Source organism: Gossypium hirsutum, chromosome A05 (assembly GCF_007990345.1).
Source record: "Gossypium hirsutum isolate 1008001.06 chromosome A05, Gossypium_hirsutum_v2.1, whole genome shotgun sequence".
Lineage (NCBI taxonomy): Eukaryota > Viridiplantae > Streptophyta > Magnoliopsida > Malvales > Malvaceae > Gossypium > Gossypium hirsutum.
Window position 1 is genome coordinate 27,902,765 of NC_053428.1, and position 71,383 is coordinate 27,974,147.

At 33.0% G+C, this 71,383-nt stretch overlaps 6 protein-coding genes across 9 annotated transcripts; 2 read left to right on the forward strand and 4 right to left on the reverse strand.

Moving 5' to 3' along the window:
- The first annotated feature begins 1,258 nt into the window (after positions 1–1,258).
- On the forward strand, positions 1,259–2,844 carry LOC107957634 (cytochrome c). The gene is made up of 3 exons (XM_016893183.2): positions 1,259–1,559; positions 1,727–1,860; positions 2,452–2,844. The coding sequence occupies exons 1-3, from the start codon at positions 1,448–1,450 to the stop codon at positions 2,545–2,547; spliced, it is 342 nt and encodes a 113-aa protein (XP_016748672.1). The 5' UTR covers positions 1,259–1,447; the 3' UTR covers positions 2,548–2,844.
- Positions 2,845–3,429: 585 nt separating this feature from the next.
- Positions 3,430–16,921, reverse strand: LOC107957633 (protein phosphatase methylesterase 1). The gene is made up of 13 exons (XM_016893182.2): positions 16,618–16,921; positions 14,587–14,668; positions 14,431–14,501; positions 12,812–12,926; positions 12,601–12,680; positions 11,833–11,917; positions 11,662–11,742; positions 7,290–7,384; positions 7,143–7,193; positions 4,971–5,051; positions 4,453–4,525; positions 4,290–4,367; positions 3,430–3,876 (listed from the first exon to the last, which is right to left on the reverse strand). The coding sequence occupies exons 1-13, from the start codon at positions 16,725–16,727 to the stop codon at positions 3,808–3,810; spliced, it is 1,071 nt and encodes a 356-aa protein (XP_016748671.1). The 5' UTR covers positions 16,728–16,921; the 3' UTR covers positions 3,430–3,807.
- A 716-nt stretch (positions 16,922–17,637) lies between these two features.
- On the reverse strand, positions 17,638–24,229 carry LOC107957632 (far upstream element-binding protein 2). Of its 3 annotated transcripts, XM_041112110.1 has the most exons (8): positions 23,884–24,229; positions 22,747–23,147; positions 21,849–22,034; positions 21,607–21,708; positions 21,413–21,484; positions 21,212–21,328; positions 18,041–19,124; positions 17,638–18,003 (listed from the first exon to the last, which is right to left on the reverse strand). In XM_041112110.1, the coding sequence occupies exons 1-8, from the start codon at positions 24,089–24,091 to the stop codon at positions 17,969–17,971; spliced, it is 2,205 nt and encodes a 734-aa protein (XP_040968044.1). In that variant the 5' UTR covers positions 24,092–24,229; the 3' UTR covers positions 17,638–17,968. The 3 variants fall into 3 exon arrangements, with proteins under 3 accessions (XP_040968044.1, XP_016748670.1, XP_016748669.1); XM_016893181.2 differs by having other exon boundaries at positions 17,638–19,082; positions 23,884–24,228; XM_016893180.2 differs by having other exon boundaries at positions 17,638–19,124; positions 23,884–24,228.
- Positions 24,230–29,009: 4,780 nt separating this feature from the next.
- LOC107960647 (phospholipase SGR2) lies at positions 29,010–44,150 on the forward strand. 2 transcript variants are annotated; one of them, XM_041112111.1, is made up of 22 exons: positions 29,010–29,380; positions 29,718–29,960; positions 31,269–31,369; positions 32,080–32,274; positions 32,845–33,000; positions 33,322–33,393; positions 33,483–33,635; positions 33,803–33,853; positions 35,413–35,583; positions 36,984–37,133; positions 38,478–38,543; positions 38,634–39,146; positions 39,232–39,292; positions 39,422–39,549; positions 39,775–39,847; positions 40,425–40,527; positions 40,950–41,043; positions 41,159–41,221; positions 41,547–41,595; positions 41,790–41,890; positions 42,500–42,546; positions 43,447–44,150. In XM_041112111.1, exons 2-22 carry the CDS (start codon positions 29,744–29,746, stop codon positions 43,685–43,687), a joined length of 2,805 nt encoding a protein of 934 aa, XP_040968045.1. In that variant the 5' UTR covers positions 29,010–29,380; positions 29,718–29,743; the 3' UTR covers positions 43,688–44,150. The 2 variants fall into 2 exon arrangements, with proteins under 2 accessions (XP_040968045.1, XP_040968046.1); XM_041112112.1 differs by having other exon boundaries at positions 29,013–29,380; positions 29,713–29,960.
- A 1,775-nt stretch (positions 44,151–45,925) lies between these two features.
- Positions 45,926–47,766, reverse strand: LOC107957631 (protein MOS2). The gene has a single exon (XM_016893178.2). The coding sequence runs from the start codon at positions 47,550–47,552 to the stop codon at positions 46,164–46,166; it is 1,389 nt and encodes a 462-aa protein (XP_016748667.2). The 5' UTR covers positions 47,553–47,766; the 3' UTR covers positions 45,926–46,163.
- Positions 47,767–62,844: 15,078 nt separating this feature from the next.
- Positions 62,845–66,727, reverse strand: LOC107960646 (SNF2 domain-containing protein CLASSY 3). Its single transcript, XM_041112113.1, has 4 exons — positions 65,702–66,727; positions 65,413–65,577; positions 64,539–65,028; positions 62,845–64,500 (listed from the first exon to the last, which is right to left on the reverse strand). The coding sequence occupies exons 1-4, from the start codon at positions 66,605–66,607 to the stop codon at positions 63,095–63,097; spliced, it is 2,967 nt and encodes a 988-aa protein (XP_040968047.1). The 5' UTR covers positions 66,608–66,727; the 3' UTR covers positions 62,845–63,094.
- Positions 66,728–71,383: the final 4,656 nt, after the last annotated feature.

Sequence of the window (71,383 nt, forward strand, 5' to 3'; positions counted from 1 at the left end):
AATACTACAAATATTAAAATTCATATATTTCTAAAATTATTTTTTACAAATTATAATTATATTAATTTTTTAAAAAATTATAAAATTCTAAAAAGAAAAATTGACGGTATTACGCTCTATAACAAGCCAAAGCTTTCTCCCAACACTAGCTATTGACCCTCTTTAAATGATCTTGATTTCATTTAAGACATCAAGGTGAGATCTTGTCTGAGACAACGAACTTGTTGTCATCAATTTATCTATTATCTTAACAGTAAATTTATCTCAGAGGTTAAAGCAAGAAATTTTAAAAATTTTCAAAAGTATGTAAATTTTTTTTCCTAAAAATATAATGTATTTTATAGTATTATTTTAAAAATTATAAAAATATTAAAATAAAAACAAATCTTCATAAATCTTCATAATGAAACTTAGATAAATGGACATTTAAAATTATATCAATTTAGACATCTATTTGTCTAAGGTTTTTTATGCACATGAAATAAAAATATATCATATTTTTATATAATTTCAAAAAAAAAACTTTTTATTTTATTTTATTCAGTATTTATTATGGACATAAAAAGAAGAAGAAGTTTTTTAATATTATTTTTAGAAATTCTAAAAGTTAATATAAAATCTTTTGTACTTTTAAAAACACATGGGGCCATTTTATTGGTTGTTAATACAAAATTTTAACATTATAACTTGGTTAATTGTTACTAACTTTTAATTACCAATTAAATCCAAAAAAGATTTTATGTATTAATTAAATACAATTTACCAAGTTGAAGGGTTTAAATATAAGTTAACCCTATAGTAAACCTCTTTGAGAAAAAAATGAAAAAAATACTAACAATAATTCCTCTTCAGAATTTTACGATTTTTTTTTAAAGTTATTCGCATAATTATAATTTCAAATTTTATTTTTATAATTTTAAAAATAAATTAGGAAATTTTTTAAAAATTTTAGATTTTTTATAGAATTATTGTTAAAAAAATTATAAGTATTAAAATAATATTTTAATTATAGTTAATGAGGTAATCAATTATTAATCATTTAAGTTAACCACCATTTTATTAAGGGGTAGCAAAAGTTGATGGAAGAATGATTATAACATTAGTAACTGTTACTTAACTTTTAGAAGTTAAGTGACAAAAATATAATTTTAATCAAAATTTAGTGACTGATTATGCAGTTTTACCCAAAAATATTATATAGAATATTAAAATTTGTACCAAAGAATATAAAATATTTAAAAAAATTGAGAGAAATGGGCGTAATAGCAAATCTAATACGTGAGGCATAAGCAAGCCACGCTTCTCGATTCCCTCAATCTCTGGAATATTCACTGAAACCTCTCAAAAGTTCTCGTCTGCTTCTTATTCTCTTTTGTCTTCTCTCTCATATCTTCTTTCGTTCAAATAAAAAGAAAAACACAAGTTGAACAACCCTAAGCTAGCAAACATGGCGTCGTTCGAGCAAGCCCCGCCTGGTAATGCAAAAGCCGGGGAGAAGATTTTCAAGACCAAGTGTGCCCAGTGCCACACCGTTGACAAAGGTGCCGGTCATAAGCAAGGTACCCCTCTTTTCTTTCACAATTCTCATACATTTAAATACCTTTTGCTTGACTTGAAGCATTTCAATTGTTTTTGAAATCCTAAGTATCGAGCTTTTGAGTTGATTCAACATCATATTATAATTAATGGGTGCCATTGCTATCAATATTGGGATTTGGTTTGTCAGGACCCAACCTTAATGGTCTGTTTGGGAGGCAGTCGGGTACAACTCCAGGGTACTCATATTCCGCTGCTAACAAGAACATGGCTGTGATTTGGGAGGAAAAAACTTTGTATGATTATCTGCTCAACCCTAAGAAGGTACTTTCTTTACTCATTCTTTAAAGCCCCTTTTTTTTCCTTTGTTTCTTTCCATAATTATATATCTCAATTTCCTCAAGAATAGATGCGTGCTGCCCACTTTTGTATATAGGTAAATAAATATGCATGCATTGCTGATATTCTTTGCTTATCAAGTATGTGCTTGTCACTCTTTGCTCTTTGATCTTTGTGGCGTGTAAATGCCAATTCCATTTTTTGGCTATACCTGTCTATCATCTGGGATTTGATTTTGGTTCGTATGAGCCTTGTGCTTTCCTGGTATGGAATATAGAATCTCTGGGAAAACTGGACTTCTCCCATTATTTGTGGGTGGATGGGGGATTTGAGTGAAATATTTGCATAGTTTGAATTGATTGTGTTGTTGCTGAGGACGTGTGCTGTTGTGGACTGTCTTTCATTGTCATTGATGGTGTTACTTATCAACAAGTCCATCGTTTCCTTTATGAATTGATATAGAAGTTTATTCAAAGCTATTCTGTTTGTTTAGTGATTTCAGGTTTGGGTGCTGTGTTGTTGAATTACTTCTTCATTTTTACTGGAATTGAAAATATTTGGTTGATTTATGTGCAGTACATTCCTGGAACGAAAATGGTATTCCCCGGATTGAAGAAACCACAAGATCGAGCTGACCTCATTGCATATTTGAAGGAGTCTACGGCATCCTAATTGGGCTGGAAACAGTAATAATTTCAGTTTTACGTATTCCATTCCATTTTGCAGTCATTGGAGATTGTTTCTCTGTTTCAAAGCAACAGGATATAATAAAAGAATAAAATTAGACCTTGTTGGTGTAGGTCAGCCATGCTTGTTAATTTGCACAATGAGCATTCATATCCGTAACTATTCTTTCTTTGACTAGAGGTTGCCATTGCTGGCTATTGTAAGGCTTATTCAATTAGATAGTCGCTGTATTTGATGAATTTCTGGTATATTACAAGCATGAGAAGGATAATTGTTTGTTCAGGCTGTTATTGCAGGCTTTTAATTTTGTGTTTGGTTGGCTGGAATGTTGGAATAAAAACAGGGATATGGGGGGCTGGTACGTGTTGTATGTATGGGTTATCCTGCCTGATTTAAGGAGTTCGTTGCCTTTTGAATTGCTTTTCAAGTAAGACTTACAAAATAATATAATTAGAGAAATAAGTGTTTGGGGAGTGTTCTTTTCTTTTGGGGTTTGATCTAATTTCACTTTCGCATCTGGTTAAATTACCACATTTCTTATATGTCCCAAATATTTGAGAAAAAAATGAGGGGAACGGCACTTTTTGGGGGTGAGAGGAGTGTGGAAGCGATGGTTTTGGATTTTTCATTTGGTATATTTATGAATAAATTCATATTTATAGTATAACTCTCTCAATGGTGTCAGGCAATTACCAACAGCGTAGGATTGCATTTTGGACCATTCGTTTCAAAACCATATCCAAAACATGGAATAGAATAGTTGGGATATTCGGAATCCAAATCTCTGTTGTGCTTCTTTAGCTGAATTCCCTCTTGGGATGATGTTAATACTAGAAGAAATTTGTAAAAACATGATAAGAATATAGGTAGAAAAGCTGAAGTTACTGAATAAATAACTCATTTTGCCCAATGTGTCACTGAGAATCCCCAACCGAACATCGTGAGTCATTTATACCACATAAAATAAGGGGAAGGAAATGGAATACTCAATTCTCCGCAACAAGATAACATATACATAGAATATTTTATATATAGCAGAAATCTCACTTGATTAGGTGTTTTTGGTTATCACATAATATTAATACCCATTATTATCAAAACATGATAAACTCCACTTTTTCCTTTTCCGCTACTCTAGCTTTAAAATAGGCCCATGCAATGCAAGTAAATGCACGAGTTTAAAGCTAGCCAAGACCATAGAACGAAGTTTTTCAGCAGCTAATAATGTTCATCATTGCGACTGTTTCATGATTTTGTTTGTGCGGGTGATTGGCCTTGGGCTTGTGCTGGCTTCGGCCGAGCAAGTCCTGGGATCTGCGGAACAACATATACACATAACTGAGCTATAAGTAACGATAATCAAAATCAACTACAGTATTATTAGAGAAATAAAAAGAACAAAACTGTCAATCTTGAATACAGCCCCAAAGATATGTCATCAGTATTTGACAGCTGAACGTATCAAACAACAAATAACAATGTATAGGTTGTCAGTATTCAATTTTATATTAGGAGAGACTGAAATATATGGAAGTCATCTTCATAGAAAAACAAAGAATCTGAAATTCCACGTTACTTTTTCTTTTTGAACTAATCAAAGAATTTGTGAATCATGATGTTAATACTTTGCTGTCCAAATCAATTAATAACTTTAAATAATTAAACGACAGTGGAGTACAATTAGGGAACCTTCTCCCAAACAATTTATTCGGAAACAAGATACAAACCTCAACTCCATGAGGCCCAATGCGGTTACGAGATATAAAATTGATTATCAAGATAGCAAATTCATCGGGTACATCCTCCTACAAATTTAACATTTAGAAGTTTCAATTAAAGATAAATAAATATGCCAAAAAGAACATCCGAGGAAATATAATTGATGTGAACCTGTATAGCATGCCCTGTATGTCTAACAACCACCATTTGAAACTTGCCTTGCATTTGACCTATTGTGAGCGCTCTGTTACCCAAAAATAATGCAAAAAAGTTAACAAATTATTAACCAAGAGTAAAGAATATGCTATATCCTTAAGAATCTATCATTTGTTACGTTTGCACCACATGCCAAAGAATTAGAAAAACTTCTATTGAACATCTTTCAAGAATAATATCAGACAACTATGAGTCAAGGGTAAGTAATGTTCAACTTATTTTTTAACTTATAGTATATTTGGAGGACCAAACCTTGAAATCCATGTCCATTGATGTGACTTGGACATAAATGTATCATGAAAAATGAAGAATTGGACCAACATAAACTATTGTACCTCAAATATCGAAAATGATATAATAGTAAAAATCACTAAAGGTACTTGTCTATCTATGGTGACAAAAACCCTGAAGCAGAAAAAACGAAAGGTATCTAAAATTAAATAGACGGAGTAATAAAAATCCAATGAGGCTACCTGTCCAGTCTATCAGTGCCAGCTAAAAGTAAGAGCTTTGGAACAGGAGAAGATAGAAATTTTTCTGAAAGGCCTTCATACCTGCAAGACAGCTGGAGAAGTTAAAAATGAAAACTAGAAACAGCATGAGCTCTCTGTCTTCAGATGAAAGAATTTAGCATCCTTTCACTATTCTGTAATAATCCTGATGAACCTTGAGAAGCTTTCAGTTTCATACAACTGATCCAGCCAACTTAACATTACAAGTACAATAAGATCACTGTACATTGCAGTCAGGATTTTCTCTCCCTTTCCTTTCCCTCTTTTTTCCCTTTCCTCACCTTTTAGAAAGATGGAACACTACTACACATTGGAACTTTCTAGACATGATACTAATAATTAATATATATGCTCTACTTTAATATGCTGCTACGTTAGTTATACGTGTATAAATATATTTATAAACACGTACACTCCCGCACACTCCCACCTATTTTGAGAGCACAATGTTGCCCCTAAATATTTTTTTTTTAAAAAAAAATTGAAAGGAGCTTTATAGTAAAGTTCAGACATTACCAGAGCAAAAACCAGAAAAACAAAATGCACAGAAAAAATTACCAAGGACCTCTTAACTTGCATTGACATAGTTATCCAACACACCTTAACGAAGATTCATCTGTGCAGTTGGTAGCGTATGATGTTAACTTTCTTTACGCGACAAATTCAAAAAGGGTGTCCTTACGTAAGTGATTAAGGGAGGCTTTTTCACATTAATGTCCAGGCAGGGAGCCAATTATATTACTATCCATGGTTTTTTTTTCTATATTCTTATGAGTTCATATTCTTGTAACATTGAAGCACAACAGAAAAACCTGTAAAAACCCTATTTACAAGTTACAAGAAGTCTTTGGCCTTCAATTTCAACAGCAGGAATTCCCAAACCACAATTCACTATATTGGTCTTTGGAGCCACTGCCAACGTATTTACACTCCATCATTAAAGTGGAAAAAGATCTCAACTAAATCAACTCCAACCTACCCAGTACCCTAATTAGCAGAAAAAGCTGGGATCTGAGTTTATATGAATCCAAGCCTAGACAGTACTATCTCACTGCAGAATAAAAATGGCAAATTTTGATTCAAATCCCATATGCCCAGCTTACCCATCAGACCTTTGACAAAAGAAATTACTGAGGCATAACACAAAAGATGAAAACAAATATAAAACCTCAAATGATCAAAAAAGTACAAAACATGAAATGAACCACACAAGAAGAACCTAGACACAACCCACCCAACCGTGAACTGTTTTCTTGACAAGCAAAAGTATTACCAATGGTAGTCAGCCAAATTTAAAATTAGTCTCATTATAGAACAGAACAAGAAATGGTCCAGAACTAAGTTGTTGTGAGCAAGTTATCATGGGAAAAGGTTTAGATTTTGACAGATCAAGGTTAGAATTAAGTAAAATAATAGGATAGAGACTTTTTAACTGACATTCCCATTGTGTAAGCTTCCAAAATGTCCTCAGACTAAGCCATATTAGAAAAAGAATAAAGAAAAAAAAGACCAAACTTCAACTCTTCACCACTGGAAAACAAACAGGACATTAATTACATGAACATGAAAAGAATCGGTTTTCAGGCACACAATATGTGGTGGCAACCCATAAGAAGTCCAGAATATTTGTATGATAAACAAGACAGTTTATGCTCTACGACAACCCCAGAGCAAAAGAAAGGAAAAATCTACAAGCTATTTGCATGCTTTAACCACAAGCATGATTTTGACTCACCTGAAGCAGCTTCAACAAAATATATACATACGTAATCTGAAAACTCCTAAAATCATGGGTTAATATAAATATCGAACAAAAAACCTGGCAAAATCGCATTCTTGGATGCAGTATTCAGACTCATCAACCACAAAAGTTGTACCCAAGCAGGCACATGAAGCACCAATTTGTAGCTATGGCATTTAGTTTGCTTTGTAAAAATGATGGAATGTTTGTTAATCTAGTGTTAGGCATTTTAACCATCAGATTAACGAGTTCTGTATCCTCACCCCTTCCCATCCTTCCGACCTAGGAAAGCCTTAATGAGAACTGATGTTTCAGTTCAAATATCCACAATAAGGATTAGACCTCATCAGTATTACACAACCTAAATAAATGAACAACAAAACTTTACTCACCAGCCTCTCCAGTATTGTTCAGTTTCTTCCAACCGTGCTCTGTAGACATAACTGCGGGAAAAGGATAAAATTATTTCTGTTGGACTTGGAAACGTACACAATAACAGTATATGGTTAGTAGTAATTTAATATGATAGAAATGCTTACCAATTCTTTGAATCATCGTACTTTAAAGTGGTAGGAATGGATACGCGAGCAGAGTCAATATTTCTTAAAGAACCTCCTCTAACACTCCATTCAATCTGCACATGTTAATTTGCTGTTACAACAATAATCTCACCAAGCTTGCTCAATGAAAATACAACTCAACTAAGTTTATGCTCAATTAACAAGTAGGGCATTTTCTATGTATCCTCAATACCAGGCTTCTGAAGTAAAAAATAGTTTGGTCTAAAGGGTTTCCCTTTTTCTGGTAAAGTTAAGTAACTTCACTCCTTTATTTGTGCCCAGTGTCCCAGTCTACTATAAGAATCAGAAATTTCTCCTGTGGCAGATCCAGATATACGACTTGCTGGGCTGTTTCTCCTAGCACTCAAAACTAACAGTGGTTAAAACTTAAACCTTTTTGAGAGCTTAAGCCTATATTTCTCGTTGCTTAATTCTATTCATTTTCATATTTTCTTCTCATATAATTGTGCAGTAGTTCAGCAAGCTAGCAGTTGTTATCTGCTGAGTCACCTTTATAAGCACAAGCAGACCATTACTCAAGTCAGCCCCTTGAGACATGATTCCAATAATTTCTCAAACACTGTTCACTAATTGCTCGACTTTCTTGTACAGTTATATTATATCCAAAGCATACTATTGGAGTTGAGAAGTTTTGGAGCAGTCTAGTGCAACAACATTATTGTAAATCACTCAAGTGGACAGTCTCCAAAGTGATATTGCATTTGTAATAAATAAATAGGTCAAATTCTACTACTAGTACTCGTACTATGTGTAAGTTGTGGATTTAGTCCCTGTACTTCAATTTGGTCATTTTTAATCCCTGTATTTAATGAACTTTGAAACTTCAGTCCTAACTCTTGCCTCCAATGGCAGCTGATTAAGTTAAATTCTGTCATTTCCAAAATCTTATACAGCAAACATTAGTGCACGCGTAATGTCATGCAAACTTGCTATTTTCACATAACACTCACAAAAGGGCATGTTATTTTAGTTAATGGATTTTAATTAATGGATTTAATGGCTACCAGTTGAGTCAAGACAACTTTTAAAAATAAAAAAGTATAGAGACTAAAATAATCAAATTGGAAAACAAAGATTAAATTAAAGTACAGGACTAATAGTTTGACTCAGAACTGAATTTTCAAAATTCAAAAAGTATAGGGACTAAAATGACCAAATTAAAGTATAAGGACTAAGTACGCAACTTACACATAAAACAAGGACTAATAGTAGAATTTGACGTTAATAAATACAGATAAATATTCCTAATCAAAGTCCTTTAATCTTTTATGAGTCAATATATAGCTTGTAGATTCCCAAAAAAATCTTAATACGGTATGTGATTGGAGATGGTGGAACCATTCTAGGACCCTTACAGTAGTCCACATTCATGATTTTATGCAAGAATTGTATTAAGAAGTTCTAAATGTGTAATTAAAGAATCACTTTTAATTAGTCAATTATGAACTTCAACACTGTTATTTCAAGTAAACACAAGAAATACAATCAAATTTCTACAAAAGCAATCAAGAAGCTATGTAACTCTTCCACTAATAATTAATATTTTCATAAAAGCAAGGCTAAAACTTTAAATATGTAAAATTGTTATTCTGATTTGAATTGTCTACAGAGATTGCACATATAAACTGGCTGGAAGTAGCTATTATATCAATTAAAATATTTGGAGTTTTCATTTTCTTATATCCAAAATCAGAATTTTAGATATAAAGAATAAATACCACAAACAGAATTTTAATTAAGACAGCCAAATAGCAACTACCCTTAGATTCGAACCATGTATAGTTTTATCTTAGTTCCAAGTATCAAGAGACTACCTTTGAACCAGATCACATAATAACAGACAGAAGAAAAGGGCACAAGTTTGAAAGGAGGTTCAGTGCAATGTATGATTATGATACAGAAAATATTAAGGGAAAATATCAAGCTTATGAGGCTAAAATTCCTAGATGTTCCTTCTAACAGATGCTAATTAAAGAGAGAATGATAAATTGGTCTGGTACACTTGGCAGGCAGGGTGGGAAAGAGCCGCAAGCCCAGGCAATACTGTTGCAAGCCTTAGATAGGGATCTAGTCAGGGGACTATTTTGCTTGGGTTTTCTATGAGAACCTATGGTGAGAGAATTGTAAAAAGAAAGAGTGGAGCTCTTCAAAGGGAGCTACTAACCTTGGAGCTCAAAGGGAGAAAGAGATGTCTATCTCAAAGTCTGTATAATTTTTTACTTGCTCTTTCATTCCAGGTTGCTGTTTAAATAACACGGCTAGGCTGACTAATTTAGGTAGTACATGATAATAAGGATTCTAATCCCCTTATTATAGGACTTGACTAAAAGACATAAATAAGACTAGAATATTCTATAGAATAATTAACTGATATTATTTTGCCTTAATTTGTGAGATCTTGATTGCATCCTTGAATCTTGCCTAGATTCCATTGATTGTTTCTATCATAAAGCTCGCCCTCAAGCTTGAATTGCATGTAGAGAGACTTAAGGCTCAAGGGCGGTGACAGCACCATTCACATCCTCATTCTACCCCATATCTGCCTTTTCCAACCAAAAGAGGAATTTACATTTGTAGCCACTACTGTATGTCTCATCGCAATTATAGCACAATCCCTCGGCCCTGCTTCCTATCATTTCAGCCCAGTTCAAGCTTTGGTGATGGTTGGTGCTTATGCTTGCTCTCCTACTGCTATTTTGCAGTGTTCCTTTCTGGATTCTTGCAATATTCTGAGTCTATCTTGAAGTTGCCTTGCTGTAAATGTGGAGTGTCCCTTCAATAGACTGAAGCTTTCTTTCAAATGCTCTAGCAAGGCTCTCAGCTACACACCAAATCTATAGGGTGACGAATTCCACATCAAGGTGAATAAATTCAAACAGTTGTGCTATGAAAATATCCATGCGGGCCAGCATGCAGAGTGGTAGTTAGTGCAAGCAAACTCTAAAATCTGCTCATGTATTCTTCTATCATCCCTGTCTGCCAAAGTGTGATGAGTTCTCCAAGGCGATTGTTTCATGTTGGTGGTCTAAAACAAAGATGGCACAATTCCTTGAAATGTTCCCAAGATAAATCTTGGTTTTCCCAGGATAAATTAGAAAAACTGAAGTTAGGCATCTCTAGTCATGCAGAATGAAGCAAGTTCAACCTTATCTTCTGCAGTTGTCCACTAGCTGCAAAAAAACTGATCACATTTGTTTAGCCATCCTAGCAGGTCTTTCTTTCCACTATACGAAGAGAAACCACACTTTGCGTATCAAGGAACAAATTTGTCGTCTGGTCATCCCTCTAATGTAGATACTAGCCATGCAGGTGGTGGCACGTTGCTGTTGTTTTCTGGCTCATGCCTTTGGCCTGTTAGCCTTTCTTGATTTTGGGGCAAAATATCAATTCGAGAGGTCAAGGCAACAAATGATACCTGATGCTTGGCACTAGTTCCTCAAACATGTGCTTCATCATCTCCATTATTTGGTTCATCTTAGTTGCTTGAATCTCCCATGAATCCTAGCTTTGATGCCAAGTTATTGCAAGCCTTAGATAGGAATCTAGTCAAAAGATGATTTTGCTTCGATTTCTATGACAACCTATGGTTAGAGAATTGTTAAAAGAAAGAGGGGAGCTCTTCAAAGGGGGCTACGAACCTTGGAGCTCAAAGAGAGATAGCTGCCTATCTAAAAGTTGAATAACTTTCTGCCTGCTCTTTCATTCCATTTTGTTGTTTAAATAACAAGGCTAGGCTAACTAATTTAGGTAATACATGATCATAATCATAATAATAAGGATGATAGGGATTCTAATCCGTTTATTCTAGGATTTGACTAAAAGACATGAATAACACTAGAATATCTTATAGAATAATTAACTAATATATTTTATATTGCTGCATTAATTTGTGAGATCTTGATTGCACCCTTGATTCTTGCCTTGATTCTTCCCATCTGTAACGGATACTCAACCAGGTCATAGCCTCCCATCATAGTTCCAGCATCGAATTCAGGAATCTAACTGCTCAGTACTTTCAATTGCTTGTCAGACCCTTGTCTGTCTTGATGGATCCTTACTTGGTTCCTTGTTCATTCTTACCAACAAAACTATAACTTCAAGAACTACAATACTTATCATTAAATAGTAGTTTATAGTTAAATTTAATGTGCTCATAGCTACCTTACAAACATATATCCACTTGACTTTAATTATTAAGGTTAATGCCCTAGAAAATACACCAATTAAAATACATAAGCTTGAAAAACAGTGCATTTAATCACATCAAGGAGAAATTATTTACACACAAATTTAAAAAATAGCATTCATAAGATAAGAAAATGCCTTTTACCGCTTTCTCAATACTTGAAAAATGCTGCATCCTGCCAGAGAGGATTTTCTGCATGTGAACTAATGATGCCATCGCTGTTCCCTGAAGTGAATATGATTGGTTTCAATACATAGCTTTGCTAGCAATCAAACAATTAAAAGATAATTTCAAGCAGCTTTTCAAGGGACCAACCTCTACAACATCCACAACCACCAAACCAGCTAAACTACGCAATGTTTTCTTTGCAGCAATGTGTACAGCAACTGAGCCTCCCATGCTGCATAGCAAGGACATAAGGTGACCAATGAGAAATTGAATCACTCAGCATGTCTCTTTTCCATTTCATTCTTTACAAGCAACATATGAAAGTGACACACAGCCCACTTTTCTATTTTGACAATGTGAACAGAATCACCAAAAGACCAATACCATTTTATGGAAATATGCCATTTGAGAAGAGAGTGCATCACCAACATAATTACTCTTTGCTCAAAGTACAAAAGTTATACCAGCAACTTAGATTATTCAGTTTTCCAAATTGATTGACAAAAAGTAATGTTTTCCAAGAAAAAAATCTGAAACTTCTTCATTCTTTGAATCCCATGACTCCAAATTTTAAGGTTGTCAAAAGAGAAAAGAAATTTTTATAAGTGCTAATAATGCATATAATTGCAGAAGGAAAGAAATTGCGTATGCATGTATTACGTTCACATAGAACCACTATTGCAGCCATCATCAGGGTCATAAACATGCACATATGTAGATTGTGCGTGTACAAGCATAAAAGAGAGGGATGAAGAAAAAAAGCCCAGTCAACTTGCACTTTGGCAAGTTTCCTTGACTGGTGCACTTGGTCACTGAGCACTTTTCTTAGTACCTGCTTCTCCTCTAGAAAAAGAATTTCATACAGTTATATACAAAAAGCTTTAGATCAAAACTAAAACAACAGAAGAGCAAAACCTGTGGCCAGCAAGCACAATTGCAGGTGGAGAATCTCCATACAAAGCCTTCAAAACAGCAAAAACATCATTGCACATAGTCTGCATGAATAAGATACCCTTTAGTTCGATTATTGCAACAGTAGAATGTCAAAATTCATGACCAAACCATTAAAACAATAGTCTGCAGGGAAAAAACCATTTATTTCTATTCACCATGCATAATTGTGTACCTCAATAGATAGATCAAGATCATTTTCTGTGGATGACTTTCCATGCCCTCTAAGGTCCATGGCAACCACTCTAGCTTTCTCTTTAATTTTACTAGCTGAGAGAGCAAATGAGAGCCTACCATAGCAAGTTAGACAACTCGCATTTATCAGAAATTCACTCACAGAAAAAGCATAAATCAAATATTGATATCTTAAACCTACATAAATAGAAAGTATTTTTAGATTGAATTTCAAGGGAGAGAACCACTAAAGGAAAAGTATACTCTGGACTAGTTAATGATTTATGATAAGAAGCAGAATTCAATGAAGCATAAAGATAATTCAAACTATCTTCTGTGAAGTTAGTCTCTAACATGAATTAACTATAATATCTGCTAGGGTATTTCCTCAAAGCAGTATTGCATTTATATTTCTTCAGGAAAATGGCAGAAGAGTGTGGTGAAAGTTAAACTAACTTCCACACGAAGACAATGTGAACTAGCATGGAATTGGTGAACTCTTTAACATATTTAAAAGTTAACTAGTTAGAAATGTACCCTAGGAAAAATAAAAGGATCTTTAATAGTAAAAATGAAAACCAATATGGAATCTTGACCAAACATCTAAAGAAAGGGGGGAGGGCTGCTATTCTATGTAATTTCCAGGCCAAAATAACATTATGACTGAGATTTCATATAATCTATGCAGTTTATTTATCATTTATTCCTCAATTTCCCAATGGAAAACAAATAGCAGTAGCTACACAAACTGAAAGAACGAAGAGGGTTGCTTAGGAATCTGATTCATTGAGACAAATTTGTTGTCCTTTCAACACAAGGAAATGGAATGCCAAAAATGAAATTAGAAACCAAATTTATCATTCAAAGTAATAGTTTGATGATATTATAGCACAAAACATAATACAGAATATTCATCTTATTTACAAGATTTAGGGTTTATTTTGTGAATTCAAATGTAAGTATTTGAGTTCATGAACAAGATTTAGAGTTTTATTAGTTCTCTTATTCTTCTTTAGTAAAGTTTGGTCACTTGACATTAGGAATTCTTGAAAAGGATCTTTTTTTTTTTTTTGGGGGGGGGGGTTACAAGTGCGAGTACTAAGATTCTGACGGAAGATCTCTACAAAAAACCAGTGTTCATTGTGTCCAATTTGATTTATATTTTTTTTGGGCATGTCCTGTACATATCCCAACTCGCCAACAGCCAGTCCATGTCGAACACTGGTGCAACACTAGAATGAGGGGGTTTCCAGTGTCAGTGCTTCATAGATAATGATTTTCTTTTCCAACACTTGATTTCAACTTTTTTCGAAGTAAGAAGCATATAGCAAAAGCAACAATACTGGCCAAAGTACATAACAAAGGAAAATTCATTTTTATATTGAAAGAAATCAAAAACCATTTATACTTTAACTAAGAGAAATGTAATATGGTACCTCTACTTTAATTTCATATGTTAATCACTCTAGTTGTTAACTCTTTAGAAAAATGTCTAATATGGTACCTCTACTTTAATTTCATATGTCTAATCCAAACACATCTTTCTACAACTTTCAAGATCAAACTTCATGAATTGGAAACAAGTAACAAATGAAAATATATCATCAAGATCAAACATACCCAGAGTAGCCACCTCCATGTAGACAAAAAACAACTGGTCCTTCTGTTCCTGCCATATATAAATGAAAGACCTAAAATGATAAAGCATATTAGAAGTAAATAGGTATTGAAAATGGAAAATTTTTCCATGGAACTGCCAAAACAAATAACACTAACATCATTTGAGTCTGGTATGCAGACATCTTCCTCTCGATCAAAAAAGCCGGACCAATCTAAAGGTGAGTATTTCTCAGAACTCCTACAAAAATGATTATTAAAAAAATATAAAGCATAAAAATAACATAGAAAACATAAATTCAAACAAAAAGTTCAGAACAAAATCTAGCAAAAATAGTTCGTCTCTCCCAACTCAAATTAAGAAGAGAATATGAGTGCCATCTAGAAGACCACAGAGAAAGGATAATGATTAAGGGAATATTGAATGTCAATGTTCTGGTTCTTACTTATATAAATGTGTTATCTATTTTGTTCAGGACAGTCTCACATATAAAATTCAGATGAGAAGCATTCGGAAGAGGAATCGGAGGGTAGGGGAACACATAGAAGGGAAGATCTCTTGCTTTGAATCTGCTTTTTCTAGAACTTGACACACCCAATTGGAGAAGCACTCCTCGTTCCATCCAAAATTTCAATAAAATGAGAAAGTATTGCATTCAGTAAGATTTCCGACTAAAGAAACCGAACTCATTAGCAATAAATACCATGTAGCAGTAATCAAAAGCACAACTAGATGTTGGAGAAAGGTAGATGCAAAGTAAATCCATCAATATATAACTTAACCCCAAACATGTCTATCATGAATAAATGAATGAAAATGTTTTTTTCTTCACCTAAGAAAAAACAGGTAGGAAAAAGTTAACAAAGACATAACCGAATAAGAAATGGCATGCATCAAAAATGAGCGCATCCATTACGTTGTTGAACAAAGAGATCATCAACAATGTCTCCCCCCTCCTCTCATTCTTGGCCTTTCAAAGGCAATTATGTGCTTTTTTTATATCACAATATAATTAACGATTTGGAAACATGATGACAAATAGCACAACATTGCATGAAAAAAAAAGATTTTATAGTATGTTAACGCAAAGTTATTACACCTATGTTGCTCAGAGTCGATGTAAGTGTCGCATACAAATACATGTGTGTGCTCAGCTTTCAAAGTTTTCTAAGTGCTTGGAGGGTCATAACCCCATATGCATTTATGGATATGCATCAGATGCGAGTGTCAAACATGGGTACTTCAAGAGAAATGCAAAGTTAATATGGACTTGCATGCAAATAATTCACTAATGTGATTTGTAAATTGCGCTTAGGACTACATTTTAAAAGTGAAGTTTGGGTATGACTACCTATTAAGTGTAGGGCTTCAAAATAAAGTGCTTACCTAGTTTTGGACAAATATTTGTAAATACTAACTCCTTATAATTTTGTTCAAGTAAATGAAAAATAATCACTTGATTTCCTACTTTTCATAATTTATCATAACTATCTCATTAACGTTTTTAAAATGCCATAACTTTCCATTTGATAGAATTTTACACTATGTTTGGTAACAAGAAACTTTTTTTTTTATACAATAGTAACGAGAAACTGAAAGTTCTAATTTAGGCTACATTTGAAATATAAATGCAAAAGTGAGATGCATATATTATGTTCAATTTAGTTGAGATTCAATATAAATATATAATTGTAAGGTATGAAGACATGAATTTTTCAAATTCAAAAAAATATCTATAGTATTCCAAATTCACCGATAAATAGATATAGATATAGATATAGATATAGATATGGATATAAATCCATGAATTTAAAAAATAATCATGACTGTTATTACATGTACATGCGTTCTATTACATAATTTAGACCTTTTCTAAAAACAAAGTAAGATCCAAAGTTTAAAATCTAAATTCTCAAACCATCCTTAAAAAGTAACAGAAAGATCCGTGCTTTTCTTTATTATTATCATTATTATATTTTCCTGTACATATTCAGGTTTCCTTCAAAAATTAGAACCTAAAAAAAATTATGAAATAATAGATAAACATAAAGTAAAATTAAGCAAGAAAATGATCGGGAGAAAAAGATGAAAAACAAGGTTTCTCAAAACGAATGAAATGCGGAAGCAAGAGAGAGTAAAAAGAACCAACATAAGAAAGAAATCCGAAAGGAGGGAAATCGAAAACTCACTTAGTTGGACGGCGATCGGGAAGCGAGGCAAAGGCAGAAACAACCGGCTTGTTACTCTCTTTACGATGCTGCTCTTCTTCAGGGACTGAACCCAATTTCGATGAATCCATTTTTGGTTATGATTTCTCTCACCAAATTTCAAACTTCTTTTTAAATTTTATAGGTAAGTAACAATTTCCGATTGCAATATGGCGATGAACTGTCCAGAGCTCGTTAAAAGTAGAAAGAAGAAAAACTACGCAAAGCCCAAACAAAAGTTCGAAAACAACCGTCAGGCATTCGGTCCAGCTTTCCAAGTGTTATATTTCCTGTTATACTTCTATTTAAGGGATAAATAATCAATCCGTCTACGTATTTATGGTTGATTTTTAATTTGGTACAATAACTATTATCTTGTCCATTTCTTAAACTAGCCATAATTGAATCACTAAATTAAAGGATTTTAGGCGCTTAAGTATGTTTGAACCTCTTCCCCTAGCTTATTGTAATAATAACGATAACTAATATAGAACTCATTACTATTAATTTACAAATTCTGATTTATTTTCTTTTGAAATAATTCATAAATTCATTCATAAATTTTAATTTAATGATATTTAAACTTTATGATTTGATGCAATTACGAACATTAACATTACTTGTGGTTCAATTATATATATTAAAATTTTATTTTGATTCAATTATGTATTTTTTTGTAATAAATAAATACATCCATTTGTTTTCAAGAATTATACACATAAAACTTAAATTTTAATTCAATTATATATAAAATTTTAAAATACCAAGTTGTAACTTATTGATAGGATGTTCATTCTCACCAGAAAAGCTATGATTTGTTGGTTGAGTGTTTACCTTCTCTAGAAATAGTGGATGTTTGAATCACTATTGTACCAAATATATACAATCGAAATTTTAAGTTTGATTCAATTATTTGTATTTTAAAAAATAAATATATCCTTTTATTATCAAGTTAGATGAATATAATTGCTGATATATACAATATCTAAATGTAAAATGATGTCACACCAATAATGATTTTAATGGTATTATTTGTAAAAGTTACTTTAAAATTAAAATTTAATACATATAATTACACAATCAAAATTCATTTAGCCCTAGCAATATTATTGGAAGGAATGATATGGCAACTAAAAAGAGGCTAGTACTACCAACAGTAGGAAACTGACAAGTAAAAGACCCAAAAAACAATAAGGATCACTAGATGGATTAATTAGGCTACACTCTCACTGGCACAACTAGAGCGAGGAAGAACTTCACTGTGGTGCGGCATACATCTGGGTTGAATCATACTGAGGGTATCCAAGCTGCGGGGATACTGTTTTTCCATATGCTACAGGTGCAGTACCTGGTGCTGCTGCATATCCACCAGACTGATCATAGGTTGCCTGAGTTGCTGTCGGTTGAGCATAAGTAACTTGCCCATTAGGTGGTGCTGCACCGTATGTTGTCACAGGGCCACTGCCATAGCCAGAATCTTGTGTCCCTTGATAACCATAAGCCGCATTATTTGGAGCTGCCTGATCGGAATAACCCTGCTGTGAGGGTGGATATTGACCATACCCAGCAGCAGTATTCGCTTGTGCATAAGGAGTAGCTTGCTGAGCAGAAGGTTGACTGTAACCAGGAACAGACTGTCCACCTTGTTGGGAATACGCCTGGCCAGTCACTGGTGGAGGCTGATTATACCCATCACCGGGTGGTGCAGAGCCATATGGAGGATAGCTTTGTTGCAAGGGGCCACTTGCATATGCGTATTGCTGCTGAGGAGGCACATTTGGACTGTAAGATTGGCCAGTTGGACCTTGATATGGAACTTCTCCAGGTTGATTGGCTGGAGGACCATATGTTTGGGGTCCTTGTGACTGCACATATGAATATGGCTTGCCATACTGCTGCTGAGGGGCATACGCAGATTGAGGACCTGGTGGTGCATATCCTGACTGAGAAGATCCATGCCCTCCGTAAGGGTGCTGAACCGGGGTATGATTTTCATACTTCTCTCCATATCCATTTCTATAGCTATGCTGGGGAAAAGCATGGGAATAGGGTGGTGGATGTGCATAAGCTGCTGGACCATGAGGCTGTCCATAATTATAACTTGACTGAGATGACACTGGCCCCATAGCTGGAGCAGGTGTTGGCCTAGGTCCATGCCCACGAATTGAAGTCAAATGCAGGGCAGAGACACTTCCATGCCTGCTGTAGTAATTATAACCTCCACTATGTGGAGGTCCCTGAAAGTTATGAGGCCTCTGCTCCCAGCTAGAACCAAAATTGCTTCTTGGAGCCATTTGATGAGAAGGGTAGCCACCATAAGGAGATTGATAATGTGAGTTTTGAGATGGATATGGTCCCCTTCTATGAAAATCATATGATGCTGTAGGGACAGTATGGCCACAGGAACCCCATTGAGGTGGTCCAGTGGTTCCCCGAGGTCGATTGCCCTGCAGATTGAAACCACCAGAAAGAGGTGATAGCCTGGCATTCTATTCAATTAACAAAACAGTTAGATAAAAGGAATTAGATTGCTGATTAAAAAAGCCAAAAAAACAGAGTGAGTAGGAAGAATGCCTCAAACATCATGCTTAACCATGTTACCAAACAAAACAAACGGACTAGGTCACATCTTGGTTCAAAAAGAAACCAAATACAACAGCAACAATGACAGAACTAATAATAATTTAAACATAGATGAGAAAAGCAAACTGAGATGAACAAATCTGTTGAAATGCGTCTTCATTTAAACTGTTATGGAGGGGATAAATTAATGCAATGAATATCATCACCTATTTCCTACTGAAATTCTATCCAAAGCAGACTAATGTCACCATTGTAGATATTTCCCTCAAAAACAGAGGATTGAAAAAACATTGGCACTACCAATAATCAAATACCAAACGAATACCTTAACTATTAACAATTAAAGGCAAAAGAATAAGCAGATTCGAGTGTTAAACAAGATTGAAAAGGAGGAACTTCTAATGTTCAGGCATCCTAAACTACAAAAAATGTGTTACATCTTTCACATAGGATCTTGTCATCCAGTGAGCTAGGATGATATAAATGTCAATTCTTTCTCTGACCTTATAGCAATATGCTTCTGACAGTCGTGCATCATCTCTATACATATCAAAGGACAAGTTCCATGTTCTTCAGAAGTTTCAGCATAGCATCAAACAAAATTCTAGAAGGTACTGATCCAATACACATTTCAGACAGGATAACTTCACCAGGAGTACTTCTTCCAACACGTTTCATGCATATATCAAGGAAGCCGCTTACATGCAGGCTCACTACATTATCATTTTCAATTTTTAAGTCTCAAAGCAATCTTACCAACTATTAACATCTTGGGATGCGAGTTTAATGCCAGATACCTTTCTTCATTGCATGAAGGGGAATAGTGGTTGTCTATTGCTACACCAAAAGAGCAACGCTGACCCCATGGAAAAGGCTATCCAAATCTGCAGATTTTAAAGCCAACGAATTCGAAATTGGCACCTTCAACAGTAAATAAAGCATGGCAACCGGCATATTGGATTGAATATATTATTGTCCTAATAGCATTCAAGTGATGTTAGCATGATAATTAACACTCAAGTTAAGGAAATAAAACTCTTAGTCTGAGGAGAATTATGAAATAGATCTTTACCCACATTGGAAGACAAGGAGTCATAGAAGAAAATGCAGTAAACTACACTGCAGTTAACTACAATAGATTGTTTGCTTGGCAAATCCATTTAGGGAGATAGACGGAAAATTGATACTTCAAGTATTCAGCTAAAGGAAATAATATATACACCAGCGTGGAGATTTTAAGCTCCAGATTCAAAGGCACATGTCCTATTAAGATATATTTAAGAAAAATTATAATCCTTACAATAGTTAGATAGATACATGATAACATTCAAGCCCTGCTTCTAGAGTTTAGAATTATTATTTCTGGTGTATAGATTGCTAAAACCCAATCTCATAAAGAGCATGTTTTTGTTTGTGCAGGGAAAGAAAAGACTGGCTTCATTAACATAAAATTCTACATGCATATGTTCTTAAAACAATGACATTTAACAGGAATGTCAGTCATCCTATTAATAGTATCTTGCACATGCCGAGAATAAAAGATTTTAGAAGTTACCAAGACAACTAAAACTCCAGATAAACAACCACAGCTACTCCACTAACTAAAAATCGCCAAACCTACTAGGAAAGCATGCAAGCAAAATCCCCATGTACAAAAGTAATATTCTTTAGCTTGTGACATCCTTTTAACAAGCCTCATTCTTATGTTAGATGTGTTTTAAGTCATCAACACAACAATATACATAAAATTGGATGATGGAAAACAGAATTCAAAAAATGAAAGGATTGAGCAGTCAAAGATCACGTAAATTTATGTCAAACATCCACTGCTGGCAGTTCAATAAAAAACAAAGTAAATTTTTCATCAAAGTAAATATATTAACTATAGTAGTGACATAATCAATAAAGGATAAAGGAACACACACACTGGATACTGTTAAAATACCATTAGAAAATTAATTCTAAAGAAGATGATGTGAGGTCATAAACAAACCTGACTCATGACGTCTTTTATCATTTCTCTGGCAATCTCAATTTGCCTCTTATCACCTGTCACTCTCAGTATCCTTTCTTTTGATTCATCCCCTTCTGGGAGATGTTGAGGTATCAACTAAACATATATTAAACTGTCAGAATCGGAAGGGGTAATTTTGCAAGAACTTCAATCCATACAAGGCAAACAAATATCGCCTACCTGAATGCGAGCCCCTGACCTAGTCTGCACTCCTCTGATAGTCTCCCCACCTCTACCAATGATTAAACCAACCTGAAACAGGAAAGATAAATTACACGCAATCATGAAGACCAAAGCAAGCTTGAACAGACATAAGTACCTCTGTACCTGAACTAGCAGGTACCTATAGGGAAAAAGAAAGAAAAGGGAATAACCTTCTCATTTGGAACTTGCATCTCAATATGATCAGCATCCCCAGCAGCCTGTGTGGTAGCAAGGCCCCTAGCTACAAGGGAAGGGGAACCCCCAGCGTCAGCCTGAAACAAACACAAAAGTTAAGCTAATGACAAAGCAATCAAAATAAAGCCAGCAAATAAGCGGGATGTATGAAGAAAAGGGTAAATAATGAGAGCATAGGGGGAGATATGAGGAAGAAGTTCTAGAAACAACATACAACCTCTGCTATGACAGTATTTATAAGCTTCTCAGCCTTGATTATGCTATTCAAAGTCCCTATTATTTCTACAGGCCTTGTTGGGGCATCTCGATCAGCATCCGCATCCCTTGTAATTTGAATTTTTGCCCCCGAGTTGTATTGTAGGTACCTTATAGTATCCCCTGCCTTTCCTATGAGAACACCAACCTACAGAAAGCTTTGCTTGGATGAGAAGACATGATTAGGCAGGTTTGTATGAGGAAAAAGGTGAAGGTCACAAACATTGAACACAAATAATGTAGGAAAAACATTCAAGGTAGTCGCTCATAAAGATGAAATCCTTGTAATTAGAAGACGTGAGTTAATGGAGGACATCCAGGTTAAGAGAGGCAGAGAAGAAAAATAGTACGAGACATTAATGGAAAGAATTTAAAATGGACCCCAGTTTTCTGAGTTAGAATGGGCATGGGTTTAAATACATTACAGTATAAAAAAAGATCAGTTTTGCTGTTTGTTCATGCATCTAAAGCAAAATAAACTTGGCTTGTAGCTAGTTTGGCTGCCCTTTTGATAGTAAAGGCAGTCACAAGAAGAAATGTGATAACAATGAATAGATTAGTCTACTAATGCAGACGCTATCTCTCTACATATATGATGCCATCCACTTTGATGTCCAGAACTGTAGATATGACCCAAGAAAGAAAGATGGATGTTCATGTGGTTGGAATGGCACAATTGCACTAAGGAAGAGAGAAAAGGATCTGATTAAGGTGATAGGGACAAGGTTCCAAACCTGCCTCATCCCCAGACAGGGCGCAATCTAGGACATTACTATATGAATGATACTTCATCCTTAACACAATCTAAATTCTTAAAATACTCCTCATCCCAATTGAGGCAGATAAAAATATTAGCATACCTTAGCATTAGGAACCTCAATTCTGCGAGTAATAGTTGAACCATCATCAACTTCCTGCTGAGGCACCTCATTAGAAGGTTGCTTACTCTCCTCTTTAGTAGGCGGTTCCTGGCTACCATCTGCCCCAAAATTCTCAACTTTACCCGGTTCCTGACCACCATCTGCCTCAAATTTCTCATCTTTACCTAACTCAGCATCAGTAGTCACATGATTATCAGTAGATTGTTGCTCAGTTTCCGTTGTTGTTCCTTCAACTTGTTGAGGTTTTGCTGTTTCTTGAGCCTCCTCTGCTTGAGCAGTACGATCCTCTGCTTGTTTGGTAACCTCATTTTGCAGCAAAGCCTCCTCTTCCTCCTTCACAGGTTCATCCGACTGCTCATCTTTGAACCCATTCCCACTAGCTGTTAAGAACAACAATCATAGAATTAGAATAGCCAAAATAAGTAAAGCAATAAACAATTAGAAGAGATAAAACAGTTGTAATTCAAGATTGGCTATTTCTTCTTTCTTTCCAGACAGACATTTAAACCCAGAAGCAAATATCAAATTTCATATATAAAAATAAAATTTAAAATTTCCATGATTTATATTACTTTATTTCTAGATAAAAGAAATATGATCGAAAGTTTACTGCATCTTAACCATATCTACTTTCAAAATATTTGCTCTGCTTCTAGCAATTATTGAACAAGTAAAAAGCAAATGACAAAAAGAAATATTACTAAAAATGGCAACGAAATGGAGCTTTAATCTTCTCACTACGCATTCACATAGCACAATATTTCATATGAACCCTTGGAAAACAACATTCCAGAAGCCAACTATTAGTGGAAGACTCTAGGTTCATTAAATCCCCGGGGAAAATCCCATACTTTCAGTGTGGCTATGTGAGATTCAAGCCCATTACTGTGCAAATTGGCAGATAAGGTAAATTCAGTCACTAAAACTCTAACTTCTGAACATCGTCGGTGTTCCTAACAAGCTGTTTTATCAAATAGAAAGATTCCACTAAACCCAAAGGCAAAATCGCAAGTAATAACAAGGAAACCCTAGAATTAATATTCAACGCATAAATTCCATCCCACAAGTTGCACATTAGAAGACCCTAAACTAAAACCAGAAGAAAATTTTCATTACCCAAGCCGTCGGTTTTCTCGTCGCCGACCCTAGGTCGCTTAGCCTCGGACGAATCAAATGACGAATCAGATGCCGTTGCATCAGGGTCTACAGCAGTGTTGAGAGGCATGTCGACAGGAGGGGCTTGGGGCTCGACATCTTCAAGCTTCCGCTTATGATCGGAGGGGACGAGACCGGGTGAAGCGGCGACGACCTCTTCCTCTGCCATCAAAAGGTATGTAAATGAAAAACAGACTCGGATTTTATTGAGAGAAGGCAGAGGATTAAGAAGCGAAGTATCAAAGAGTTGTAGGTTAATGACAGCAAGGTATGCTAGAAGCTTGTGCTTTGTTGGGGAGAAAATATGCAAATTAATAAAAGGTTCAAGGCCGATTTTTAATTTAATATATGATATTTTAAAAAATATAAAAGATATTTTTTACTAATGTAATAGGAATTTTGTTTTTTTTAATAGAAAACTCTTTTATTTAGAAACAGTGTTATACCTTTCGTCCCCACTTTGTGGAAAATAATATAAAATTAAAGTATTAGTAATTGTTTTTTATTTTATTTAATATTATTTTAATTAAAATTAGTTATGTTTTATTTACCTGAAATGTATGCTAAAATTTATTAACATATCTAGTATTTGTTATTTTATACAAAATATTTAAAATTACCCATAACCCCTCTCTTACCTTTAAATAAGAAGATAATGTGCTTTAACGCATTTGAACTCATGTATTCCTGCACTGGTAACAATATCGATGTCTATCGAATTAAGACTCAATTGACAATTATTAACACATTTTAACAATTAAATAGAATGATGTTGAATGAATCTAAGTTCAATTAGCATCGGTATTGTTGCTAATGCAGAAGGACGTTGGTTCAAATATGCTAAAGCGTATTATCCTTTTATTTAAGTGTTGAGGATGAGCTATGGGTAGTTCTAAGTATTGTATTAAAAAATCAAAAATTAGAAATCGCGATGCTACACTCATATAAAAAGAAGTCAATAAAAAAATGAAATAGAATGCTAATTTAAAATAGATTGGTTTAAATAGTTTTTAACAATAATTGAGTACTTTATTTTAAATATTATACGGTAGAAAAAAAATAAAAACATATTTGCATAATTATATATATATATTTTAAAAAAGCTGAATACTTTTTTTAAAATATTGTCCGGTAAAAATTGAATATCGTAAAAAAATAATTTTATTAAATATAGGTAGATTTTTTTTAAAATAATACTATACACTATATTTTAAAATAAAATTATTTTTTACCGTGTTTAATTATTTTTTAAAATATGTATTTAAACAGTTTACAGTGTTTATCTAACATTATATTTTTAATTTAATATTCTGAAAATAAAATATAAAATTTAGCTAATATTATAATTTTAATTTAATATCTTTTGCTAATATTTAAAATATATATATAAATTTTAACTATTTTTATATTTTTTTAATATTTAAAAATTTAAAAAATTACAATTGTATACATTGAGATAGACAAAAAAAATGCACAGTTTATTGTAATAGTACAAATACTTCAAATATTGTATACAAATTTTTTCATATTGAGATTCATAAAAATTTATATGCAAATATAAACAAATAGAAATATAAAATTTTATGTGCATAATTAATACTATCACTATGCACAATGTTTTCTTAAATTTGATTAAATTTTATATATGCAAAAATTTGCATATAAAATATATTACAATATCGCATTGCTAAATGTCTGCATAGTAAAAACATCGTATGGCTACAAATTAATACTACTACATACAAAATTTTATATGCAAAATTTAACTAATACAACTAACATATAAAGTTTACCTAATATTATAATTCAAAAAAATAATAATATATTTTTAGTTTAGTAAAATAATAAGCCGATTGAGTTTTAGTTTGATTGGCATGAACATTGTTGCCAATGCAGAAGGGCGCGAGTTTGAGTGCACCGAAATATATTATCTTCCTATTTATGGGTTGGAGAGGAGCTATAGGTAATTTTAGGTATTGTTTTAAAAAGAACAAATATAATCCGAACCTATAATGAGATTATTTAAAATATAATAATGACAATTTGTATACATTGATATTTATAAAAAAGTGTGAAAATTATACTAAAATAAAATAAATTTTAAAAATCAGGAAAAACATATACTATATTTATAAAATACAAAAAAATGTTATAGGAATAAATAAAATAAAATCATATATTAGGACTACATAAAGGAACTACATTGTAAAATATTACTACAATTTAGGACTAAAACAAATTAGAATCACATAGAGAGACTGAATTAAAACAAAATTAAGGACCAAAATTAAATATTATGTATGTATTAAAGACTTCGAATGAATAAATTAAAAGTTCAGAAAAGGGACTCAATTATAAAATTTAAAATTTTGATAAGGCACTAAATTAAAATTTTTAAAACTAAACAAAAAAAATTTATTAGGACTTAAAAAGGCAAAAGAAAAACCATTATTTTTATAAAAATTCATATAAATACTTTCTTTTTATTAAGCTTCTCAAAACGTTTTTCTTTATCAAATCAATTATGTAAGGCCCATACTCCTCTCCCTCATCTAGTCATCCAACTGTTTTTTTTTTTTCGATCGAATCTTAATTTGATTAGTATGAATATTATTGTTAATGTAAAAGGACGTGATTTTTTTTAGGAAAAAAGGACGTTTAAGTGCACTAAAATACATTATCATCCTATTTATAAGTTAGAGAGGGGCTATAATTAGTTTTAGGTATTATGTCAAAAAGAACAAATACGATCAGAATCTATAACGAGATTGTTAAAAAAAATTACCCATTTTCTTTCTTTATCCTTTTTTCTAATTATTTTAATTTTTTCACTGCAATATTAAGGTTTTCCACGACTATTCTCACTTCTTGTCAACTAAGTTTTATTGTGTGTAATAAATAAATAAATAAGAAGAAGAAAACATTGATCTGAAAATTATAAATAAAAAAACAATTCATTTATATTAAAAATATTTAAAAACCGTACTTTTTTTACATTGAGATCTAAAACTCAAAAAGGTTTGCAGGACTTTTTTGAAAATATTATTTTGAAATACTTAGAAAAAACCAAAAAAGCATAAGAGAGAAATGCTACAAGGAGAGAATAAAGGATAATAATCAAACTAATATTTATCATGTTAATTATTATTTTAAATCTCTCAACTTATCAAAATTATTTAAAATTTGTTTATTTTATCTCATAGAAAATTTATCCAGATAATTTTTGTTTTAAAAAATAAAGTATATTGATAAAGTTTTTTGTCGGAATGAGATCCATGCATGTAAATAAGATTTAATTTAAATATCAATTATTTCTGTTTAAAATTTATCCAACAATTCAAATTATTGAGATAATTTTTTATGTGACTTAAAATAACTGTTGTGATAATTGTTGTGGCAAATTGTTGGGGATAATAGTTAAATCTTAAATTAATTTTTAAATCTTAACTATTATATATATAATAACACGTGTTTTTCAAATTAATAGAGTTGAGTTTATTTTCAACAAAACCCATTAATAATTATTGAAATTTCATATTCCCCTTTTTCTTTCATTATTATAATTCTATTTTTAATCTTTAAATAATGAATTTATTCCGAGTACACATAATTCAATATATCTATATCTCAAAGTTTACATATAATTTAATTAAATATAAATTTAAAATATTTAAATTTACTTCATAAAAAAGTTTAATTTTATAGTAATTAAATATAAATTTAAAAATTATATTTTTATTATTTTATAATAAAATAATTAATATATATATATACTAGATGAAGAATACATAATAAATTTATTGAAATTTAATGTTAAAGTTAAATGTGAATTTAATTGAAATGGTCAAGTTGAGAAATAATTTTTATAAATATTGATTTCAAATCCTAATATATACACATTTATATATTTTCCTGCATTTTATATGAAAATGAAAAAAATATCTCTAAAATAATATTTATTGATTTTTTAAAATTAAGACCTTTTAATAATTTAACAATTGAATTGAGACTCAATAAAAAGTGGCACCAACTCAATTGAACTATTTATAAATAGTATAAACATATAAATACAAGATTATAATTGATAACAACATAATAGTTTTCCTTTTATAAATCTGGATCAAAGGGGTTACTAGATTTTATTCATTAAAATTTAGTAAGTTGATGTCACAAATTAATCGAGTATCAAGTCAATTGAAAAAATTAATACATCATTTATTTTAAAGGATAAAAAATATTATTATGATAATATTTTTTATCTTTTTATAATTTTATGTAAGTTTTACATAAATTAACTAAAATCACATATTCAAATATCAAATGCATGTTTAATGAGATGTATGTATATAAATTATTTACCATTCCACTTATAATAATTATTGAATAAATTTAAAAAAAAATTGTTTGGTCTACATTGTGCGAGGGTTTCATATAATCTAATAAAAAGTTACTGGTAAAAAAAACTTTTCATATTCCTTTTAAATTTTGATATTGAGCAAGTGGTAATTTTAAAAAATTAGAGTTATTATTGTCAATTTTAAAAATAAGTAAATAAAGACAATTAATCTCAGCATCAAATTTTTCTTTAAATTTATATAATTTTGATTAGTTTCATAACAAATTTAGCTCCTGTAATTTATTATTCTATCAATTTGGTCATAATTTAACAAATCTAGCCTATACTATTTTTGTAAATATGAAAATGTTGATGTTAAATTTATTGAAATTTTAGAATCAAGACAAAATTAACAAAATATATAAACGTCAAAGGTTAAATTTGTTATTTTACCAATCAAAATTATGCACAATTGATGAAATACATTAGTGCCCTGATTAATTGTTCTTAATTGTCCACTTTCAAAAATAACAGGGATTAAATTGCTCAAATTTTTTGAAAGGGACTAAATTGCTCAAATTTGAATTTAAAGGGACTGGAAAGGTCTTTTTACCAATTTTGTTCATATTTATTTGATTTAATTTAAAAAATGAAAGTGAAAACAAACAACCAGTCACTCAGGAAGAGTTGTTGGACTCTTTGACCTTACGAGCCCAGCACAGCAGCAACCGCCATTTTTTTTTTTTGGCGTTCTCTTGATGATCAAGTTTCATGGTTCTTCACTACCAGACATTCAATTAACCTAAATCTAACTGCCATTCAATTCAATGCTCCAACTTTCTTCATTTTCGAATATACCATTTCTAATACTATTCTTTATCAATAAAATAGAATTAGGGCGGTTACTTTTGTTCTTTTCTTTTCCTATTTTCAATCTTCTTTTTTTCGCTGGCAAAGCGAAAGAAACAGAGGTTCTGATAGCTTATGCTGCTACGGAAGTTGAAAAAAGTAAATCAAACGCCATTTACACGAAAAGTCTCCACTGTTCTTGAGAGTGCAAGATGGATGATCTGATATCAGTAAAATATTAACAAATTCTTTAGCAATTCAGTATTCAAAAAGGTCTTGTTTCCTTTTTTATTTGTGCAACTTTGGTTTGGACCTGCGTTTGAATTTAAGAATGTTAAATTTTATGATTTTGCATCCTTTAGATTTGGGTTTGTTTAGAATTGGAGAACACTCTGCTTTTTACTTTTTGAAATTCAAAACTTTTTTAGTTAAATTTGATGTTCTTTCTTGGATTTTCGCTTCTTTGCATGTCTGTTCAAATTGTAGAATATCCTTCTGTTAGGAAAAAAAGAAGCTTGAAAGCATAATTCCATTTCCTATCTGTTTGTCTCTTTTTATGTTGAGGAAAGACAAATTAAAGAGAACATGTACTTGATTTGATACATTGCAGGTAGTCTGATTAAAGCTTTGATTTAAATGGCTGAATCGGTAGCAAATCCCACAGTTGTGGGAGCAAGTACGGTGGAGGAAACATCGCCCGATTTGTTGAAGAATACACCATCTAACATTGCAAGATTGGAGGATGTGATAGAGCATTGTAAGGGCCGTCGGAAGTATCTTGCACAGACAAGGAGTCCTTCAGATGGGGGTGACGTCCGCTGGTACTTTTACAAGGTTCCTTTAGCTGAAAATGGTTAGTTTCTGCTGGATTTCAAAGTCTAGTTTTAGTTTGCTGTTCTTAGTTTCTGTTCTCTTTTGGTTGTGTTTATGGAGCAGTTTGTTAGCAACACATTCTAATGCACTGTAAACATTGAAGAGATTTTTCTTGTGTTCATGGAGCAGTTTGTCCTATTGTTAGCTTTTTGCGCAATTTAATATGCATTCTGTTGGTCCTATTGTTTTTCCTTTTTCTTTGTGATAGACTATTTGGATTAATCAACTTTTGGACGACAATGATAATGGGCTTAGTTGGAAGGGATAGTTGGTTCAGAAATTGAAGTTTTAATTTCTTACCCATCTCTGCTTTTTTTTTTTTTCTCCTTAAAGAAAAACTAATAGCATGCACTTCCAAGTATGATTCAAACTTACAGACCAGAGAGAACTAGGCAAGGGCGTTGCATAAGTCTTTGGAAATGGCAACGCTTCTGAACACTGTTGGCCAAAATATAATATTAAGTCTAACTTTTCTTTGTTTAGTTTAATCTCTTGGAAGAGAATTGAATTTTCCCTGCTATTTCTGGAGGGATAAAGAGTTTTGCTGTTCTGTCATGGATCATTAAGGTCATGGTTAGATGGAGCAGTGCTTCAGGGTTCTATTGATGATGCAATAACGCACTAAAGTGAATGGTATAGCTGTTTACAATCATTGTGGGTAGTGGTGAATAATGCTGAAGATTTGCATGGCCCAAAGGATGCCTTTGAAATACTGAAATATGCACAGACCACTTCCTCTACAATTTTTGTAAGTGAATAATAGACAAGAAAACAAATTAGGTGGAACAAATGTGATAGATCAACGTCTTAATTTGGGCACAGGAAAGGAATCGAGAGGTTGTGGTGGTAGGCTGCTGGTCATTAGTAGTCACAGTTCCAGGTCCAATGTTGCTGTCTGGCTTTTCCATGAAAGAATATTTTCTCTTGATTACCCTCTTAAGTAGGGATTCTTTTTTCGGGTTATAACACTTATTTTTCTGTGCTTCAGCTGCCATGCTTTGTATTATTTGCCAAATTTTAATAAAGATAAGATTCATTTTCTGGAATGATGTTGGTACATGTGCATCATTTATTTAAATACATAGTATAGTATCAAATATTATTTTTTACTTACAAGTCTTTCACCATATTAAACTATCTAATCTTTCTGTTTCCTTTGAATTGTATCCTTGTGTAGAATTTTGAAGTTGACATGGCAATCCCCCAGCATATGAAAGGCCTTTTTTGTGCGAATGAGTTTGATTCAAATTATTTTGATGACTTCTTTTTTCTCTTTTGCTCTCTACAGAGCTAGCTGCCTCTATTCCTCGAACTGAGATAGTGGGGAAGAGTGACTATTTTCGTTTTGGGATGAGGGATTCTCTTGCTATAGAGGCATCTTTCTTGCAGGTCCTCCTTTTTCTTTTGAATTTATAATTATGTTGCATGAATAAGTGACTATCCCTTATTATTCTTTGTAGCTGGACTTTCTTCTGACTATTGAATCATTTTGGAATTTTATTGGGCTCTATGCTAGTGTCAATTTAAATACTAGAGTACCTTTGTTAGATTGAATAAGGAATCAAAAAATACTTTCTTATTGTGTCTGATTTGAATTAATTAGAAAAGATGATTGAATAATTTTTTATATTCTAGAAGTGTCCCATCAACTAGCTTGGGCAATCACAGGGGGAAGGGATTAAAATAATCTAGTAGGGTGAAGACTGAAGAACTGGAAAGGCAACCCTAGAAATATAACAATCGATTATCTCTGCATTTCTTTTCTCCAATCTTCTATTTCAAAAACTAATCCTAGCTATATGATAAAGAAAGACAGCATGGCTCTGTCCAATCCTGCTTTAGATCTTATACCAAGCAAAAAAAAAAAAAAAACAACAACTCTTTGTTGGTTTCTCCTATCATATCCTACCTTTTTTACCCTGATCAAGTAGTGTGTCTCTCAAAAATTGTTGGTGTCTCCTCATTCATTTCTTATCATACTTTTGGTGAACGAGACGTTTATGCTTAAGTTATTAGGTGGTATATATATATTTTTAACACCTAGTAGTTTGTTTTATTTTTGGCCATGAGCCTGTAGTTTGTTGAATATATGTTTACAGAGAGAAGAAGAGCTACTATCTAGTTGGTGGAAAGAATATGCTGAATGCTGTGAAGGTCCAAGAGGACGAAGTAGTTCTGGCAAGAAGTTGGACTTGGGAGAAGATTCATCTTCTTCCAAGGGTTTGCAATCAGCCCAACTATATGGGTTTGAAGAAGAGAGGGTTGGTGTCCCTGTAAAGGGAGGGCTCTATGAGGTATCCCATTCCTATTCAAGTTTCTGTTCTATTCAGGTTTTTGCATTTGTACTTTAAGTTGAAGCAAAAGATGTGTGATCCTTCAGTGCAAATCTTTTATGTAGCAAGATGGGAGATTTTTTCCCTGTTACATAACTGGATATAGGTGGGGCAATAGCCTGCAGTCATGAATTCAGGTAGTGTTTATTAGAAAGCCTTTTTGTTGCCTGGTGCAGACAATCTATGGCTTTGATATGTATTAGCTGATTGCATTCTTTGATAAGTTTCTATATGTTTTCACATGAATGTTGCACCATATTTTGGAGTCTTGGAATGTTGTTTGCATCTGTATGGTATACTTTTTAAGTTACCTTTGGATCTGTCTGGTATGCTTTTTAAGTTATCTTTTATTTTGTATGATATGCTTTTTAAGTTACATTGTCACATTAATTCTTTTCTTTGCGTGCTAAAATGGCATATTCCTATAGTTGAGAATTCTAAAAATAATTTTCTTGTAACTGTGAAGCACTAAGTTTTATTTGCTCAAATCAGGTATTGATTTTTATAACTGAGATGGTTTAAATAATGCAGGTAGATTTAGTTAAGAGACACTGCTTCCCTGTTTACTGGAATGGAGAAAATAGGCGTGTTTTAAGAGGTCACTGGTTCGCTCGTAAAGGGGGAGTGGATTGGCTTCCACTTCGTGAAGATGTAGCTGAACAATTGGAGATTGCATATAGTAACAAGGTTTGCAACATATTGATGTCCTAAGATCCGGTTTCTCCCAATAAATTTTGATTTACCGAGTTTGCATTGTCTATCCCAGTGAAGCTCCTAAATCTTTTGCAAGAATGCCAGTGATGTTGTTGCTCGTTGAACACATAGAATTTGAGGGCACTGTGATGGCTTTCCAATTATTTCCATCTTCATTTTCTTGTTTTTTAACTTGTTCATTCTTGATCTCTTTCTTTCATTTTATTGAACTTAGGCATATATAAGCAATTCCTTTTGTTTTTATTTTTTAATAAATATAATCATAATTTCCGCTGAAGTTAGACCTTTTCACAGGTTTGGCATAGGAGAACATTTCAACCGTCAGGACTTTTTGCAGCTAGAGTTGATTTGCAGGGCTCTACCCCAGTATGTTTATAATTTTCTGGAAGAACAAACTATTCACTCAAATCATAATATGTCATGCCTAAGGACATGAGGTGCAACACTTAATGCAGGGACTGCATGCACTTTTTACTGGAGAAGACGATACTTGGGAGGCTTGGCTCAATGTTGACGCTTCTGGTTTTTCAAGTGTCATAAGTTTCAGTGGAAGTGCAATCAAGTTAAGACGTGGTTACTCTGCATCTCACTCCCCCAAACCCACCCAGGTTTCCGCCCTTTTCCGTCTCTTATGCTTTAACAGCAAGAAAAAATCTTTGTTTTAATGGTAAATATGCTGATATGCCAATTATATGTGCGATGGACTGATGTTGGACCTTTATTTTCTTTTTCTATCAGAGTATCGGCTTTTTAACCATATGCTTGGCTTTTGTAGGATGAATTACGTCAAAGAAGGGAGGAAGAAATGGATGATTACTGTTCTGAGGTATGCTTTAGAGCCTTTGTTTGTTGCATATGTCCATGCGTTTTAAATATTATAGATAAAAGAAATTACATGGTATTTCTCAAAAAAACTATTTATAATTATTATAATAGATAGGGTTATTATTGACATTGGCGCATGACCTATACACCTTTTAACGATTTGTACCTAAAGAAAACAAAAAAAAATTATTCACAACCAGGTACTTGAACTTGTATTCTACCTGCATGTTACCCCAATTTACCAATGATACAAAAAATGCTGATGTAGTTTAGTCGGCTACTAAGTTGCCTCATGTTTGGTCCATACCATGTTAAGAATTTTTCTTATTTTGAAAATATAATAGGGATTGAAAAAAAAAGTAAAGATTAGGGTTGGGGAGGAAGAAGGGAAAGGAAGAAAGAACAAGGGGCTTAGGGTTGCGAGAGGGCCAGCTGACTGGACCTCAGCTGCCGTGATTGAGGCTGTTGAGGTTCAAAAACAGTGGGGGTGGAGGAACCAGGGAGAGAGAGATACCTGCCTCAAGATGGTTAGATATGAGGCCGATTGCCCTCTTTCCCTCTCTTTCCCTGGTTTAGATTTTTTTGAAAAATTCAATTAAAATTTAAAAAGGAAAATAGTTTCATTTTAAAAAATGTTAAAATTTTTTCAACTAAAAAACATTTTTAATTTATTTTTTAATTAAAATATGTTGAAATAAATTTTGAAAATATTTTTTCCCCTAAAAATATAAACATGGCATTGTTGACCCGTAAAAGTTTCCTGATGTTGAATTTTTATTGGATAAAACGTCGATTGATGGATATAAAGCTAGGTACATAATTGTGATATTTTTCTTTGGGTACTAAAACATTAAAATGAGTATTTTGGAGGCCAAATTGCATAGTAACCCTAATGGCAACAAACCAGGAACCTATGTAGCTAGTCAAATGTTCTATAATAACAGCCTATATTTTAAAGCAGCAATTGGAAGTATTTGCTTGGGTTGACTGCATCTTGGTTTTGACTTATTCATTGAAATAAATTGTTGTGTGTTTCCTGCTTTTGATCAGATGGATTTATTGTTACTGTACTATACTAAAATATTCAGTGCTTGAGGATTAACTTGGGCTAAGAACTACCATGGATAAACAAGTTTCGTGCAGCATTTTATCATTGGCGTAAATAGAATTGTTGTAGTGTGGGTATGATCCAACTACATGACATTCCAATTGTTAATATAATGCACACTTTTCAATACTATGATGGGTTTGGGTGACTTGATTAGCAATTGCCCGGAAGATAAAGGGATGCTTTCTTTTGATTATATGCTGAAGTTTGTGTTGACAAACCTTTTACAAGATGGATCTTTTACATGGAAAATAATGTAGACTTGTTGTATGTGTCTGATTTCACATTTGCTTTTAATTGAATCCTAAACTTCTAACTGTGCTGCTTTTTAACTTCATTCCTTTTCTTCCTCTAATCTTTTTTTGGTACAAATATTGTGCATATTTGTAAATATCAGAGCCTTTCTATCTGCTTAATGATGTTTACAACAAGACTGTATATATTTCATCTAGGTTCCTGTTCGACACTTGGTCTTTATGGTCCACGGTATTGGTCAAAGGTTGGAGAAATCTAATTTGGTTGATGATGTTGGCAACTTTCGGCACATCACAGCAACCCTTGCTGAGAAACACCTGACTTCACATCAAAGGCGCACACAAAGAGTCCTTTTCATTCCCTGTCAGGTAATAAATTGTTCCTCTATAATGATCTTATACTTCCTTTCCTTGTTTGTTTCTTTTTATTAAGTACAAAAATTGTTCTGAACATGAATGATTTTATATCATTGTTATTGTGTCCTTATTATCATTCTCTGTCATGATAATACTCTTTGCTCACTGTGTTATTTTCAGTGGATAAGATTGCTTTATCTAAATAAGTTGATTGTCTGTCACAATGTGACAGGCTGTTTCCATGAACTCTAGCATTACAGTGTTTCTTTTATGCACATTATATAGGCCCTTGTGTGGCAAAATCTTGTGTTGGCATCTTCTGGGTTCATATTTAAGAATCACCACACATTATTGCTCAATATTAATATTTTAGTGGGATCAAGTATTGGGTTACTTCTAAGAACCTGCCTGCTTTCTGCAATAATTGGTTTTTTGAGAACCTAACTGCTTTAAAATCTGTTTTATCACAGATAAATTTAGCCAGCCCTAAAGAACTTCAAGTGATATAAATGAGAAGATTAATGAAGCTAAAATGAAGAAATATTAGAAGATGAATCTGAAAAATGAATTCATGATGGATTGTGTGGTTTTAGGTCGTATACATTTATAGACCCATGTTTACGTTTTGGGAAGCAAATTGTTATTATAGTTCATTGTTTTGAGCATGAAAGATTTTGTTGGTTTGAGTTTTGAACTTTGCTTGGTTGAATGCAAGCACATCAACAAAACTAGTATAAAAAAAGTAGGTTGGCATAATGGGTGAGTTTGTTTTTCTTTGAAATCTTGAAGAACTAATTAATTTTATTTACTAAAGAAATGATGATTGAAATACGAAGATATAGTGCCTTTCTATTAGAATAATTCGTTTAGGATGTATTCTGTACAAACACTAGCCTTAACTGCACCACTAGGAACTTGCTGGACCATATCGGCTTTGTATTATGTACAAGCATTAACCCCAGGTTGATGCTTTTTTTTTTTTGGCTCACTCACATTTCTTTTCTTCCATAAGATGAAATAATTGTCTGCTGGAACTGGTTGGGAGCCTGATAGTTTCAAACATAGGTTAGATCAAAGCAATGGATGTTATGAAAGGTCATGTGGAAGGGAGTTCTTCTTGGAAAAAGAAGTGGAAGTTCTGTGTAATTTGATTTCTATAATATTTAGACATGAATGGATGGTATTTTCTGCTGTAATTAGGGACTACCGCAGGACTCCATTGGATATACGTGGTTGTCAGAATGTATATGTGTTGTAAACTCTTTTTTGGTATTTGTTATGAGCTTGTTTTGCTTGTTTTTATTCTCTTCTTAGTCATTTTCTTGTCTTTTATGCTTCAATGCAATTTTCATTTCTTTTTTTTTCTATTTTTTGATTTTATCTTTTCATGGTACCTCACATTCATTTTTCAGTGGAGAAAAGGCTTGAAGCTCAGTGGTGAAGCTGCAGTTGAGAAAATCACACTAGATGGTGTGCGGGGTTTGCGTGTTATGCTAAGTGCTACTGTTCATGATGTATTATACTACATGAGTCCCATATACTGTCAGAGCATTATCAACTCGGTATTCTCTTTGCTATTATATTAATATTTACAGTCTGCATGATTATTCTAAAATGCTTCTATTAATTTTTGTTCCTAGAATTATTACCATAGATCTAAATGGAGGAATTGCAGAAGAATTTGTCAAACAATTTTTAGAATTTGAGATTCAATTCATTGCTAGATTATTTCTTGGGCTTGGGCCAATTGATAAACTGAAGCATTTTAGACCTTGGGTATAATAGCAATCAGTCTCACTGGGGAATTGGCTCTTGCACTGCTTTAAGGGCTTTTCTCTAAGATATCTACGCTGCATCTTCAATATCTTGCACTGGAGCTGGTAATAAGGAATTTAACTTTCAGTTTCACATAAAAATGGTCCTTGGAACTGGGGGATGTACTTTGATCTAAAGAGTTATAGGAAAAAAGTTTGAGCTACTGTTGTAGAATTTTTTCAAAAAGAAAAAAGAATGTGGATCTATAACTTTTTTCACCCTAAACACTTACTTTATAGATCTTTTTAGCCTTTTAATATCCAGATAAGATGAGTCTAATTTTGTTAAGAACTAATTGCTATCTTGGTTAGTATCTTGAATATGTAATTTTGTTTAAATAATGGCAAACTTTTGTGCAAATTTGTACGGTTTTCATGTGGGAGCTAAAAACACAATTGCCTAATATACACTGCTGGCAAGTTTCCAGTAAAGGGTACTGGAAATAGAAAATATAAATGGTAGTTAGGTGATTCAGACATGTGAACCACCTTGGATTAGGCTGTATGGTTCTATTCAAGGTTACTGAATGCTCTTACTTCCTGCATAGTTCTCTATCATATCTGGAACTGTATGTTATGAATGAATCATCTTCTAGTGATTTATGTAGGTGATTATGTTCAATGTGATATGTATAGCTTAGATATATTCAACTTATTTAGTGGTTAAGTTTGAGAAATATTTCAAGTAACTTTCAAGGCTTCTTGGACAAGCAAAAGTGTAGGATTGTTGGTTTATCATCTTGGCTCCAAAAGAAGGAAATATATTGTAAAATTTCCTCTTTTAGCATATTATCAATGATCTCTGAGGAGACATGGGGGAACTTTAGTGCTATCAGATGTAAGATCTACATTATAATTTCAGGAAATTATTTGGTTTAATATCATGGAGGAGAATTATAGGCAGTTGGTGAAGTTGACCATCAATAAAGATCAATTATAGGATCTACTTCTAGAGCAAGTTTTAAGGTGTCTCACATTTCTTATGATTTCTATTGGTTCATTTTCTGTTTGAATCATTCCATAAAATACGGTTTTTACAGTCTGAAAATTTTAAAATTTGAAACCAAATGTATTTGACATTTTTTCATGCAGGTTTCGAACCAGTTAAATAGGCTGTATTTAAAGTTTCTTAAACGGAATCCTGGTTATGACGGAAAGGTATGTTAGTTGTCTGTCTTTTATTTAGTTATGTTACTATTGTGATCATGTTTGCATTTAATTATTTGTAATTATATCAATTCTGTTTAGGTTTCCATATATGGACATTCTTTGGGAAGCGTCCTCTCCTATGACATCCTCTGCCATCAAGAGAATCTCTCCTCCCCATTTCCAATGGAATGGGTGTATGAGAAACACTCAAAGGATGTTGGATGTCCCGTTGATACGAATAACCAATCTTCTAATCCCAGTTCTTTGGATAATCTAGAGGAAAACAACATCAATGTGAGGATGAAGGATGCAGTAGATTGTGTTGGTGAAGACATGTTGGTTTCACAACCAACTGCTTTGGTGATTGAAGGGAATGTGGAAGATGAATCCTTAGTAAATTCTGAAATTGATGTGTCTGCTGAGGACTCTATTCAGAAAAGCTGTGAGGAGGATGTGCATCAATTACTTAATGATGTTAATGGAACCCTTTTGCTGGATGAGGGTGGATTAGGTAAAGCTACAGATGTTGCTGGTCTTTCAGAGAAAGTGACGGAGGAAAAGAGTGAAGAAGCCAGATATAAGGATAAAAAAATCAAAATGCTTAGGGAAGAGGTAGGAATTTTGATATGCATATTATATAAGCAATCAAAATGCTTTTCTGGATTCCAATGTGTTAAATGAAAGTTTCGTGCTTCAGGTTAATTCCCTGGAGGCGAAAATTGCAGAACTGCAATCACATAAAAGTGAGGATGCCACTGGTATGTTGCTTAAAGGAAATTTCTATTTTTTTCTTTGCAAGTAGAAAGGAGTCTGTATGCTTTTCATTACTAGTTTGTTCATTCCTATGGAAGAAATTCTTATGTAAGTATCAATCCCTTACATAATAGAAAATAAGGAGATGCTTGGGCGAAAGCCACCTCCGCTGCAGAAGTTCAATCAAAAGCTGGTAGTTACGTTGGATGATGCACCACAGAGATATACACCTTATATCAGATACACAAAGCTTGAATTCAAGGTATGGTGAAAATAATAATAGTAACTGTTTTTCTTTCATTAATGAGACTTCTTGTTGTATTGTGGTAGAGTACCTTCTTTTTAAGATAGACTACATTTTTGTGGTATTTTAGCATTATCTGTAGACACACAACAAACATACAAACACGTGCAGTCCATAGAAATAGAAAAATGTGGATACGTTAATAATCTTATATGAACTACATTTAACAATTTATGATATCAGGTTGACACATTCTTTGCAGTGGGATCACCTCTGGGAGTGTTCCTTGCCCTTCGCAATATCCGTATTGGACTTGGTAATTCTCAAATCTTAGATGTTCTTGTGCTTTTATATTGGCACATCACATAGAAGTTCTTTCAGCATATTTCTGATTTCCCCCTTACTTTGAACAGTTTTTTTTTTTACATTTTTCATTTTTAATATGGATGGATTCCATTGGCTGGTGAAAATTATAGTTTTTGCATATGTTATGGAGTCTCAGAAAGTTATGACAATGGTTTAACTTTATTTTGGTTGTTGCCATTTAACTTCAAGCTATGCCTGGTTCTTATATAAATGATCTCACATTTTATTTTATTGTTGCTTACTTCACTTTATTCTTCTAATGACTCTGCCCAATTATTTTTTTAAAATTTTATGATCAAATACTATGGTTTCGCAGTGTGCCACTGATTTAGTTCTCTGCTGTCGAGATGTGATTAGCTAGTATATTTCTATCTTTCTTATCTCCAGTTCAAGTAAAACCTTCAGGTCCCAACATTATGTTTCTCGCCTTATTTTCCCAGATATTCTTTCATTTCTCAACGGTCATTGTTTATATGCTTTTTTTGGTACTTTGCTTGAACTGCTAATTGTCTCTCTTTGTATTGCAGGCAAAGGCCAAGATTATTGGGATGAGGAAAACATTTCCGAAGAGATGCCAGCTTGTCGTCAAATGCTCAACATCTTCCACCCATATGATCCTGTAGCATATAGGTTGGTGCTACCTGTTATGCATTTTTTATTCTTATTGGAATCGAGAATGTCAAACTCCTTAAGTGAAATGGTTGATTCAAGACTTGGCATGAGCCTTTTTTATTAGCCTAACAAAATTGGTAGGATTGCCATACTTGGGAGTAGACAATATTATCCTTTTAACCCTTAAGGAGGGTGGGTGTGTGGGTGAGGAATGGCCCATTCTAGCTTTATGAGTTTGATTTGTTGATAACTTGATATAAGTGCACACATGCATATACATTGTGTGTGTCATGTTTTTATGTATTTTTGTGTGTCCTCAACTTGGTGGCATCCTCCCCCTTGCCATCCCTATTTGATTCAGAAAATGGTCCATTTTTCTCCTCTTTAATTTGTTATTTTATTCTGTCCTAAACTTGACAGTGTTTTGTATCTTTATGCAGAATAGAACCACTTGTTTGCAAAGAACACATCACAAAACGTCCTGTCATTATCCCTTATCACAAAGGTGGAAGAAGGTTGCATATTGGATTTCAAGTAAGGCCTTTGATACATGCATGACATCAGATAATGTTTCCCACTTTCTCATAGTTGGCCCCCTTGGTGTATCTTTAACCTATCACTTTTTGTTATGCTTGTGTGATATGTTTAGGAATTCACTGAAGATTTAGCTGCTCGTTCTCAAGGAGTAATGGATCGTCTCAGCTTTATAAGGGTGGGTTATTACACTTTCCAGCATCTCATTTTGTTTGGTTCTATTGCTTTGATTTCTATGAAAAATGAAAACTTCTCAAAAGTTTCTCAGTCCAAGTGCCAATTCCATGGTTATTCCTGAAACTTTACAAGTATGTGTGTGTAGGAATGATGATCAAAATCCATTTTATGATAATTTTGAATTTTTTGCTTTAGTGGTTTTTTTAATGCTATGTATCTGCCAAACTTGGAGTCTCATTGAATCATATTTTGGGGTTCACATTACTAACTGGTATTTGTTTAGTTCCTGGTCTTATAAACTTCTACACTATATGCTTCTTGAACAGGCTAAAGTGCTCACAGTTTGCCAATCAAGAAACACTGACGACCTAGAAGGTAAATCAGTAGTTTCTCCAAAGCTTTTTGCAACACTTTTTTGTTTTAATTTCCTTTTTATGTAAAGAAAGTAGCATGAATAAGTTCATATTACCTTTGTACCTCCAACAAAATTGATTTTGACCTAATCTGCATTGCCCCTGTATTTTTATTCAACCTTCTTTCTTTCATTTATTTGTTTTTAATCACAACAGGACCAGAGAACATGGAAGAGAAAGAAGAGAGATCATATGGTTCTCAAATGATTGAAAGGTTAACTGGGAGTGAAGAAGGGCGAATAGATCACATGCTTCAAGTATGTAATTATACAGTGATGCTATTTGAGTTCCTTCCTCCCCCCCCCCCCTTTCTTTTTTGGGTGTGAGCATTTGTGCATTGGTGTGTACATGTGAAAATGGGACTGCATGTGAACTTTTTCTTGCCACACTTTCCAGCCAGGACTCTTCAGTTTAATTTTTTGTTTCTTTCTGTCTTTCATTTGTACTTAGTACCATTTGATCTAGTAGCACTGATCATGAGTCCTTATAGACCTATGGCTCTAACCTAAATAGGACAGTATGTAATTGGAGAATGAGGCACTTTAATGCCATATGTAACGGTCATTCCCGGCTTCCAGCTTCTTGTGATCGTAATTCTAATAGTTTAGCCATAATAGTAATTTGAGTTGGATGAGGAAGTATCAAAATACCATTTTGAAGTATCTTCTGTAACAAATGTTAAGTGGGATAATGCCAAATTAAAACTTAAGATCAGAACTCAAGGAGCTTTGTGACTAAAGAAAAGGTGGAGTGAGTTTGATTGGTTGGTTGGTTTTTCCACATGAGGGTTTTTAGTGTGTGCTCTTTATCATGACTGCTGGTTCATATTGCTGATTTCTCCTAACATGGGTCTTTTCATTTTACAGGATAAAACATTTGAACATCCATATCTACAAGCCATTGGATCACATACGTAAGATTCTTGAATTGTTGTATGATATGCATGTAGGTGTCTGTACAGGTTTGGATTCATTTTTGGGCAGACTAATGGGTATGCTATGTATTTCCTATGGCATATTGTCACATTTCTGGTCCTGGACGTAGTGTGCTTGTGAAAAGTTCAGTCATCCTCCTTTGCAGTTATCATAGGAAATCCTGAACTATTGGATATTTTCTTTGGCCTGCATGCCATGTGGACAAACAAATAAGGGCCATCAAACAACATATGGACTTGATCATTAATCGTGGAGAGTCTTTTAGTGTCTTAGCTCATATGTTAAACATCCAACTATAAAACCAAAAGATAATTGGTGGAGAGGCTAAACTTGAATGTAAGACCATGGCAAACATGAAAATTGACCATTGTGAGATGAGAACCCTCAATAGTAGTACTATTAGTTTTCAATGCAAATGACCAGATTATCTTTTTTTATTTCTCATGTTCTAATATACTGTGTCACTTTTAGTTTTGAGGTTGGAATTGTAAATGAATGTTATTGACAGTAACATCAAACTGATTTTTTTTAATAAGAGATGAGAACTGAAAAGCATTAATAGTATATGAACAAATAAGGTAAAAGAACGAAATTTGGGGATCTTACTGCCTCCAGACAAGCCCCGCAAGAAATGTGCTCATATATTTTTTTCTCTTTTTAAAATGAGCGAAGAGTCTATTCTAATGTGTCTATTATAATGTAGTAAAAGACAAAATTTGCTTATCTTTCCTCTTTCATAATGTCCTCATGTTTTCTAATTTTATGCAGTAAGAATACTTGTAATGGTCTAATAGTTTGAACCTTGTGTTTGATGGTGCCTCAGTTTTGAAGAATAAAAGTATATAGTTTTACTCTCATTTAGACTTTTGGTTTAACAGAAACTATTGGAGAGATTATGATACTGCACTGTTCATTTTGAAACATTTATATCGAGATATACCTGAAGATCCCGACTCCTCTATGGAATCCAATGGAGACAGCTCAAAGGATAAGAGTGTTTCTACGGGTTGGTCTGATCACAGAGGGTCTCCTGATGAAGAATCTCCTCTTACGTTCTCTGACAGAATTATGGTGAAAAGTTTCTCGAGGGAAGCTAAGAAATTTGTAAAGAAGTCTTGAGTGGCAACAGATTTCTTTTCTTGCCGTGCGCTAGACTTGTACAAGCTGAGCTGATTATGAAGTTATGCACTATACCATCATACCAGAAGTGACTTTTGCTGTTGCAACTCATGTTGCTGCATTTGGGTCTTTAATCTTGTATTTAAATACAAGATTGTTGGCATGCCATTCTTTTACATGGATTCTCAAGAACTGAAGGAAAGAAGTAGAATTCGGAGACTATGATTGTTGCATATGCTGCAGTAGACACAAAGGTGTTCTGGTATCTGCTTCCCTCTGTACAAAAATGGAACACAGATAATTGTACCAAAGTCGTATACTTTTTGGTGAATTTAGGTGGCTCGAACAAATGTACAGGTGTACTATTAGTGCAGAAAGTTTACATGGTATATAAACTGAAGAATCTTGTTGGTTACTAATTTTAACTATTATAATTCTTGCCTTGTCTGGGCTCCAGGGGTCATTGAATATTTTATTTTGGTATTATAAAAATTGGTAGTTGATAAACTATTTTGATCTGTTCTGGATACTAAAAATAACTTGTCATGAATGTAGAGAGCATTTATTTTTGTGGAGTGCAGAATTTTGGAAGTGATGATTTGGTATCCCTTTGCATCCTAATGCTGTTGGTTTTCTTGGCAGAGAAAGTTAAAATTTCCTAACAGATTGCATCTCGTTTGGGGTAATCTATTGGAGGTCTCATTTCTCAGACAGTGGTTAAAATGGCTGAAGAAGCTCAACTTCTACTTCATATATGCTTAGGTATGTTTCTCTGGAATTGTGATAGTTTTATAGCCCTCTCCTTACCTGGATTTGGAGGTAATAGTTCTGAGGAATTGTGGACTGCATACAACAATCCCATCCCATTAAGTTATTAGGGGGTCTTCTATATATGCCTGTCTGTAGCATCTGCTAGATAAAATAAGGGATTATATGTTGTATTTGTAATAATGTTACTTAGCTTTGTCATGGATTTAACATTAATTTGTATGTACTCCTGTTTGAATCTGGTTTGTAGGTGTAATGAGAGCCTCTCTTATCTTTTTACTCTTGTATTTTAGATGGATGATTCACACCATGTTGGAAGTTTTATCTGCAAATTTTATGTGTTCTGCTACACTACGTCTATCTAATTAATTAAAAGGATGCTTTTGATTTTTGACTTAATAAAACAACTGGATTGCATGTTTTGTTTTGTCAATTATGTGATTTTTTGCTTTAAGAAATCAAAATTTGTTCGTATAATCAAAACTCGGGTTTTTTTACTGTGAACCGGATGGTGGATGCCTATTCGAAATACAAAGCCACTAACATGGTTTAGGAATTTCACTGTTTGATTACCCCCCAAAAATAATCATAGAACATTAGAAAACATTATCAGAAACAACATAGTATTTTCAATAATTACCTCCTGCAAGAAAAATATCTTTTCCTAAATAAGGCAGATTACCCCCAGTTTCAAAGTTCTTTATTATAATATTTCAAATCAACCACATAATGAGTAAAGAAGTTATATTTACCTTTTTCAAAATTAAAAATATATACATGATTAATTGATACCAGTTTCTTAATTGATCGAGGGGGTAAGAATCCATTCACTTTATGGTTTGAAGAAACTAGCAGAAAATGCGTAGATACAGTTGCATTAGTTTTAGAACCAAACATACAAGCTCTTGCACAGAGTTTCAAGAGTACGTCAAACAAACAAACAATCCTTTTCCTTAATGCTTAATACCCACAGAATGGAACTAACAGTATAGAAGCCTCTTCTTGTCACTAACAAGATACCTACTTGTTCTCTCACATTCCGTGTTCTCTTTTAAGTACCTCATGCCTAACTAACATGAGTCAATTTGATTGATAGATAAGAAGCAGAGAAGAAAAACAGAACAAACCAAGAGAAACATTCATAAACATAAAAAGAAAAAGACACTTTCAAGCTTTTGCTCATTCCAGCTATGTCATTTAATCCAGGATCAATCCCTTCTCAATAAAAGCTAAAGCAAAGCAACGAAGGATCTATATACCATAGGGATCGCTTCTTTTCATACTTTATATCAATGCAAAATTTCCAGAAAGCAACCGCATAATGAAAAATAATTTTACACAATTATCATTCCAAGCAATAAAATATATAAACTATTCCAGAAAATTATTTTTTCAACTTTTTTTCATAAGTCAATTTCCTAAAGTAGAGTTCAGGTAGAGGAGAGGAAGAAAAATATCTTCATTTGCAGATTGATTGGAATTCTAATCTATAAATTGGAATATTTTAAATTGCCAATTGAACACTAATGGAGAAGCTTATACGCTAAGTACAAGCAAAAATACAGCAAGAATGGTTATATTTGAACCATAACTTAGATAATACAGAGTTTGTCATGGCAATAGGTGGTGAACAAAAATTGACATAAGGGCACACTTTAGCAGAAAATACCTATTGCTTTTATCTGTGTTGAGAAGGCATATGCCATAATCAATACCCAAGATAGCTTGGATCCCCCGTATACTCAGCAACCTGTTCAAGTTTCACATCTAGCAACTCCTGACTATCAGCATCTCTTACAACACCCATTTCTCGATCTAAATCCCTCTCTACCAAATTCCCATACACACCTTTATGCCTACCATACAAAACAAGAACCGGACCGCCACGCCTCGGCAATGCAGTCTCGAGCAGTTCCTGCTCAACCCCTTGAATCAACTCTTTGCTCTCATCCATTGCTATGTCACACATATATGGTCCAACAACATCCACCACCTGCCCTTTCTTCAAATATAACCTCCCCCCTGCTAAACTTTTACTAATAATCCGAACCCTAATGTGACTTTTAAGCCAAGAAACCCCTCGATCACCATTAGTCCTAGTTCTCTCCACATTAACTTGTGTTTCACTTCTTTTTTCAGTATTTCTACTCCGTTTACTAGACTTTCTTTCATCCTTATGTTTCGACATTTTTTCATCCCTAATCTTCAACTCCTTCAATCTCCTCAAATACTTCTCTTCTTCCCTTGAACCCAAATCAGCTATCTCAGATATACGGACTTTAACTTCTTCGTCTCTATTCTTCAACTTCAAAACAAGCCAACTATCGCCCAACTTCTCCATTATTGTACCTTTGGAACCCATCCCTCTCCCTTCAATCACTCTGACGTCTTTCCCTACAAAAAACCCATCTTCATCCTCCTCTCTTTCTTTTTTGTCAATATTCTCTTTGACATTCTTCAAACCCTGTCCTCTGTCTTTAAATTCCTTAGAACTAAACCCTAACCCCTCTTTGTCGGTCCTCCGCTCGTATTGCTTTACTTTAACATCTTCTTTAGCGTTTTTCCCAATTCCCCTACCTTCAACCCACCCGTATCCAGCAAGCAAAGCCTTACCAAAACCCTCCACAGGTACATCCTCGAACTCCTCAAACCCTCGATCCTCGGGCAACTTCTTCAAATCCTCTTTAAAACTCTGGAGAAGGAGCGTCTCGACGGGAGCTGCTGACCCAGGAGTTACATCTTTGTTATCCGCCTCGCCCTTGGTGGAGCTGTTATTGCGGAGATTGAGACCGTAAGAGATTGCGGAATCAGGGTTGGGATTGTGAGAGGAGGAATCAAGCTCGAATTGGAGATCACGAGAGGCATCGGATTGGAGAGGGAGGTCAAGATTCTTCATCTTCTTGTAGGGGCGCCATTCGTTTTGCTTGGGAGGGATTACGTAGGAGGGCTTGGAATTGGGGTCGGGTAGGGTTTTGGAAGGGTCGAATTCTGTGACAAATTCTTTGGGGTTTAGGTCATCTTGGGTGGTGGAGGGCTTGGGGATGCACACTTTTTGGGTGGGTTTTGATTTGGAGGGGAGAGAGAAGGATAGTTTCATGGCGTCGAATCGAAAATCCGCTGAAAACCAGAAAAAAGCTTATGCCGGATCTCAACGGAAAGCAGAGGGGACGATGGGATTAGGTCAAAATTGAAGAATAAAAATGTTAGGGATTTGATTTTTTAGGGAAAGGGTGGAAAGAACGAGAATACAAAGACCGACACAAATGCACAAGCTGGCGAGGAAATTTAGTTACAAATTGAAAATGAACAGAGAGGTACATCATACTCTAATTTTTATTATATTTAAATGGTGTAATGTGGATTGTAGTCCTTAATATTTACATTTTTTGTTAATATGGTTTTTATATTTTTTTTAAGTTAAATTTGATCTAAATCTTTTAAAAATGTCAAATTTGTTTATCAATTTTTCGAAAAATAATTAATTTAATGTTTTTAGTAAAAATACTAACTAAAATATTAATTCTTTTAGCATGACAACTTACATAGCAATTAACGTGGACTTCATGCTAAACCTCTTAAACTTTTATATTTTTTATAAATTTTTAATTATTTATTAACATGAAATATAAGATAAATATTTTTATTTTAGCATGAGTGCATGTAGACTACCATACAGGTTGTTACTTCAACATCGTTAAAAAATTAATGTTTAATCAACATTCTTATTGAAGAAAAGTAATTAGACACTTTTCGAAATGTTAACAACCAAATTTAGCTAAAAAATAGGTTTATATTAACAAAAAGAATATAAATGTTGAGGATTAAATTTATCATTTTACCTATTTAAATTTTATTTTATCTTCTAAAATAGTAAAAGTTGAGTTATCAAATAAAAAATGGATAAAGTAATATTTAACCTCTCAATTTAGTAAAATTTTCAACTTTAGTCTCTAAACTTTTTTCAACATAATATTTTTTTAATATTTTAATATTTTGGGTTAACTACACCAAGATACAAAATTATTTATAAGTTTACCTTTTTGGTCACTCGACTTCAAAAAATTTTCATTAAGTCACTAAAGTTTAGATTATTCGAAAGTTGTTATTTAAGTGATTGAATTGTTTAAAAGTTTTTTATTTAAATCACAGGGTTATTTTTATTAATTTTTTTAAGTTTGGCTAGCAAACTCTAAATGACAATTTGACGATCAATATGATAGATCAGTACCCATCAAAGAATAGAAAAATATACATTAGATTCAAGTCAACCTGATGGTCATTGTTGGAGATTGGAGAAGGAAGTTGTTTGGATTTTAGTTTGCAAATTTATGATGTTCAAAGTTGTTTCATAAAAATAAAAATAAAAAGAACTGAATTGCAGAAGAGAAGGAGAATGAAAGCTTTCGATTGGTGTAAGTGATGCTAATGGAGAAAGCCATACAAAAGTGATTTAACATCCTAGTGACCTAAATGAAAAGTTTTGAATAGTTCAATGATCATTTTGTAACTTTTTGAAATTGAGTGACCAAATTATAAACTTACTAACAATATAGTGCCATTTAGTGTAATTTACCCTAATATTTTTAGGGTACTTTGAAATTAATTTTATTTGAAATTTTACATTTCTTAAGTAGTTGTTAAAAACATATTTTGGATTTTTTTTAAAAAAGATTTTGTTTGGGTCTTAAGTCAACATCGTATCGGTGGGTATACTATTTTTCTATTAGTATTGATACGTATCAGTACTAATTTATTTCAATGTATCGTTTTAAATTTTTTGTTTTTTTATAAAAAATATTTGATTTTTTTTATACAACGATTATTTAAACACAAACTATTCATAGGGTAGATGAACATCCGATCAATAGGCCAAAACTCAGGGTTCAAAAATGCATGAAAAAGGATTTAAACTTGAGAATAAATATTTATTTCTCAAAAAGATCGGTGCAACACGAGAACTTCTTAGGAGGTCATCCATCCTAATACTACTCTTGCTCAAGCATGCTAAACTGTGAAGTTCTAATGAAATCCTAGTACTAGTTTAAAAAAATTGATATATGTATATAAAAAATATTTACAAATATCATATAATGAGATTGAATAAAAATCACATATAAAATACTCATAAAAAATAAAGCTTTGCTAAAGAAAATATTTAAAAAATGTTGGTAACATGAGTTTAAATATTACATATGTAAATTTTACAATACCAAAAATATATATAAAATACTCATCATTTATATAAAACATTCTTTAATAAGCTTCACAAATACAATCTATTATCTATGGTTAAAAATACTCAAAATTAACAAATAAAAAACCCATCATTTAACAAACTCAAAACACATAAACAAAAATAATTATTCTATAAATTAAACAATAAGATCATCCCATAAAGTGCATACAACAATTCATAATTCAACAAATCTAAAATAAAAAATAAAAAATAAAAATTAATTTACATTTTAAAAATAAATTTTTTGTGCAAATAAATATAAATATTTTTTTTATTTTTTTTTTGTATCGGCCAGTATGGGCGAAATCAATTGGTACACACTAGGGATGACAATCCAGATGTCAAATTGTCGACTTGAATTTTGCAGATTCGGAGCGGATGTCGATAGACCCCCTTGAATATCCATTATCCAAAATCATGCAAAATGAAATCCACTAGGTTCCAAGTATCATTCTCGTCTAATGCATATATTTCCTCTAATCTCATATCATCCCAACCAGGATGACTCAAAGCTTCCTGAATTGTCTTAGGAATGAAAACAATATTTGAGGACACAAAAAGAATAAGAGGACAGAGGCAAATGGTGTAACACCTCCTACCTGTATCCGTTGCCGGAATAGGGTATGTAACACTCTTAACCTATATTCGACGTCGAAACAGGGTTTCGGGGCATTACTAGAATTTGCAGATCACCTAAAAAAAATTCAATTAAATACTTACCGATTCAATGTATCATATAAATAAATATATTACCATTCAATCAACAACTTGGCACTTGTATAAGCATCAAACAGAGACATTGTTAGTATGCTAGCACATATTTCATATAAATTCAACATTGATATACTTATTTTCTCGACATGTCACACTTGAGTTTAATAATTGTCTTTACCTACATAATTTTCTTGTATCAACATATCAAAGATAATCATATATGTACATGTCATGAAACATATCATTCTCTTACCGTTTCTTCATAAGTATATATCATTCATTTCATTATATCAATATTTCATGCTCCATCATTTCCATATATTTTATGTATATTTATTCCAGTAATAGTTTATATCAAACTTAACATAAATTATATTCCATGTACTTATACTTATTTCGTTTATCTATCTTCATAATTATTTCATACAACTATTTTGTACATATATTTCTATATGACCATTTCTTGTAAACATTTCACACAATCATTTCATATAACCATTCGTCATCTGATACATATTACCTGAATATCAATTGTTCAACAGATGTCATAGTGTCTCCCATCCACAGTCTTATTTATCTTTAACATGATGCCATAGTGTCTTTCAACTATGGTCTTACTCATTTTCTGTCATGTTGCCATGGTATCTTTCTACCATGGTCTTATTCTTTTCATGTCATGTTGCCATGGTATCTTTCAACCATGGTCTTATTCATTTCATGTCATGCTGCCATGGTATCTTTCAACCATGGTCTTATTCATTTTCTGTCATGTTGCCATGGTATCTTTCAACTATGGTCTTACACATTTCATATCATGTTGCCATGATATCTTTCAACCATGGTCTTACACATTTCATATCATGTTGCCATAGTATCTTTCAACCATGGTCTTACATATTTCATTTCAGAGAGCACACTCTCGCGAACCTCATCCTTACAGCGGGATTACCAGTCCAGGCTAAATCCCCTGTAATATAACTCATAGAGTATTGTCGGGATTACCAGTCCAGGCTAAATCCCCTGCAACGACAATTACTCTAATGAACTTGGATCTGAATTACCAGTCCAGGCTAAATTCAAACCCTAATTTGGATTACCCGTCCGGGCTAAATCCATTTTACATATATTCTTCGGGAGGGCTATAACAGGATAGGATCACCTGTTCGGACTAGATCCTTTTTTACCGTCAATTCCTTTTCAGAGATCCATTGAATTTTTCTTTCATTCAATCGAGATTTATTTCCCTTTTTATCAAATATATCAATGTTTCATCAATTTTCATACAATGAACATTCAAATCATATTCACATCAATAACATACATTTCAAGCATTTAAGAATATAATTCAAGTTACACGAACTTACCTGGTGAAATTGCAGAAATATCAAGATTCAGGGGCATTTTGGTAAATTTTTCATTTTCCCCTATTTTCACCCAATCTTAATCCAAATTAATAATTTCATTCAATTTATTAATTTAATCAATAAACAATTCATTTCCTTCATTTTGGTCATTTTTGACATTTTTTACAAAATTTCCCCGACATTTTTTTTTCAATTTAGTCCCTAAGCCTAAAACATGCAAATTAGCCATGCTAGCTGAATATTCATATATTTCCTCCTCCTCTTCTCCATTCCACATCCTTAATGTATATAACACACTTGTAAGTAACATTATTTATAAGTTTTATTATTTACTTTTATAAATATTCAAGTTGTCCATCTGTGTCATAGTCACTAAATTATTTATATCTGGAGCTATAGAACTCCAAATTAAGATCCACTAATTTTCCCTAAAACTAGGCTCATATATATTCTTACCATAAAATTTTTAGAACTTTAGTTTAGCCAATAAGTACAGTTTATTCTTTAAAGTTACCCATGTTCTGCTGTCTGACAGTTCTGACCCTTCTTCATTAAAAATTAATTATCTCCTCGTGAAGAATTCGAATGATGTTCCCGTTTATTTCTATTGAAAATAGACTCATTGATTCTAAACATATAAATTTAAGCCCATAATTATTTTTATCCAATTTTTTATGATTTTCCAAATTCAGAACAGGGGAACCCAAAATCATTCTGACCTTGTCTCACAAAATTTATTATATCTCATGATTTACAATTCCATTGCTTACATAATTTCTTCTATAAGAAACTAGACTCAATAAGATTTAATTTAATATTTTATTCATCCTATAATTCGATTTATACAATTTTTTTATGATTTTTCAAAGTTAGACTACTGTTGCTGTCCAAAACTGTTTTAGTGCAAGATATTAATTACCATGTTTATAACACCCTTATTTTCTTTTTCTACACTATTTCTCATCACTTTCTCTTATTTTCTCTTCACTAACAGATCAAGAACATAATATCATATGTAAGAAAACTCTACATTAACATTAAATCCATGCTTTTTTCAATAATATCAAACTTAAAAACATATTGAAATCATGATGTTCTTACCTTATTCTATTGATTTCAATCTTCATCTTGATTTTCTCTCTTCTTCAGCTTCCAATTCTTGAATCTAACTTGATATTCTAACTTTCCATAGTCTCCTTAACATTTTTCTCTCTTGGTAGCTATGGAAATTCTTTTGATTTTTGAGTGAAAATGGTGAATTTTTGGTAAAAGGACCAAATTGTAAAGAAATGAAAACTTCTTTTCTTCTTCTTCTTCTCACGTTGGTTTTTCATGGGAAAAATGGATGAGAATTACTTATCTTTCTTTCTTTATATACTAATAAAATAATAATAAAATATCTTATTAAAATATTAATAAAATAATATTTATCTAATTAAATAGTTATAAAATATCAAAATATCTCTAGCATCACTATTACTTTCTAGATTTCTCTCTCTTTCAATTGACCATTTTGCCCTTTATTATCTTTTAAAATTCCATTCTTGAGTCATCATTTAATTTGGTAAAATTACAATTTAGTCCCTCATAGTTCTTCACCTATTCAATTTGGTCTTAATTCATCCATTTTCATTAGTTTCTAGATCATTCCACCTTTAAAATATTTACACTATTGGTCCTTCAACTTTTTTATATTTACACTTTAACCCCTCAAAATTTGAGTATTTACTCTTGTGCAACAAAACTTTTCTCTCTTTTACAATTTAGTCCTTTCTTAATTAATGTATCATAATATACTTCCCAATATTGACATAACTCAAAATTTTCCTTTTTGTTACTTTATTTTCTTATTTTACTATATCAAGGATAATATCTTACTGTAAAAATTTTCGAGGTATTACAGGGTACGAGGTATTACCGGAGTTTACTGAACATTTTCAGATAATTCTGAATCATTTATTATTCATATATTTAAAAATAATCATAACGTCCTTCAATTGGGCCCTCGAAACCCAAAACATACATTAAACATTCAATTCACATTCATGTCACATAAATATACAATTCAATTCATTCAATAATTCAATTCAAGCTGCACGAACTTACTTCGTTGCTTGTTCGTGTTTATAATTTCACTAATCCGAAAACTTTTCTTTTCCACGTTCAAGTCTCATATTTGAGCAGCCCGAATCTTTATAAATAAAATTGATCATCATTTTTATTTATTTCATATTCTGATATGTTCAATTAATGCTCTAGGCAAGATTACCACTTTACCCCTGAACTTTTGATTAATGACAATTTCATCCTTAGGCCTAGAAAAATAGAGTTCTTGTAATTTAATACTTGTTTCGAGCCTAGTTATTCTTATATATTGATAAAAACCCATGAATTCTATAAAATAACAAAATTTTCCATAATTTCAACACTTTTCAATTTAATCCCTAAAACATGTTTTCAGCCGATCTTGATCTAAATTAATAATTTCATTCAATTTTGTAATTTAAATAATAAGATAATCCATTTCATGCAATTTGATCACTTCTGACATTTTACAAAATTGCCCATAAAGTTTTACTTTTATTCAATTTAGTCCCTGAGCCTAAAACATGCAAATTAGTCATGCTAGCTGAATATTCATATATATTTTCCTCCACCTCCTCTCCATTCCACATGCTTGATGTATATATCATGCTTGTAAGTAACATTGTCTATAATTTCACTATTGACTTATATGTATATTCAAAGTTATCCATCTGTGTCATAGTCACTAAATTATTTTCATCTTAAGATATAGAACTCTAAATTAAGATCCAATAATTTTACATAAAACTAGACTCATATATCTTCTTACCATAAAATTTTCAGAATTTTTGGTTTAGCCAATAAGTACAGTTTATTTTTTAAAGTTACCCCTATTCTACTATCTGACAGTTCTGACCTTGTCTCACTTAATTTATTATATCTCAGAATTCACAATTTTATTGCTTACACCGTTTATTCTATAAAAACCTAGACTCAATAAGATTTAATTCCATATTTTATTCATCCTATAATTAAATTTTCACAATTTATGGTGATTTTTCAAAATTAGCCTACTGCTGCTGTCCAAAACTGTTTTAGTGTAAGATGTCCAAAGTCGAGAGGGAAACAGCCCAGATCGTACGCTAAGGTCCCTAAGCAATCACTTAGTGGAAAAGGAAGTGATCGAGCGATGACAACCAGGAGGTGGGCTTGGAAGCAGCCATCCTTTGAAGAAAGCGTAATAGCTCACTGGTCTAGCTCCATGGCACAGAAAATGTATCAGGGCTCAAGTGATTCACCGAAGCGACGAGACCTTGAAAGCTGCTTTTTCAAGTGTCAGTAGCGGGACGTTCTGTCAATCGGGGAAGGTTTTGGTGACAACACCTGGAGATATCAGAAGTGCGAATGCTGACATAAGTAACGAGAAATCCTGTGAAAAACACGATCGCCTGCCAGTGGAAGGCTTTTTGCGTTCAGTCAATCTACGCAGAGTGAATCGGTCCCTAAGGAACCCCCGAAAGGGCTGCCGTCCGATGGGTACACGAAAGTGACGAAGTTGCTTTGACTACAAAACCATGCCTGTCTGTTGGAGCGAATTGGATGATCGGGCCGAGGGCTGCCCCCTCTTCCCCTCACTCTCCTTTCCCTAATATGAACCTTGAGTCATCAAAGCCTTTCTGACTCGGCCTGGCCCGGTCGCCAAACTACGACGAGAGTTTCGCCTTTTGAAGCGCCAGTTCCGTTCCCTTTGTAAAGTAGGCCTTTTTCTAACTAATTAGAGTTGACATGAAATGGATCACGGAAGAAGACGTATCCGATGAATGAAATATTCAATCCCCTCCCACTCACACGGGTTCTTCTATTGAAAGGGTTCCCCTTCTTTTATGTGAGGTGGGGCGTACGTAAGAGCGGAACCTAGATAGAACGCGGAGCGCCGGCCCCGGCCACCGATACAGTTACCATGCTTACCAGCTCTTACCATTGCCGCCTATAGATATAGATGGGAGGTAGGCGAAGGTAGCTTGCTTCTCTTCTCCTAGGCTACCTGCACATGTTATTTTATTTTATTCGCGAAGAAAAAGGCAGCGAGCAGTTCTTCGCTTAGTAGAGCTGCCGACCGCCGGACGACGACCGCTTCTTGTTCTCGCCTCCCCCGTTTGGGCTCTCGCTCGAATCGGAACCTTTATGCGTTGGTAGGCTTTCGACTCAATCTAATAGCCCTTCTTTCCTGCCAGTAGTGTAGGCGGAGGACTTTATTTACGCTATTTCGTCAAATGATAAGTTTGCAGGCAAGGACAAAAAGACGTTCTTTCCTACTTACTATAGGTAGCTGCGTCCCCTAGAAGATCTTGGCATCAAAGATCCTTTTCCCGAAGAAAAAAAAGACCCCACCGTGGTGGAGCAGAAGGTGAGAGTACTGTCGGACTATTTTCCTACGTGTGATTGGTCCGGATTCATTTTCCTTACCAACCCTGGCTCAACAACACCCTTATTTTCTTTCTCTACACTATTTCTCATTACTTTCTCTTATTTTCTCTTCACTAACATATGAAGAACATAAGATCATATATAATAAAACGCTTCATTAACATCAATTCCATGCTTTTTCAATAATATTAATCTTAAAAATATATTGAAATCTTGATGTTTTTACTTTGTCCCATTGATTTCAATCTTTAACTTAATTTTCTCTCTCCTCCAGCTTCTATTTCTTGAATCTAACTTGATATTCTAGCTCCCCATAGTCTCTTTGTGATCTTTCTCTTTTGATGGCTATGGAAATTCTTTTGATTTCTAAGTGAAAATGGTGGATTTTTTATGAAAGGACCAAATTGTAAAGAAAGCAAAAATTTCTTTCCTTCTCTCTTCTTCTCATGTTGATTTGCATGAGAAAGATGATGAAAATTCTTCATCTTTCCTTCCTTTTATACTTAATACTTAATAAATAATATTAAAATAATAAAATATCTTATTAAAATATTAATAAAATAATATTTATCTAATTAATAATTATAAAGTATCATCAACATCATCATTACTTTCTAGATTTCTCTCTCTTCCAATTGACCATTTTTCCCTTCGTGATCTTTTAAAATTCCATCATTGAATCTGTAATGGCCTAAATTCAAGGTTATCGGAACAATGGTTTCGTAACCATAGATCCGATTTAAAGAGAAATTTATTTCAATATTTTTGCTTGAAAATTTATATGATAGGAATGAAAATATTGATAGGAAAATTTTATCGATTTAGTGATTAGTTAGAAAAAGAAATTATTGAAGAAATTGGGTAAAATAAGGTATCGGGACCTCTATCTCGTAAAACCGAGTCAAAAATAATTTTATAAATATTTATGAAATGTTATTAATGTGGTATTAAAATTTCGTTAGGAAATTTTAATGTTTGGGTAGTCAATTAAATGAAAAGGACTGAATTGTAATAGGTGTAAAAGTTGCTAGAGTGATTAAATAGCTTATTAGTCTAATGAGAAAGGATATAAAAGGCAATTAGACCCAAAAGTTATTTGGGCTGGACGGCAAGGGTATGAAATCAGCAGAAAAATTGATAAATTAAGGGTAAATTTGGAATATTGCAAAATTAACTAAATAAAACTAGGACTAAATAGGAAATATCTAGATTTCTCTTCATTTCTCTTCAATTCCAGCAGCTAAAAACGCCATAGGAGGGTTCTATAAGCTGGTATTTCATAATTTTTGCACCAAGTGAGTTAATCCTTGCCTTTTTCTTGTAATTTTTGTGTTTCTAAGACTTTTACAACTAGATCCTACTATTAAATTCATTAGTTTTTGATTTCATGGATGAAATTTAAAGTCACCATGGTTGAGTGCTGTAAGTTTATGATGAAATAGAATGAAATTAAAGCTTTAATTTGTTTATGAGATGATTTTATTAGGCAATTTCAATGGAAATTGATTTTTGGGACCTAATTGTGAAAATGTTTGGAATTAAAGTCTATTGCTGAAATTCTGATTCCTAAAGGTTGTAAACTAGTTTAAGGTGATAGAATAAAATGTTAATTTAGAAAAATCAGCTCAATTGAGAGGCTAATTGAGTAGGGACAAAATTATTATTTATTAAAAGCTTAGGGGAAAAATGGTAATAAACAGCTTGCACTAAAACAGTTTGGACAGCAGCAGTAGACTAACTTTGAAAAATCACCAAAAATTGTAGGAATCGAATTAGAAGATGAAAAAAATATGGAATTAAAGCTTATTAAGTCTAGTTTCTCATAGAAGAAATATTGTAAGCAATGGATTTGTAAATTTTGAGATATAATGAATTTTGTGAGACAAGGTCAGAATGAATTCGGGTTCCCCTGTTCTGACTTTGAAAAATTATAAAAAATTGAATAAAAATAATTAGGGACTTAAATTTACATGTATAGAATTATGAATGAGTCTATTTTTAATATAAACAAACAAGAACATCATTTGAATTCTGTATAAAGAGATAATTTATTTTTAGTGAAGAAGGGTCAGAACTGTTAGACAACAGAACAGGGGTGACTTTGAAGAATAAACTGTACTGATTGGCTAAACCAAAAATTTTGAAAATTTTATGGTAAAAATATATATGAGTCTAGTTTTAGGAAAAATTAACGGATCTTAATTTGGAGTTCCTTAGCTCAAGTTATAAATAATTTAGTGACTATGACTCAAGTAGACAGCTTTGAATGAACTATGAATAATAGTTGAATTATAGAGAATGTTGCATATGAACATGAAATGTATTAAATTGATAATTAAATTTATTTATTTAGATCCAGAAGATTCAAATACTAAGCTAGATCGAGGAAAGGAAAAAGTTCGGGATTAATAGATTTTTACTGTTTACAAACAAGTATCAAGGTAAGTTCATGTAACTTGAATTATATTCTTAAATGCTTGAAATGCATGTTTTTGATATGAATATGATTTGAATGTTCATTGTATGAAAATTTATGAAACATTGATATATTTGATAAAATGGGAAGAAATCCCGTTTGAATGAAAGGAAAATTCGATGGATTTCTGAAAAGGAATTACGGTAAAAAGGATCTAGCCCGGACGGGTGATCCTATCCTGATATAGCCCTCCCGAAGAATATGTGTAAAATGGATTTAGCCCGGACGGGTAATCCGAATTAGGGTCTGAATTTAGCCTGGACTGGTAATTCGGATCCAAGCTCATTAGAGTAATTGTCGTTGCAGGGGATTTAGCCTGGACTGGTAATCCCGACAATACTCTATGAGTTTATATTGCAGGGGATTTAGCCTGGACTGGTAATCCCGCTGCAAGGTTGAGGTTCGCGGGAGTGTGCTCTCTGAAATGGAAATGTGCGCACATGAATATGAATTGACGGACCTGGAATTGTACACTAAAAGTGTACCTCTGAAAATCCATCGAAATTCCGATAAATTCAACGAGATAAATATGAAAAATAATAAGGGAATGAAAATCATGGTATTGATGAGTACATCAATCATGGTATATATATTATTGATACATGGAAATTATTGTACTAACTTGAATGTTGAGTTTGTGCATGTTAGGGTAATAATGCATTGAATGGATATATGAATGTTTATTATATTGTATTGAAAATATTAGGTAAGTATAATTCTTGTTACATGAGCTTACTAAGCACAAAGTGCTTACCCCGTTTCCTTTTTCCCTGTTTTGTAGTGTTAAGAGCTCGGAGGTCGGATTTAGTCGGAGACACATCACACTGTCAACCTCAGGATTTCGGTATATAAAGAAACTTTATTTTGGAAATCAATGGCATGTATAAGCTAACAAAGTAAATGTTAACGTGAAATGAATGTAAAGTTAGCCATTAGTATGGTTAACAAACCTGGTTATAGATATGTGATGACGTTATCTTATATAAATGCATGAATCTATCATGAAAATATGTTGAATTGAAAAAAAATTAATTCGTAAACTCTGGTAATGCCTCGTACCCTATTCCGGCAATGAATACGGGTAGGGGTATTACAGAATCATCACATAATTTGGTAAAATTATGATTTAGTCCCTCATAATTCTTTTTCTATTCAATTTAGTCCTAATTCATCCATTTTCCTTAGTTTCTAGATCATTCCACCCTTAAAATATTTGCACTATTAGTCCTTCAACTTTTTCATATTTACACTTTAGCCCCTCAAATTTTGAGTATATACTCTTGTGCAACAAAATTTTCTCACTTTTACAATTTAGTCATTTCTTGAATTAATATATCATAATATAATTCCCAATGTTAAGATAACTCATAATTTTACCTTTTTTTCACTTTATTTTCTTATTTTACTATATCAAAGATAATATCTTACTGTAAAGATTTCGGGATATTACAAATGGTTAAATGAAACAAAATTAAAAATAGGATAGGTATAATGACATTTACCTTTACGTAGAGTAATGGAAAAGGTCAAGGTCACTTGGATCAGAAGACAAAAACACTGGTAAAGGGTTTAGATTTGATGGCAAAGACACTAGTAAAGGGTTTAGATTTGAAGATGAAGACATGAATCATGAGTCTTTTTAAGTTTGGAACAAACTTGAGTAACCGGTGGGTTTATCAGAGCAATTATCGAAGAATCAGATTCCCTTGGTCAATTAGTAACAATGTAAGTTAACTAATCATCTTCCTCCCTCTGTTTCGAAAGATTCAAATGCATTTCTTCTAAAAAGAATGACACTTGTTTTGAGATCTGTTGAGATCTGGACTACAACACTTGTACCCCTTTTGAAGGCAAGAGTACCCCAAAAACACTTTTAAGGATTTTGAATCTAACTTAATGACATGAGGTCGAACATCTCGAACAAAATAGGTACCCTAAAAAATTATTAGTTCCACTAGAAATAATGGTTTGGATGGAAATAGAACATTATATGGGTTATCACCATCAAGTACGGAAGGAGGAATGTAATTGATCAAAAAGTAAGTTGTCGAAATAATATCAGCCCAAAATTCTTTAGGAACTTTCGTTTGAAATAAAAGAACTTTGGCTTCCTCAAGGAGATGTCTGTTCTTTCGTTCAACGACCCTATTCTAAGATGGTGTGTCAACATAAGAGAATTGATGAAGAATCCTATTTTTGGTAATAAAAGCCTCACAAGAGTCGTAAAAGTATTCTTTAGCACTATTGTTGCGAAAAATTTGAACAAACACCCCAATTTGAGTTCTTATCTAGACACAAAAGGCACGAAAATGAAAAAACATCTTTAACCAAATTTTCTTAAAATATATCCATGTTATTAGAGAATAATCATCCACAAACTTAACAAAACATCAAAATTCAGGTTTGGATACTACCGAATAAGGTCCTTAAACATTCAAGTTTATTAACTCAAAAGTGGAACTAACTTATTTATTAGATCTCGGTATCAAGGGGTTTCGACAGTGCTTCACAAAGTGACATGCTTCACATTTTAACGAAAGTAGGTCTTGAAATTGTAGATATAACTTCTTCAACAAATAAAGAGAAGAATGTCCCAACCGATATTGTGCTTTGATCAGAGAGAAAATAGTGGACAAGCCACGGATTTAGGAACCCATAATTCAAAAATATAAAGACCATCATATACATGTCTTTTACCAATTGTGTGTTTTGTCATAAAATCCTATAAAAGACAATGATCGAGAAAAATAGAGATAGTGCAATTTAGGTCATGGGTAAGTTTACTAACATATATTAAATTAAAGGCAAGGTTAGGTAAATTTAATACCGATGATAAAGTGATAGATGAAGTTAGGTTAATACTTCCAGAACCAACAACTTTAGAGGTGGATCCATCAATAATAGTGAATTTTGTGACTCAAAGGTAGAGAAAAGGTTGGGATTACCTATCATAGGATCTGTAATTCTTGAATTGATGACCCATTTGGATGATGAGGAAATAAGACACGCATTAAATTTACCTGAATCTGCAAATGAAGTAAAGGAAGCCATGACAAAAGACAACGAAACTCGAAAAAATAAAAAGAGTACAAACAACCAAAAACAATACTTGTGAACAATATTCATGAACAACACCCATGAATAGTACCTAAATAGTGTAACCAAATAGTTTTGAACAGTACCTTGTAAACAATAACAAGAAATCCAAAACACCTCCGAATCACATTGGATTGATAACTTGGTCATTGGGCTTTGGTTGAAACCCGGAGTTGACATTGGAGTAAAAAACGGTAATCAAACACCATTGTACGCACCCCCACGTGTTGGCGCGTGGAAGAAGAATCTAAACACTCTAGAGGCGTGTGACGCTCACGCATGGTATTACTAGATGCTAAAAATTGTAGCTCGATCATAGATTTGGTGGTGCACCTCCCTGTGCCGACGATTTACCCAAACAAGCACTTTGAAAAACTCACCCAAAAAAAACTCTAACGGTTCGCATTAAAAAACAACAAAAATAAACCCACTAAATCAAGCCAAGAGGCTCTGATACCATGTTATCGTGTTTATCAATACCAAAAAAAATACGAAAATAGAATGGAAAGAAATTTTTTTGTATTTCATCTCGAGTTAATGTGTTTATACACTATATAATCTAAATAAAGGAAGAAAAATAAAAATAAATTAAAACCCTAAAATCAAACTTAAGAATTTTCACAGAAACAACTAGTCCTGTTAAGCTTTACCGTCCATTACTAAATTAAATTATTCCGCATTTGATTTTTTTTTCCTACGTCTTAAAATAAATCAATTAAATTCTCTTACTTTTATAAACTTGAATAGCTTTTGCATGTTTTGTTTGCTTTAAAGCATTTCTAAAACTTAAAAATGGAACAACCCCATGTCTTCAAATGAAGCATCATCTTCCGCTTGGTAGCCAGCCTAGCATTGGTAGCTACTTTCTTTCATTCCTTTTTTACCTTGGACGCAGCCTGTCCATTTATCTTGCTTCCCAGCTAAAAACAATGCATATCACAAACTGCTAGCAACTAAATATGTTAAAATAAATGGTACTATGGCTAGAATTGATACTCCTTGAGATGGCAGAAATGCTGATATTGATCTTATCTTCCTCATTCATTGTCATGTCTATAGAAAGATGTTTCTTGGAAATGACATTAAAGGATCATAATTAGTTGTTGTCTACAAAAAGGAAAAACAAAATATTAGCATACAAATGATGTCTTAGAATATACGTATGCAACCTCCAAAGCTAAACACCAAGACCAACATACCAATGAGGATTCAAAATCTCAGCAGACCGAACAAAAAGCAAACACTGTCAACTTCTAAACTTGGCATTCCTTGAGTCCAATTTCTACATGGATATAAACCTGTTACAGACCTCCATAAGTTACAATCAAGTCAGAATCTTTGGGCTCATTTATTATCTTTTCAATCATTGAAGTGAATTGCTCTTGCCCTACCATCGCTTCCAAGATCTTATCCTCCGGGCAATTAAATCCTTTCTTGTGATGATCATCCCTTCTGTGAGAAGCAGAGAATAATAGCTCCGATAACCGGTCCTTCTCGGCTTGTCGATAGCATTTCAACCCCTCCATAGTCCCAGATGAGATAACGTGATAAGTGTATACCATTCTTTGCTGTCCAAGCCTATATGCACGGCATATAGCTTGTCTTTCCACAGAGGGGTTCCATGTCACATCAAGCAAAACCACTCTAGAACCACCAACAAGATTTATACCTTCCGAGCAAGCCTTTGTTGATGCAAGCAACACCCTTGCTTTGCTCGTTGGATCATTGAAAACATTAATTACCCTTTGACGCTGCTTCATCTCACATTGCCCATCCATGTACAATATCTCCTCCATTTCCTTCCATTTGAAAAAATCTTTTATCTGGTCCACTATTAGGTTTAATGGTTCAAGGTATTGACTGAAAACTAAGACCTTTTCACCCAGAGCCCCGCTAAGCTTAAGAAGTTCCATGAGGAATTTCGTTTTAACTCCTTTATCGGGTTTCAGTCTTATCCTTTCTAGCATATCCATACTAACAATGGAGCTGACTTTTTCCTTAATATCTTCCTTGTTGGATAATTGCTGCAACAAAGAAGGGTGGGTGGAGATCAAAGACACATAATAGTCGCGCAATAATGCATTTTTTGTTTCTTTAACACGCTCGAGGATTCTATTCTGCAGATCAGAGGGCCGTAAAACAACCACAGAATGCCTCAAACCAGGAAGGGTAGTTTGTAGAATTCTACCATTATGTACATGCACAAAGGGCTTAATCACAGCTTTAAGCTCTCTCAATTTTTCAGCTTCATATATATCATCTTTGCCAATGGAACCAGTCAAATAGGCCCATTTCCTTTTTGCTTCTTTTCCTTCATCACTACACTTTTTATTAACCTCTACTCGATGTCTAGACTGGATTCCTTCAGCAAATTTCGGTCTCACTAAGTAGAGAGTGTTGAAGAGCTCATCAAAATTATTTTGGAAAGGAGTTCCTGAGAGTATGATACGACGCTCTGTTTTGATTCTTGATAAAGCTTTCCATATAAGCGTATCATCATTTCTAGGTGTGTGCCCTTCATCTAGAACAAAAAGGCCAGGAAGCTCAAGAAGGATTTTGCTTACATCCTTATTTAATGTTGTACACTTGTGCTTCTCCTCATTATCTACTACAGCAAGTTGCACAAAAAGTTTGTAACTGATTCCCAAAATGCCTCTATCAGATTTCCAGGAAAGCAACTTAACCAGACGTCGGGCAAGAGCTCTATCTTGACATGGAACTTTCAGCTTGAATTTTCATAAAGACCAATTGCCTTCGGTTTTTCCTTGCCAGAAAAATCCAGAGTGTTGAGATTGTGAAAGGGAATGTCAACCTTCCACTTTCTAAACTCAGCTTCCCATGTGAGTAGCATACTGCGAGGAGCAACAATCACTGGCCTGCAACTCGGATATTCATTTAAGTACGTCTGAAGAAAGACAATAGTTAGAAGCGTTTTCCCCGTACCGGGTGCATGAGATATAATGCATCCACCACAACCTTTGGATGAGTTTTTTGACTTGTCACGATAAATCCCTCCTGCTATGTTATTCCAAATAAATTCAAAACCTTCATGCTGATGGGGGTAGAGTTTAGTTTTTAAGTTGGGAATGATTTCCCACACTGTGCCTTCGATTTCAGCAGAGTGATCAAAACCAGACATATCATTGTTAGAGTCTTCACAGTGAAGGCCATCAAACATAGAATAATCTACAATGCCAGAGAATTGCCTCTCATATTTTCCAAAACGATCAGTCATCTGAATCAAGCAAAACCAAGTTACAAATAATCAATCATCTGAAGCCAGTAAGAACAATTCAGTCAAGTGCCATATATATACAAGGCTCCTAGAGATTAGACTATTATTGAGCCATTTAGCTCGGATAGCAGCATAATTCTCATTGGAACTGTTTTATGGGCTAACAAAATTCCTAGCATTCATCACAACAGCAATACCTATATACTTCAAAATTCAACAAAATCTATCAGTGCTTTGTAAATTAACTATAACAAGTAACAATGCTTTCAACAGAGTTTTTTTCTCTACCATCATGCCACTCTATATTGGCTCCACCCTTCCATCCAAGATAAAATGGAAGAAGAATATTAAGCATGAAACATGGAAGTATCACAAACAACTTACAAAAGGCGGTGAGATATCTTTGATCTCCAGCAGCAGGAAAGAACAAAATTTGCATTTCATTCCAATCTCTTCGTCTAACACAAGATGATGCTTCCCTTGAAGACACAGGGATTGGGTTGTTGTGTCATGTTCAAACTCAGATACATCAGCATCTTCATTTTCCAACTGTTCACCAATTCAACGTAACAAATCTTAGTTTCAGTGCAAATCTACAAATACGTAATGCAGACAAGCTGAGTCAAAATGTTCACAAGAAAGAGAAGAAAACATGCTAAAGCATTGACCATACCGGGGATGGCAGGGTCGAAGTTGGATCAGACATAAGAGAAATTTGCATCTCAGACCAGAGTGAATCCATTTCGTTCTCAAATTCATTTTTGTCCGGAACAATTGAGTCCTCAACTCCAAAAGTGAACTTGAGAGGCAAAGGGTTTTCGCAGGTTTCTTGTTGGAGAATGGGGTCCTCTCCCAGTGTACTAGAATCCGAGTCTTGGTTGTCCAAAATAGAATCCACAAAAATACTAAGAAGGTGAAATTTACCGGACTTGGCAGAGGCGGACCGTCTCCTTTTACTCTTAGGCTTCATTACAACTTCGTCGACAGTGGAACCATTCTCCCCAAGGAACTCAACCTCAGTAGCCTTTCTTTTGGCAATGTCATGGCTTGGCGTATCTTCGACTTCATCGACAGTGGAACCATTCTCCCCAACGAACTCGACCTCAGTAGCCTTTCTTTTGGCAATGCCATGGCTTGGCGTCTCTTCGACTTCATCTTCCGAACTGGAAGAGGATTGAGGATCCTCTCCCTTCCCTTTATCCTCCCTATAATCCAAATCGCTTGAGTCAGAATTATCCTCTCCGCTTGTAGAGGTGGGAGCCTCATCATCCTCACTGTCTTCATCTCCATCGTCACTACTACCCAGACAAATAACATCAGGTTCAGGGTCGTTTCCATCTTTTCCGCGTAACTCACCGTCGAATTCTTCTCTCAAGGTTTGAACTTGAGCCGTGCCCTTTTGAGAAGCCAAAGACACTTTACCATTGACGGAAGACTGCGGCGTTGCCATATTTGTTGCCGCTAACCGCACCTCCTCCACCGCCAGTGTCTTCTTCCTTTGCTTGCTGCTATCACCACACGGCGCTTTCCCCTTCCTGCTTCTTGTTCTTGAAGCGACCGACATCGACTCATTCAACATTGTGACTTGATTCGAAAACGGTAAGAAAAAATGAAAGGAAGAGAAAGGCAAGGCAAGGCAAATGCATGCAATAACAATATAAACTTGGGAAATATAATAGTTAAAAATTAATTAAATGTAAAATAAATAAGAGGCCAAGGTCAAACGAAGGGACGCCTGCAGTGCCCTGCCCTGTCAGCCCACGATTCAGAGGAGTGGACAAATCAGAGACAAAAGGAGCTAGTAAAATCCCGGACAGCCTCAAACCTAAGTGCAAGTGCAACTGAAAAGCCTTTCCATTATGTTTGAATCAAAATTAGTAGTAAGGAAAGCTAAAACAGAATAAAGGTTTTATTATTTGTTCACATAATATGAGAACTGTTGCCAAGGTTAACTTACAAACAATGGTTTAACCCAATAAAATAGATAAAATTATATAACAACTATATTTCTAAAAACTAATCTAAATATAGAGAATATTTGATATACTATTTGTACATAAGTTACATGCACCATCCATAAATAATAACATGATATGTCATTATTAAATAAAACAAAAAATAGTGAAGGACTTATAAATAAATACATATAATTTTATTTAAACATAATTAAACGATAATTAATTATAAATAAATGTTAAAACCTTAAACCCTAAACTTTTAAACTCAATATACTAAATCTAAAGTTGTTAATATTTATGTATAATATATTATTGATGTTTAAACAAAACTATTTGTATTTATTTACAAGTCCTCATATTTTTTGTTTAGTTTAATGTTGACATGTCATGTCATGTCATTATTCACAAGTGGTGTATGAGGCTTATATATCAACGGTGCATCAAATATTTTTTTATTTAAACAGTAAAATAAAATTATATAAATATATATTTTTTTAAAATTGATACAAATAATAAATAAGGATTTTTCATTGAATCAAAATTAGTAAATAAGGCTTTATTCTTGAGTTAAGAAGCTACAAAGGGACGACAAAGCTGCTGTTGAGATGGTTTTCGACTATTGTCCAATAGATCAAAGAATTAATGGATTAAGATTCGCAGATTGAGCTTCAGCATGTCTTTCGGGAGTTCAATTTTGCAGTAGACTTCATGGCGAAGATGGTCTCTTACTGCTGGTCTTCATGTCTACACCAGGCCTCCTATGTCGATTAAACCAATATTGGACCATGATGCTATGAAAGTTGACCATTGTAGCTAGCCAACTCGTAGTTAACCGACAAATAAAAGTATAGGTTTAAATCTTATTATGTGTATACGTTTTTCTATATAAAAATATATAATGATAAAAATAATCTCAAAATAATATAATTTACTTGTACAAGAAGTGTATTTTCATATTTTCCTAACTACGACGTTGGTACTCTGTTAACTCGTGACACCAACATAGTTAGGGCTTTATAATAAGTATAGATATAGATACTATTTAATCGGTTAAAACTAGTACAAAAAGAAGGTAAAACAAATTTTACATACTTTTGTTTGATTAATTAGTATAAAGAAAAAGAAAATTGTAACACCCCTAAAATTGTTATGTTATAAAAGTAGTAATAAGTGAGAATCGTGCATAATAGATTCCTTAGTGAACTAAAATAAGAAATATAAATGATAAAAGAGAAGGTTGATAGATGCCAAAAGAAGTTGAATTAAGAAGTATATTGTGATATATTAATTTAAGGTAATGACTAAATCATAATGATGTGAAAAACTTTGGGACTCAAGTCTAATTATTCAAAATTGGGGGATTAAAATGTAAATATGGGAAGGTTGAATGACAAAATTACAAAAAACCCAAAAGTTCTAGTGACACAAAATTAATAAGTAGGGACCAAATAAAAAAGTAGAGCAATATGATGGACTAAATCATAGTTTTACAAAAAGTGAATAGTGATTCTAAGATGAAATTATAGAGAATTATGAAGGGCAAAATGATTATTTATAAATTTGAATAATTATCAATTATTAAGGTATAATAATTAAGGATGAATGGTGTTGAAGGATGATTGGTTGGAATAATTTATGATTAATTTATAATTATTTTATTATTAGGTATTTTAATTAATTAATTAATTAATTAATGGTTAAGTCATTAAAAAGGGTGAAAAGAAAGTTATAATCATCCCTTCCATCATTTCATGCCTCTCCACGGAAGAAAATAAGTTTTGTTTTCTTTACAACTTGATCCTTTTTTTCGAATTTGAGAGAGAAATCCTTGAAATTACACCAAAGTTTTTAGTAGAATCAAACTTCCAACAATCTAGTGAACTTTGATTACAAAATAGAACGTTGCATGTTCATGTTAGAGGAGAGAGAAAATCAAGCTAAGACTTGAAATTTAGAGAACAAGGTAAGAATATCAAAGTTCCATCATGTTCTTGCTAAAAAAGTATAAAAATTATGTTAAAGGAAAGATTTCTCATAGGAAGTTTTATGATCTTCGCGTGTTGTTGAAGAAAGAAATTGAGAGAGTGAATCAAGTAATAAGGAGAAGGAAAAAAACAAGTGATTTGAGGTTGGTTATAGGTAAGTACCATAGAATTCTCTTGTTATCAAGGATTAATTTGTGAACTTTGTAAATTTATAATTAAATTAGAAAAGCAAAGTGTATAGATCTAAGTATGTCCAATAAGATATTATGATGAATTATTTAATTAAAGTGATAAGTGATAATGAATTTGAATGAAAGTTGGAATTAGAATAATGTTATGATAATTATTGGGTTTTTATAATTAAGGACTAAATTGTACAATATTAAAAAATGATTACAATTATTAAAAACGTTGAAAAGATTTTTTTCAAGTGAAGTGTTACATGGAAGAAAATTGATTTGAAATGAATAGGTAGTGAATAATGAATTTTGTGGTAAAAAGGACTAAATTGAAAAATATGTGAAATTTTTATGTGTTATTATTAGATAAGTGAAAATGATGTAGAGAGTATGAAATATATGATAAATTATGGACCAAGTATTTAGTGAATAAAATTCTTGTGATTTTTGTAATTGAAATTACAATTATTATTTAAATCGTGAAAATGAAGACTAAATTGAATAAGTGTAAAAATATAGTTAAATTGTGAAAATTGTGAAATAAATACTAGTATGAATAAAGATCGTGGTTAGGCATGAAATGAAAGTGTAAAGAAAATGCTCTTGAAAATTTTAATGTTTGAAATTATATATTCGTATAATATTAAATAATAAACTAGAATGAAAGAAATGTCAAAGTGTAATGAAATTGTGAAAATTGAATAAAGTATACATGATTAATTATTGTAAATTCAGTGATATTAAAGTACCCATGTAGACTAACCTTGAATTTCGTGGATATAGTTGGCATGCCATTGGAACCCAAACACTCCCGTGTTATTTGTGATATCACACTTCGATGCCTTTTGTTCTGTTATGTACTTCAATGCCTGTGTTTCCAGCACTTTTGTGCTTTGTGTATCGTGATATGTTCCATATATCCATCTGGTTCCAACATGTTTATCATGAGCTAAAAAGTCGTGGTAAGTGATTTTAGAAAAATGTTTTGATCTCGATAATCCGTGAAATGATAAAATTAGTAAATCAAAGTATTAGTGAATTTTGTAAATATGGAATAACCTATTGACTATTTTTTTAAGTGAATAACCTATTGACTATTAAGATATGTTAATCAACTATAATAATAATATTTATGATAAATAAATAAATGGTATTATTTGAATTCATAGGTACTTATTAAGTTTTTATGAGCTTAACGCATTATTTTTCAACACATAGGTGAAAGATCGGATTGAAAACGCGTAGGTGAAATATCCGATTGAAGTTATCGTTTGAACTAGTGGCCTCGACAGATCTCACCACATCATCAATGCTTGGGAGAAAAAGGGGTATGAAATAAATTTCATGGTATAAAGTATGGCATGTACATAGGTAAATTAATGAAGAAAGAAAGAAAATGTCTAATTGTTCTGACATTTGAATTCAACATATTTTGAACAATAAATATGAGGTATTACGTAGTTTATGAGCTTTGATTATTGTTTGGAATGATCGTGGACAGTTTTGATATGATTTGAAGGTGTTTGAAAATAGAATTCTCAGGTCTCCTATCCTGGGTCTCGTATGGAATGTGTCTTGAGACACAAGAACTTCAAAGCTAAAAAAAGCTACAGTATCAAGGTTATGTCTCGAGAAATAAGCCCCTTTGTCTCAATACATGCACTCATTTGTCTCGAGACAGGACAACTTTGAAGCTAAAGTTCTATAGTACTATGACACTATCCCAAGATATATAGATCTAAAATTAAAAATTTTTAGTTGGGCCAAAAGAAACCTGAAATAAGTTTGGAATGGAATTAAATTTTATTGTTAGTCTAATTAAGTTCTAAAAAGGGTAATTTGATCTTAATAAGAGCCCAACTTATAAGTACTTGATAGGACAAAGAATGTTTAATGTTAAATGTGGCATTCATTATTTGAGTTGGGTGTTACAAAAATAATTGACTAACTATTTATAATCATGATCTTTTCGTAAAATAAATAATTTATAAAGAAAGGAGAGAAGAGAAGAAAAATGATATTTTACATTTATATTTTTTAAATTTCCTTTCTTTGGCTTTTTTTAAAATTGGGTAAATAAAAATTATAAGAAGTTAGACAAATTTAAAAAATTCTGATGTCTACAATTTGTAGAATGAATCAACCTCCAAAGGCAAGTCATCGTGGTAAAGCCACAAAAAAAGGTTCAATTTTGAAAAGAAGACCATATGAAGGATATTGATCCTTGTATGGA

What these genes read in the sequence shown, in the direction of transcription:
- LOC107957634 (XM_016893183.2), top strand. Translation starts at nt 1,448, where the DNA reads ATGGCGTCGTTCGAGCAAGCCCCGCCTGGTAATGCAAAAGCCGGGGAG. An exon ending in AGGTGCCGGTCATAAGCAAG is followed by an intron (nt 1,560 to 1,726) that starts GTACCCCTCTTT and finishes TTGGTTTGTCAG; the next exon opens with GACCCAACCTTAATGGTCTG. An exon ending in ATCTGCTCAACCCTAAGAAG is followed by an intron (nt 1,861 to 2,451) that starts GTACTTTCTTTA and finishes ATTTATGTGCAG; the next exon opens with TACATTCCTGGAACGAAAAT.
- LOC107957633 (XM_016893182.2), bottom strand. Translation starts at nt 16,727, where the DNA reads ATGGATTCATCGAAATTGGGTTCAGTCCCTGAAGAAGAGCAGCATCGT. An exon ending in TGGTTGTGGATGTTGTAGAG is followed by an intron (nt 11,743 to 11,832) that starts GTTGGTCCCTTG and finishes TATTCACTTCAG; the next exon opens with GGAACAGCGATGGCATCATT. An exon ending in GGCACTGATAGACTGGACAG is followed by an intron (nt 4,526 to 4,970) that starts GTAGCCTCATTG and finishes TTTGGGTAACAG; the next exon opens with AGCGCTCACAATAGGTCAAA.
- LOC107957632 (XM_016893180.2), bottom strand. Translation starts at nt 24,091, where the DNA reads ATGGCAGAGGAAGAGGTCGTCGCCGCTTCACCCGGTCTCGTCCCCTCC. An exon ending in TGCAAGTTCCAAATGAGAAG is followed by an intron (nt 21,485 to 21,606) that starts GTTATTCCCTTT and finishes TTCCTGTTTCAG; the next exon opens with GTTGGTTTAATCATTGGTAG. An exon ending in TAAAAGACGTCATGAGTCAG is followed by an intron (nt 19,125 to 21,211) that starts GTTTGTTTATGA and finishes TTAATTGAATAG; the next exon opens with AATGCCAGGCTATCACCTCT.
- LOC107960647 (XM_041112111.1), top strand. Translation starts at nt 29,744, where the DNA reads ATGGCTGAATCGGTAGCAAATCCCACAGTTGTGGGAGCAAGTACGGTG. An exon ending in AGATTGCATATAGTAACAAG is followed by an intron (nt 33,001 to 33,321) that starts GTTTGCAACATA and finishes ACCTTTTCACAG; the next exon opens with GTTTGGCATAGGAGAACATT. An exon ending in TGGATGATTACTGTTCTGAG is followed by an intron (nt 33,854 to 35,412) that starts GTATGCTTTAGA and finishes TATTTCATCTAG; the next exon opens with GTTCCTGTTCGACACTTGGT.
- LOC107957631 (XM_016893178.2), bottom strand. Translation starts at nt 47,552, where the DNA reads ATGAAACTATCCTTCTCTCTCCCCTCCAAATCAAAACCCACCCAAAAA.
- LOC107960646 (XM_041112113.1), bottom strand. Translation starts at nt 66,607, where the DNA reads ATGTTGAATGAGTCGATGTCGGTCGCTTCAAGAACAAGAAGCAGGAAG. An exon ending in CTTCGACCCTGCCATCCCCG is followed by an intron (nt 65,578 to 65,701) that starts GTATGGTCAATG and finishes ATTGGTGAACAG; the next exon opens with TTGGAAAATGAAGATGCTGA. An exon ending in AAGATATCTCACCGCCTTTT is followed by an intron (nt 65,029 to 65,412) that starts GTAAGTTGTTTG and finishes TGCTTGATTCAG; the next exon opens with ATGACTGATCGTTTTGGAAA.